Source organism: Miscanthus floridulus, chromosome 10 (assembly GCF_019320115.1).
Source record: "Miscanthus floridulus cultivar M001 chromosome 10, ASM1932011v1, whole genome shotgun sequence".
NCBI classification, from domain to species: Eukaryota; Viridiplantae; Streptophyta; class Magnoliopsida; order Poales; family Poaceae; genus Miscanthus; species Miscanthus floridulus.
In genome coordinates, this window is record NC_089589.1 from 94,148,032 (window position 1) to 94,208,979 (window position 60,948).

General features: G+C 43.7%; 5 protein-coding genes and 1 long non-coding RNA gene across 6 annotated transcripts; 4 read left to right on the top strand and 2 right to left on the bottom strand.

Annotated features, from left to right (window-relative positions):
- Window positions 1–20,712: 20,712 nt before the first annotated feature.
- Window positions 20,713–21,725, bottom strand: LOC136487452 (uncharacterized). The gene is made up of 3 exons (XR_010767262.1): window positions 21,684–21,725; window positions 20,818–20,899; window positions 20,713–20,745 (listed from the first exon to the last, which is right to left on the bottom strand). It is a non-coding gene; the product is annotated as an uncharacterized lncRNA (long non-coding RNA).
- A 4,983-nt stretch (window positions 21,726–26,708) lies between these two features.
- On the top strand, window positions 26,709–30,426 carry LOC136485127 (putative F-box/FBD/LRR-repeat protein At4g00315). Its single transcript, XM_066482069.1, has 5 exons — window positions 26,709–26,915; window positions 27,273–27,358; window positions 27,778–28,626; window positions 28,755–28,907; window positions 29,760–30,426. Exons 1-5 carry the CDS (start codon window positions 26,858–26,860, stop codon window positions 30,138–30,140), a joined length of 1,527 nt encoding a protein of 508 aa, XP_066338166.1. The 5' UTR covers window positions 26,709–26,857; the 3' UTR covers window positions 30,141–30,426.
- Window positions 30,427–31,994: 1,568 nt separating this feature from the next.
- On the top strand, window positions 31,995–34,209 carry LOC136485128 (protein COFACTOR ASSEMBLY OF COMPLEX C SUBUNIT B CCB1, chloroplastic-like). The gene is made up of 4 exons (XM_066482071.1): window positions 31,995–32,310; window positions 33,001–33,125; window positions 33,537–33,689; window positions 33,773–34,209. Exons 1-4 carry the CDS (start codon window positions 32,023–32,025, stop codon window positions 33,957–33,959), a joined length of 753 nt encoding a protein of 250 aa, XP_066338168.1. The 5' UTR covers window positions 31,995–32,022; the 3' UTR covers window positions 33,960–34,209.
- Window positions 34,210–37,765: 3,556 nt separating this feature from the next.
- Window positions 37,766–44,996, top strand: LOC136486873 (uncharacterized). Its single transcript, XM_066483934.1, has 5 exons — window positions 37,766–39,212; window positions 41,131–41,702; window positions 41,799–42,018; window positions 43,331–44,669; window positions 44,749–44,996. The coding sequence occupies exons 1-4, from the start codon at window positions 37,905–37,907 to the stop codon at window positions 44,645–44,647; spliced, it is 3,417 nt and encodes a 1,138-aa protein (XP_066340031.1). The 5' UTR covers window positions 37,766–37,904; the 3' UTR covers window positions 44,648–44,669; window positions 44,749–44,996.
- A 4,586-nt stretch (window positions 44,997–49,582) lies between these two features.
- Window positions 49,583–52,319, top strand: LOC136485129 (succinate dehydrogenase assembly factor 2, mitochondrial-like). The gene is made up of 4 exons (XM_066482072.1): window positions 49,583–49,901; window positions 50,003–50,129; window positions 51,695–51,763; window positions 51,851–52,319. The coding sequence occupies exons 1-4, from the start codon at window positions 49,711–49,713 to the stop codon at window positions 51,995–51,997; spliced, it is 534 nt and encodes a 177-aa protein (XP_066338169.1). The 5' UTR covers window positions 49,583–49,710; the 3' UTR covers window positions 51,998–52,319.
- A 1,693-nt stretch (window positions 52,320–54,012) lies between these two features.
- On the bottom strand, window positions 54,013–58,689 carry LOC136485130 (uncharacterized). Its single transcript, XM_066482073.1, has 15 exons — window positions 58,375–58,689; window positions 57,329–57,423; window positions 57,140–57,253; window positions 56,922–57,026; window positions 56,762–56,833; window positions 56,412–56,524; window positions 56,175–56,306; window positions 56,015–56,083; window positions 55,821–55,908; window positions 55,631–55,702; window positions 55,455–55,555; window positions 55,147–55,264; window positions 55,007–55,066; window positions 54,664–54,774; window positions 54,013–54,467 (listed from the first exon to the last, which is right to left on the bottom strand). The coding sequence occupies exons 1-15, from the start codon at window positions 58,526–58,528 to the stop codon at window positions 54,357–54,359; spliced, it is 1,515 nt and encodes a 504-aa protein (XP_066338170.1). The 5' UTR covers window positions 58,529–58,689; the 3' UTR covers window positions 54,013–54,356.
- Between the last annotated feature and the right edge of the window lie 2,259 nt (window positions 58,690–60,948).

The window sequence follows — 60,948 nt, forward strand, 5'->3', positions numbered from 1 at the left end:
ACTGAGGAGATAGAGCAGGCACCTCAGCCATAGTTACACCGCTCTAGTCGTACTCGCACCTAGGTGACAACGAGGCCAGAGACACAGTGGAGGGGTCCTCGTCCGCCTCCTAGACCATAGGGTCCACCTCTAGTGACTCATCCAGACTTGACGGCTGCCATGGCCAAGCAGGTGCAGCAGCTCAGATTTGTGCAGTTCGAGGATTGGTTCTCACTGAGGAGGGATGAGCGTGCTTCAAAGGGGTTCTATACACCACTGCAGGAGGACTTCTACAATGCATACCTTAACAGTGGGGTGGCCTTCAGATCTCAGCGAGTTTGTTCCATTGAGGCCATTGTAGCAATAGCTGGAGAACAATCCATCCTCATCTCTCTTACTTGCCAGGGCTAACAGATCTACTTGGACAGACTGGTCACTATGTTCCATCATGGGTCCATGAGTTCTATGCTTCACTTTATATTGACCTAGGCCATAGGTTTATTCACTTTGCATTCAGAGGCCGCGATTACAGGCTAATGAGCTTTAGGGTCAGAGAGATCCTCAGATTATAGGAGTCACCCATCCGCATTCACAAGGTTTGCTATGGACACACATAGCCTCCTAGACACCCTCATGGCTCCCACAGATTTCATCCGACCTTGCTTCACAGAGCCATTCGGTGAGGGGTCGAGCAGGACACCTAGGGATCTTACTCCTATAGCCAGACTGCTAGATGCTATCATGAGGAGGACCATGCTACCGAGGATGGGATATCATGAGGGATTGACTCGCATTCAGTTGTGGCTACTGAATGCTCTGATGCAGCAGACAGTGTTTGATGTATGGGATGCCATTCTTTCTGAGATGGAGGATACACTTGCAGAGGGATTCAGAGGTCACATGCAGCTATCGTATGCTCACTGGATCACCTTTCTGATTCACAAGGTAGTCACAGTGAGGCCTCCTCAGATGTTGGTAGAGTATTCAGGAGCTATTATAGAGTTTCTAGCTTATAACATGACTCAGATGCTCCGCCACAGTGCAGTGAGGACACCTAGCCAGCTGAGCCATCGCCCAGAGGTGCCAGAGTCTGCAGCCCAGCAAGATGAGACTATCAGGGGCATTGCAGCAATAGAGGAGGAGCAGCTAGATGCTCGGTAGGAGGGTATGGTCGAGAGCGACCCCAGTGACAGTACAGATGATGACTACCAGGATATCCCTCAGTTGCCTCCTCAACAACATGACGATGAGGCTAGTGGTTCTAGCTTAGCTCCACCTACACCATAGATAGACCCCGCTCTCCTTGCTATACTTGAGCGGATGAGGTAGGATCAGGCTCGTCAGGCCCAGGAGACAGCAGCTGCTCTAGCATAGGTTTAGGCTAGACAGGATGAGTTTTAGCGATAGCAGCAGGCTATCCAGCAGCAGCAGGCCATGCAGCAGCAGCAGCTCCTCATGTAGCAGCAGTTACTTGGATTCATGCAGCATGTTGTTACTGCTATTGGGGCTCCACCACCATAGCTTACAACTTAGCTCGGCCAACCTACCACCACTTCACAGACTCCAGTTCTATAACCCAGTGGGCTTCAGAGTTAGGGACAGCCAGCTCCACAGTTTGCTTCACCGACAAAGTAGGTGTCCCAGTGGTTTGCCTCGCCTTTGATAGCCCAAGCTCTTTCCTTCACACCTTTACATACGGGCTTCACATCGGCTCAGACCTCGTCGATGCTTGTGACAGATACCCTAGTCTCTAGGAGCCTTGGTGCTACCTTCAGTGAGTTGATAGGGCAGCCGACACCGCCAAATCTACATGTCCCTAGTCATTCCACAGTTGCTCCTATTACTGGGACTACAGAGACGCTCCCTTCATCAGTTGCATCATCAGAGCCGCTTGCTTCAGTGATACCTGCAGAGTCACAGGCCGCACCAGTCCCAGATCTGACCTAGACCGCTTCAGCGTCACTTCCAGCGACAGAGGGTCATACAACTCAGAGCTTAGGATCAGATGATGCTGTTGCATAGTTCTAGATCGCTCAACGCACCTCAGCGCCCAACTCATCCGCTGCAGCCCCGCCGACCAACCCTTAGGTTTTGGTGTTTGACGCCAAAGGGGGAGAGGGATCGAGTATGATAGACTTAGGGGGAGCGACATATCTAGGGGGAGCTTATCTAATACATTTGGCTTTTTATGTGTGATACACTATTATGCATTCATGTTTACTTTTATGCATTGCTACATACGTGTGATCGTAATCATGATATTTATGTGATAGTGATATTAATGTGATATTTATGTCATATGTGACATGTGTGCTCTCTACTTTGAATTATTTATATGTTATGTCACTTGGTTGTGCTCATTTGTTTTGCTTCCATGTTTTACTCCGATGCAAATGAGCTTTATTTCTTGTACTCATGTTTATTTCATATCTATTGAGTACATCATGTTGGCTTGGGTCATTTAAGCTTGCCTAACTCTCTTGTTCTTATTGTCAAAAGCTTATATGAACCAAGCATGTTGAAAACCTCATCTCTTTTACATACTCGAGGTTGTATTGTCATCAATCACCAAAAAGGGGGAGATTGAAAGCATCTAGGCCCCTAGTTGGGTTTCGGTGATTAATGACAATACGAGATTACTGTAACTAATGTGTATTTTGCATATGCAATTAAGTTAGGTCATGGTAATGACAATTGATTGGGCAATCATGGTTGTCAATTGTCATGTCCCTACGATGGAAATCGTTTTGGTTTTCAAAGGATGAACGACAAGGTTAAGGATAGACTAGTTTTAAGTGTCGTTTGGTGTTGAAGAGACACTTAGAGTAGTTTAGTACTTTGTTTTTCCTTTGGCCATACTATTAAGCGCGGTATAGACGGGTAGCTTGACCTAGGTGAGTCTAGTGGGCTAGGTGTGGTGCACACTTGTCAAATCTAGCACTAGGTAGCTCCTAAGTAGCCCTAAGATCAATTGGAGCAAACTTCATTCACATATGATTGCGGGTCAAATGTTGATCGGACGCTGGTTCTGGTGTGACCAGACGCTGGCGTAGAGTCCGGTCAGTTCATTTGATCAAGGTGAAGTCGTCTTGTTGTGATCGGACGTTGAGTAAAATTTGACCGGACGCTGGGTGCCAGAGTTCGGTCAACTCCAGTAAGGTTCCAGAGAGGGAGAATCCTGATCGAACGTGTCCGGTCAGTGTTGACCGGACACTAGTCAGGTTCTGGCTACTGACCGGACGCTGAGCAGCAAAGTGACCGGACGCTGGGTGCTAGAGTGCGGTCAACATTAGTAAGGTTCCAAAGAGCAATTTTTGTGACCGGACGCTGGTCAGTGTCCGGTCACAACTTAACTACTCGGTGGCTTGGAGAACTGATCGGAGCGTCCGGTCACCTCGCGGTGACACATAACGGTTCGTTTTGAATGAGGGGTTCAAAATACTTCCTCTATTCACTCAAGGGATCACTTTTGCTCATTTCAACAGCCGAGAAACACCCTTGAGAGTGCCAAGGAGAGCAAGGTCCTAGTGAGGTGATTGAGATTTGAGAATCCAAGAGAGAGGTCTTATTAGTGAAAAGAGAGTAGCAAGTGTGCATCCACCCTTCTCATTAGGCTTGTTTTGGTCAAGTGAGAGTTCTTGTTTGTTACTCTTGGTGATCGCCATCACCTAGAAAGCTTGGTGGTGATTAGGAGTTTGGTGATCATCTGGTGGAGCTTGTGGATGACCCAACTCAAGTTATGAGTGGTTGTGGGTGATTCACCGCGATGGAGTGTCGAAGAATTAACCCATAGAGAGCACTTGATCCTTACGTAGATCAAGGGAGAGCTACACCCTTGCGTGGGTGCTCTAACAAGGACTAGTGGGGAGTGGCGAGTCTCCGATACCTCGGCAAAACATCACCACGTTCCTCCTTCTCTCTTTACTTTGAGCAATTCAATTATTGTCTTTACATTCATAGAATTGTCATGCTAGAGTAGGGTTGGAACTTAGGGTGCAAAACTTTTGTGCGGTAGAACATTAGAAACACTTTCTAGGCACAAGGGGTGAAGTGGGCTAAGTGTAGGGTTTAATTATTGCAAAGAATTTTAGAATTAGCCCAATTCACTCCCCCCTCTTGGGCATCTTGATCCTTTCTGTACTAGTGTTGGTGAAATAGAAATAGAAATGGAAGATAGAAATAGAAAAGGGGAGAGAGAGCAACCAGCCCGAGCCAGCCTGGCTCAGCCATCCTGTGCGCAGTTTAGAGAGCCATCTCCACTCTCTATTTTTGGCTAGCGAAAAATCTAGAATAGAGGATATCTATATTTGGATATCCAATTGAAGCAGCTGTTAGAGGTTGTTTTTCACCAAAATCTCTATTCCTGTAAATTAGAAAAGATATAACAGGTTTGCTAGCACCCAAACGTCCGGATGGACGGGACGTCCGGACGGACAAGGCATCTGGACGTATGCCCCACGCCTACAGCCGTTTCCAACGCCGTATCACGCGCCCACACAGGGCTCGCGCCACCCTGAATGCCACCAGCATCGAAAAGAGGGGGCAGCGGATGCCCAGCCGGCGCCGAGAGGAGGAGACACCGAGGTGAAGTAGCAGAAAGCAAGGAGGGAGATGCAACACCCGATCTACTTTTAAAACATTCAAATGCAACAATTGCAACATACGTTTGAGGGCAGATAAAACATTTGAAACATGCATCTGAAACACTTGCAAAACACATAAAAAATATTTGAAAACCGTTGTAAAACATACAAAACATCAAAATAAAATACTTGCAACATATGTGTGAAACATATGCAACATCCAAATAAACACACTTGCAACATACGTCTGAAAAAAATAGATAAAACATTGGGAACACAAGCTTGCAATGTACATGTATAATCATTGCAACATATGCAACATCCTGATCTACTTTGTAATATCCGCGTGCAACACTTGCAACATACCTTTGAAACATCTGAAACACTTAAAACATATGTTTGCAACATGCGCTTTCAGCACAATGTCACCTTCCTTGGACGAATGGACGCTTGTCGTTGCGGAGCTCGACGCCAGCACGGCGGTCGATGGCGGCACATGGAGCTCGTCGGTGCAGCAGCAGCATGGCCCTCCTACGATTCTCCAACGTCTGCTTGCGGCCTAGGCTCGCGCCCATCGGCATGGCCCCATTGCTGCTACTCTAGCACCACTGCTCGCTCGACCGCAGTCGTCCAACGTCGTCCGCTTGTAGGGAATGGCCACGGCGCAGCCAACGATAGGGTGCAGCGTGGCGGGGGGAAGGGCATGGCGCGACACCGCGACGGGGGACAGGGCGTGGTGGGGGAAGGGGGCGCAGTGGGGCAGACGGATGAGCGGCCCGAAAATGCTCAGCCACGTTGTGACGGCGGATGAGCGGAGTGGAGAATTTTTCTTTTTTTTTGAGAGGTTGGTCTGCTGTGTAGAGGCAGGACTGGGACCCGCGTCCGATGGGACGAACGCTCGTGGCTAAGCGTTTCCGAAGATATAAAGAGTCTATCGGATATGCTCTAACCAGGTACCCAAAAAATATTCAAATCAGGCTATTTTTTCTCACGGTGCACATGCTTAACATGTAATTTAAAATTGTGCCACTCCTTAAGAAAAAAAAAAGAACTGCACATAAAGAGCTTTGCCCAAGACAAAACAAAAATGTCGGTGGCCAATAAGTGATAAATCGGAGTCCGAGTGGAGCTACTCCGAAACGATGCAAGAGGAGGCCCGGTATCGGACTCGAACATCAGCCATCCTCCGATCCGGCCCCGGACCAACGAGCACCATAAATATGCGGTATGCCTGTCGTTATTTCCAGTTGCCGATTGCATCTAAACTCTCTCTCATCATTCCGATCCTGCATACAGCCTTCCCGGAGAGCTGAGGCGGCCGGGGCGAGGCGAGGCGACACCGGGTCACCGGGAAGCCAGGAGCAGCCAGACGACTGTGCGTGGCGCACATGGCCATGCAGGGCATCGAGATTACCGCGTCGGCGGAAGAGCCCGCTGTGGCTGGGTCATCTGTGCTTGATGGCGACGACGTTTTTGACGGCGGCATTGTTGATCCGCCGCCCACATCAGAAGACGAAAGGGGCAACGAAGGTTCGGTTCTCGGCGACGAAGAGGACGGTCTGAGCGACGAGGACCACTACTTCAGCAGCGACGACGAGGACGACGAGGACGTCGATATGGACAGCGAGTTTGAAGAGGACGACGAGGTGCCGAAGGTCAAGAACGGCGACGTGGCGGCGGCGACATGCAAGTTCCTTGGGCAGCCGGCGCGGATCGCCACCGTGCAGAGCACGGTTTGCTTCATGAAGCTCACCACTTCCACGGCGCCACTCTGTCAGTGTCAGTGTCATCACGGCTGCGGCGGCGAAATCATCGTCGACTACCGCTACACCCGCTTCTTGCGGACGCAGAGCGGCGGAGGCGACGGCGACGGCGTCGACATGCACATCCTGGGCCCCAAACAAGCACGTCTCCGTTTCGTCCTCCCCTCTCCTTTGGCCTCCGCCTCCGATCCGGTGACGACGACGGTGAGCAGCTCGCTGCGATTCGCCGGCGCCGTGCTGGCGTCGCTGGTCTACCCCGCCCGCTTCAGCGCGCAGCTCCAGACACTGTGGTCGGTCACGACGGTGCCGGTCCTCGTCCCGGCACGGACCACGTGTCTCTTGGTAACCGTCGACGTGGGCATACTCCGGCCCGGCGACTTCACGCCGGCGCGCATGATGCGCATGTGCGAAGCGCTGGAATCCGTGGCTGGCGATCACGGGGCGGTGGCGCTGCCCACGCCTTTTGAGTTTGACATCGCCACGGAGCTCCACCTGCCCGCGCTCCTCAGGTCGGAGGACGACGTGCGGCCAACGAAGCGGAGGAGGGTCACCGGGGAAGACTGCCCGATCTGCTGCGAGGTGCTCAAGGAAGGCGGAGGCCTGGCGGCGTGGCCCCGGTGCTCGCACATCTTCCACAGCGGGTGCTTGGAGCAGCACCTTCTCACGGGGTATCAGGAATGCCCTTTGTGCAGGAGTGAACTGAAGCTCAGCCCGACCCCATGTGGAAAGTGAATACTAGAACTGACAATGCAGGCTACTTGTTAGTGAAGTCATATTGTAGTTGCGCTTCTGATCCTGCTGTAGTAGTAAGTTGAGAACAATGCACCAAGAATGCAGCGGTGGACACCATCATATGCATGCATGCATGGTACTATCAAACTAGCCGTGCTGCAGTTGTAAAGTTGCAGTGTTGCAGTAGCATGCAGTTTCTCCCTACAATGTAATACCCTGACTGACTAGGAACAAACAAATAAAATAGAACTGTTAGTGAGTGTATTTTTTCATACCCGATAGTTTTCGGAAAGTTTACAAAACCAGCACCCTGTTCGCTTGAGCTACTTTTTAGTTATGGAATAATATTTTTCTCTCACAACATTTTAGCATAAGCATCAACATAAGTCAAATTTCAGCATAAGCCAAGGAAAATACTATTACATGGCTGAAAAGTAGCTCAAGCGAACAGGTTTTTTTAGATCTTAGTAAAGACATGTAAAGATCAATCCCAAACAGACGTAATTAACGTGATACTTGTCAAGACAGTCATGGATACATTGGCGGGGACAGAAATACAAGATGTGCCACTGCCACGATACATGAGCACGATGTGGTCCTAATTAATCAAATGTTATCACAAATATTAAATCAATATAATGATACAATTAAGACGTCCGTACGGACAGACGCACGCCTCCCTCCGCTCACTCCTGCTCGCACCGCTTGCCCAGCAACCCTATCCGTTCGTCCTATCCACGCGCCCCGATGCTCGCTACGCAATTTCCTCCCTTTGTCGCTGTGCCCATCCGCCCACCCCACTCCGCATCATCGCCGCCGCCAGTCCCCCGCAGCGCCACGCCCCTGCCGCGCCGCATTCCCCACCGGGTTTTGTCTACCTCGCTGAGCCAGCTAGCCTCCGCGACCACCTCCACTGAGCTGGCGAGCCGTAGCCGCCTCCGCCGAGACAGCTAGCCTCCACGACAAATGCTCCAGCAAGCAGGTGAGGGGGACGTGATTCATGTGACGCCACGCCCGCCGGCGAGTTGCCTGTGCCACTACCGCACAACGAGGTCCATGGGCCGCCCTCGACCTCCGCGCCAACGTACCTCCATTTGTCCAAGCAAAGCCCATGTTGCAAGAGTATATTTCAAGTGGTTCAGATGCTTCATCTGGATGTTTCAAGTGTTTCATCTTAATGTTGCAAAAGTAGATCGGAATTTTGCACATGTTGTAGTGGCAATACATGTATGTTTCAAGTGTATGTTCCAAATATTTCATCTCATTTTCCCGACGTATGTTTGCAAGTGTTTCATATGGATGTTGCACATGATTTCACACGTATGAAGTGTTTTCAGGTGTTTTTTGCAAGTGTTTTATACGCATGTTTCGAGTGTTTCGGCTATTTCGTATGTATGTTGCAAGTATTTCATCTGGGTGTTTCAAAAGTAGATTTGGTGTTGCAGCTAATGTTTCATATGCATGTTTCATGTGTTTCGTCTGCCTTCAGACATATGTTGCAAGTGTTACATTTGGATGTTTCAAAGTAGATTGGGTGTTGCATCTCTGTCTTCGCTTTTCTGCTACCTCACCTTCACCTCGGTGTCTCCTCCTCCTCCTCCTCCTCCTGGTGTCAGCTGGGCATTCGCCGCCCCCTCCCCTTCTTTTGGATGCTGGTGTAGCCACCTGTTGTAGTCACATGCTGCAGCTACTGGCCGCGTGCATACGCGTGAGAAGCGGAGGGAGCGCGAGAGGGGACTCCCCACATGCAGTCGGGTGGCGCGGGCCCCGTGTAGGCGAACGCGGGATGCAGATGCGCAGGGGGAGATGGAGTGCAGATGCAAGCGTCCATACCAATGTACCGGGTTTGACAAATCAAGTAGAACTGCGTAGCTCACACGTGTCTTAGAAATAAAAAGAATTCATTGTAAAAAAACAACATTATTAAAATCAAAATTAAAGCCATTTTTGTGCTTTGTCCCATCCAAATCTCACAGCTTATTATGCCGTAACCTTATATGCCGAAAGCCTTTATCCGTGGCCAAAAGCCTTTATCTGTGGCTAACTTCTACATTCTCTGCCATTTTCCCTCATCCCCTTGATCGACTGTCCCTAGAGCAAAGAGCCAATACCTGCTAGTCTGATTCAAAAGTGATGATTACTAGAAGAAACTAAAGATTGAAGACTGCTATTAAAAAGCAAAACTTACAACTGAATTTAAGTTTAGTCAGCATCCTTGATCCTTCTATTGGTTATCGTCAACAGTTGTGCTATATACGTATGATGTACACTACAAGGCAATAAACCAATCATGATGGTCTACCATATATAGAAAATGATTAAAAAATAATTTTTGAACAACCCAGTCTCTAGAAATATCAAGCCAAACACATTGATGACTAGTAACTGACAGCCAATCGATATAGCAAGTATTGCCCAAAAGGGAAAAATTGATCAGTTAACAGTTTGATGCCTAAACTGTCATAGTCTAGAAAAAATTATCAATCCATAGAGTTTAATTAAATAATGCTATACTAATGGTGACTGACTAATGCGCAATCTGAAAGGATATGCACATAATGGACTCGTTAAAAATTCATTAACATTAAGGTAAAGGTTTTCTGGGTGGTGATGGAAACACCAATGACAAATGGATGAGATTACTACGAAGAAATTGAATGGGCTAAATTCGCTTAAATTCAAAAACAATCTAAAACAAAACAGTAAGATTCATAGAGCAAGAAGGGGCTAAGAGGAATGGACCAGCTTACCAATTGATAGATCATGTTGTTTTCTGGAATTGAAAACTAAAACAGTAGCAGGAAATTCTTCTTAGCCCCTTCCTACGAAAACCAAGGAAAAGAAAAGCCAATAAGATAAAGCCAGCCTTTTCACATATATATGAACCAGAAAATGCTACATGCTTAATCACAAAACAGCACAATTGCAAACATATCCAACTATCTCAGAAGACAAGCTCGATGCAAGGGTCAACTTGTAAGCAATGAATAAATTTCGATAGAACATAAACTAATTTACGATAGAACATAAACTAATTGCTCGTTGAATCGGCTAGACACAAGAATAAAAAAATTTGCAAAACCCAACCTGCATACTTATGAGCATGAATAAAATTCACCAGGGTAATCTTTCTAATCGGGTAGACATGAATCACAGATTTCGCAAAAATCACCGAACAATATCACAAGTAAATCAAGCAAGAATACAAAGCCATGAGGTACTAGATATCCCAATCCTTTTCACAGCCACCAAACAAGAATGATAGGCCCCTTGTTTCAGGCATGTGGTGTGGGCCCTGGATAATGCAGATGTGATGAACGTTAGTGTTTCCGAAGGCCGCACATTTTGCAGGAAAAAAGCCAGAAGAAATACTCACTCTACTCTCTCCTTCCATGGCTTCGTTAAGCGCTTGCCGTTCAACCAAGAGCATGGGTATCTGCTGGTCCAGTTTCATGTTCATCCCCTCATAGTAGTCTCTGATAGAATGGCCCCAGAATGGATGGGCTCGGTACTCTATCAAGCCACTCCTGTTCGTTGGGATCTGCAGAAACACAAAAAGAATGAGTTTCTTGCACTGACAACAAACTGTAGAAATACTAATGCACATGCAGTTTATCAGTCTGCAGTGCAGATCATTCAGGTTCCAGAGGAAGCCTTACAAACTGAAGGCAGACGTCACATTTTGGATGATGCAGCTCCTTGTAGCACAACTTGTGGTATGGATCTGTACCCAGCAAGGTGAACTGGAAAACAGGAAGAAATAATAATGGATATCATCTCTGATAACTAGGAAGAAACAATAATGGATATGATCATCCCTGATGACACTGAAACACACTTCCACAATGAAAGAAATGCAAGATACTCCTTCTATTCCAAATTATAAGACGTTTTGGCTTTTCTAGATACATTTTCTAGGTATTAGCTCAACAACTTTTTTTTTGACGCAAAATACTGTGTGTGGGGGGGGGGATCCCCACAGTTATGATTTTATAAATAATTTAAAGGAGTGTTACAACAGTTATTAGCTCAACAACTTTGGGCATATATTTCTGAACTTTTTAAGGCTTGGTATGGATTTTCTGTCTATTGGTTAGCTGTGGCTTAGTAACAATAAATTCTTGTGTGCAACATGTTCTGTGCTACAGCCCTATGGGGGCTTTGAAAACTAAGAAATAAGCTTTGTTTTCAGGGAATAGCTTGGAAAGACATGACTCGTGAGGTCTATTCTCGTGAATCTAGCAATTATGTTACAAGAATGGGGTTTACTTTGTCCACAAATGAAGAAGCTGGAATTTTCTGTGAAGTTGGAGGAGCTAAAATGTTTGGCAACAAGACCAGCAAGACTGACTGGCTAGATCAAGTGGAGGATAGGTGGGATAAGCTGATGTTTCAGGAAGATCTGAATTGGAAGACCAGAGAAATCCCAAAGGAGTAGAAGAACAGACTGTCCAACAAAGTTGGTGACTGATGCCCATGCTAGCAGAAAGCCTTGGTTTAGTTTGGTGGTATGAGCCAAAAAAAACAACATATTCGTCCATCACGAGTACTTGATAAAGATTGTCTATTGAGTATTGACAATCAGAAAATAGACATTTCTATCGTGACCTGATAATAGATGGCTACCTGACCTAGAATGATAAATTCCTAGAGCTGATTGAATATACATTCAGAACAACAAAAGCAACGGAAGATAGCAAAGGTTGCTACCGAGTACTGACTAGAAGAAAGCAGCATTTCCAAATTGGAAACAGTGTGAGCCATCATAAAGTGAAGAAAAAAATAACAAAGCATCAACACACTTCTTGAGTTAAATTTATATTCAAGTTGGCAGGAAAATAGATATGGTTTTATCAGTTAGAACAAGATCACAACTATCCCTATTTACCTCTTGTGTAATCTAATAGATGCTCAGGTAAACTAACAGGTGCACAGATGCATAGGTAAAATAACAGATGAACAAACGCTCATCTAAACTAGCTAGGACTGCATACAGTTTCATTATAGTTAAACTGTGAGAAATGGAAGTGATTTTTTATTAGAATGAAAATTTTAGTTAAACAACATATGAATTACCAGGGAATTAGTCGGCATTTTAGAAAATTGTAAAAATGGAACCATTATGGTCTATAGATAATGTGCAAACACTTCAGATTCAAGAAGCAGCTTGACACTATCACATAACTTCTAGTGGACTATTGAATTATTAAGAAAATGAACATGATTTTTCATTTGATTTCACAGATCAAAATAGTTGCTGCACCAAAGCATCTAGATCACTTGTTCACATTTCTAAAACATAATCTCAAGTCCTAATTCTTTTACTATTGCCATCTTGCACATAGAGAAGAGAAAGGCATAATCTACTGCCAAGTTTCGTTCCTTTACCTACTGACCTCTTCTGCAGCTAGCCACAAGCCGAGTAGGGCTGCAGAAGGGGCGGGCGTCCCGCGTCTGGTTGAGGCGTGGAGCTGTGGACGCGTGGTCGCAGAGAGAACCGGTCTCGCCGTCGCCGTCTCCTCGAGAATCCTGGGCGGCCTCAGATCTTCTTCCCCAAGATCTACAAGGATCAGTGAGAGGAGCAGAGAAAGAAGAAACCCTAGCGGAGGCAGGGAGGTGCGGCCATGCGGGATTCACCATGTGGAGGCTGAGGTGCTGGCACGCAATGGAGGCAAGGACAGAGGGGGGCATCCATGGTGGCGACGGCGGAAGGGGGGCATCCATGGTGGCGTCGACGTCGCACGCATGAGAGAGACCAAGCGACAGCGAGGTGGAGGGATGTCGCGGCGGCGGACGGATGCCGGGGCGGGGGCAGCAGCGGACGGATGCCGGGACGGGGGCGGCCGGATGCTGTGGTGGCGGCGGCCTCGCGACTGGGCAGCATCGCGAGAGGAAGAAGAAAGCTCGCAAGTCGCACGGGGAAACCCTCCCGGCCTAACGAGTCGTGGATTTCTTCCGCGCGGAAAAACGCAGGGAAGCGGGCTGCGATCCTCGCCTTGGTGGGCTGCCAAAGGACGCACAAATTTGGCCCGGGGGAGGATGGCACGGGGCAGATTAGCCCAGGGAAAAGACCGGGATCCCACCGGGAATAGGCTGCCAAAGTAGGCTTAATTGTGTTTCTCATCGTCATTGCCTCCTGCTTCTGAAGACTGAACCTGACCCGGCCCGTTCATCGGAGTAAGAAATTGAGAATCGCGAGAGATACATTACAGGCATTAGAAATTCGGAAACTGGGGTGCTGGATGTGTGACTTGTCATTGAATATTTTGTTAGTCCTTATTTGTTTTTTCTTTACAAAAGATAAAATCACACATTTGCGGTGGAAATTATTATATTTATTCAACCTAATCGAAGACAATATGGGTTTGTTTGGTTGGCTAGCGAACTTCTAACCTGATTAGAATTCTAGCATGGACAGTTTTAGCCTGCTCCCACCAAGTCAACTCCTGATTGTTTGGTTGTCTGTATTGTGTTAGCCTAACTAGTCTCATGGTGTGTTTGGTTGCTTGTTTGTTTTGGTACAGTCACCTCTTCTCTAAATCGGTAAGTTTACCCTTAGAGGAATTTGGTCGAACATCTGCTGCGCACCTCTTGAATGGGTGCACAGCGAGCCCTGGTTTGTTTCTCATCACTCATCAGCAGGAATTTATTTCAGCACATTTCATCTATGTCAGTCAGTTAGGACATTCAACAAAAACATCTACGATTACATACATGAGACAAAGAAAACAAAAGGCAAATGAGCCAAAAAGAGAAAAGCAACTGCAATTACAAGAGAAAATCGTGACTGTATAACTACAGCACACTATTCAATTTGCATCAGAACTTGACAAGCATGCTGTGATTACAGCGTGCATCAAGCAATCGTGACTTAACTGAATTTACTGAACTTCAGTTTTAGTTTGCAAGTACCCTACTTTGGAGCTCTCTACCTCCCACTCTGATCCGAGTTAGACTCTGAACCTTTAAGCAATGTTGTAGCACTCATGTAGCTCTACAACATGGTGTAATTGGTTTAGATTTTTGCTAATTGGATCGGGAGTAGATATGGGAGAAGATGGCTATTTCAGTCGATTTTGGGGCGTTTTCGAAACGCCATCAGGCTCTCGGTCGTGGCCGACCGTGTCAGCGGCGCCGCGCCGCCGTAGCCCTGCTGCTGCCCGCGCAGCCTCGCGCCCGCGTCCAGGACATCTTCTTGCGCCGCGCCTGCTCCTGCGACTGCCGCTGCCTGCTGCTGCTGACCTCGTGCTTGGAGCCACCGGAAGGGCGGCCGCTCTGCTGCTGCTGCTCCTTGAGGCGTCGGAGAGGAGGGTGGAGGAGCACAGCTTGTTGGCGAAGTGGAAGGAGAGGGAGCGGGGCAGGGACGGGTGGGACAGGATGGTGGCATAGAGGAAGAAGGCGAGCCCCGGCACCGCGTCCGCGTCGCGGCGGGCCTCCACACCCAGGTCTCGTCGTCCTCCGACTCCGGGGGCGGGTACGCCGGCACCACCTCCGCGAGGAGCGGCGGTGGCGAGTGGGCCGGCAGTCGGCGGCGGCCTCGTGCGCGTGTGGCTGGCTGGCAGGCATCTCGAGGCGCGCAGAGGGATTGGGTGACGGGACCGTGATGGGTTGGGCGGAGCGAGGCGAGGAACGCGGCCACTTGCGAGCTGCGGCCGGTGGTCCGTTGTCGATTGCGGAGGAGCACGACACAGTCACCTTCAACCATGGCAGCGCGCGTGAAGGGCAGAGGAGGAGAGCACGGGCGGTGACGAGATTTGGGGGGCTTAGCCAAGCCTGGCTCCGAGAGAACGACCGTCCCTGCGTTTTTATAGAGCCAGGCTAGGGATGGTCGGTGGCTTGGCTCTGAACAGCCAACCAAACAAGTCGAAGGCGGTTTTCTCGAGGGGTTGCGAGCTCAAAAAAAAAAAAATTAACGGTCTTCGGCGTCACTGTTTTAACTTTTTTTATCCTTCGTATCACTGTCATTAGTTTGAGCTCTAAAAGTTTAGCAGTCTTCAGCGTCACTGCTTCAATTTTTTTGTGTCCTCCATACCACTGTCGTTAGTTTGGGCTCTAACGCCGTCAAAGTACAGGTGTAAAAAGTCAAAAATACCCTTAAGTATAAATATATCATTAATTTTGTTTGAACATCTTAACGACTTCAAATGAAAAAACTCAAAACTAGAAAGTTGTAGATCTCGTCGAGATATATAATTTTCATATAAAAATTAATTTCATTTAATTCCGCAAAAAAAGATATGATTTTTCTAAGATATATTAATCATATCAAATCATATTTTTTGTGAAATTAAATATAGATAATTTTTATATAAAAATTATAGATCTCGATGAGATCTACAACTTTCTAGTTTTGAGTTTTTTCATTTGAAGTCATTAAGATGCTCAAAAAAATTAATGACATATTTAAACTTAAGGACATATTTCGACTTTTCACACCTGCAATTTGACGGCGTTAAAACCTAAACTGACGGCAGTGGCATGGAGGGCACAAAAAAGGTTGGAGCAGCGGCACTGAAGACCGCTGAATTTTTCCAGGAACTCACAGAGTATTGCGATCTTTTTTAATGACACACAAAGAATTTCCCTTTCTAGAGCCTAGTAAGGGTTAGCCACCCAGTCTGATAGACCCTATATTGTTGTAAGAAAAACATAGAATTATGCAGAAATGTTGTGCCATGATCGTTTAAGCACGTACGTACTTGATGTAACCTTAAATTACTTTGATATGCCTACCTTTATGATTTTTTAATGTTGTAAAAAACATACTATAGAGTATCAATTATGAAGTATTTCCCCCATGTCTTCCTTCTTTCTTAACGGGCTGTTTAGCTGATGGTTTTTGCAGTTGAAGCAAGCTGATACTATTTTGTTGTAAGAGAAAAATACTATACCATAACTAATAAGTCGGACTAATAAGTTCAAACCAACGTGGCCAAAATTCTTTCAATATGCTTTCATTATCATATGCGCTTCTGACATTGTCATGTTCATTCTTTAATAGGTATACTTTCACCATAAGAGACGGCCTTTCAATAATATATGTCTATTTTCACAAATAGGTGTCTTTTCACTGATAGACAACCTTTCACTCAGTGGAAGTCTTTACACTAATAGACAACCTTTCACGAATAGACATCTTTTCATGAACATATATATGTCTATTCCATTGTACATTAACACATTTCGTATAGTTTTCGAAGGGAGAGAACAGGAAATCTAAATCCAATAATTCCAATTCTTTTAATCTAGCAATCGTCACACTAGAACTTTAATAATTATAATTAATCTATAAATTCGTCGCAAAAAAAACATCTGTAAATTACATGAGTCATATTTATGAATAAAATATTCTTAGATTCTCCCACTTGGCTCATGTAATGACTTGAAGATTCAAAATGTACTTTAAGAACTCAGATACGATGGAACATTCAATCCTTCTTTAGTTAAATTGAAAAGATAGGATCATAGTGGTGTCAAGTTATTTGGAAAAAGTCTACCTGACCCCCTCAACTATCATACTTGGTCTACTTCACCCCCTCAACTATGAAACCGTCTGTTTTACCCCCTAAACTATCTAAAACCGTCTGATTTACCCCCTGGGGCGGTTTTCAGCGGCGGTTTTGCTACAGTAACAGCGGGTTTGCTACAGTGACGACGGGTTTGCTACAGTACCCGTGTTTTGAATTTCCTTTTTTTATTTATTTTCGGTGAATTTTTGAAAAATCATAGTAAATCATAGAAAAATCATAAAATGAAAAATCTAATTTTATTGGACTCCACATGAGTAGATCTACATAGTGAATATATAATACGGTATACTTTAGTACAAAATTTTTACTGTAGCCTTAGATTAATTGGAAAATCCAATTTTGTCTGTAATTAATTAGAATTTATCTATAACTAAGTTATACATAGTTCAATGAGTACAAAATTTTTACTATAGTTCAAGCATACAATAATTAGCGTACCATAAAAATTTCACCACAATTGGAGCATACAATAATTACTGTAGCAAACCCGCCGTCACTGTAGCAACCCGCTGTTACTGTAGCAAAAACCGCCGCTGAAAACCACCCCAGGGGGTAAATCAGACGGTTTTAGATAGTTCAGGGGGTAAAACAGACGGTTTCATAGTTGAGGGGGTGAAGTAGACCAAGTATGATAGTTGAGGGGGTCAGGTAGACTTTTTCCCAAGTTATTTTGTCATCCTTCCATGTATCACTTTCTATCCAACTCATAACAACTAAAGGAGAAAACCATCATTAACATTTAGTCGTTATACCACTAAAATATATTGTATACTCCATAAGGTTGATAACTATATTCAGCAAAACACAACTTTCATGAATTCATTTGTGTCCAAACTTTTCGAGCAACTCACAATGTGTGTATATAAACTCTCACAGATAATATGCTATCAAGGACTTTGACTATAATGCTCATCTACTGGACATAGCTAGTACACGTCATCTTATGTTATGATGTCCTTAATAGCATATCCACTTAGGGTGCGTTTGGTTCGAGGAGGATGGGATAGGTCAATCCATGGATATTGAGGTAAGGATATCCATGATGCATGTTTGGTTGAATATTTAGGACGAGCTATTTTTCTGTTTAGTTGGATGGATGAAATGAAAGTGGATGGGACGAGAATAGTTGACTAATTATATCTATTATTTAAAAATAATAACAACTAATTACACACTAAAAAATATGCACTAATATTAATTTTGTCATGATAATCACTATTTTAAAATAAATATGTTAATTAGCACCATTAATAACCTAATTAGCACACAAAACCTGCATTAGTCAACGTATTAGCACTTATCAAAACTAATCCATCCTACCATCATAATTACTTAGTAATAATATGGCATACTAATAATCCTTAATTTATTTACTAATAACAAAGATTAAAACACATGGATAAGCTAGTCCGCAAGATTTTTACGAACCAGTAAATCTAGCATCTTGTTGTATATTCCCTATCAAAGATTTCCTTATCTTAGTGATCCACCAAACCAAACACTGGATATCCATGGATGGGATATCCAAGCAACCAAATAATTTTTCTTTTTATTTGCTCATTAAGTAGCGTGCCCGTGCGTTGCTACGGGACAACTAAACTTTTATACTAAAAATACATGGATCGCACGATAAGATAACAATACTGTAAAACATTAAACTGACATTTAATCCAATAAACAAAGTTTGTGAAATTAATAGTCACTAAGAGCACGGCACCGCAGGCTCACAAACTCTACTATATAGACCTTTCCATGATACGGCTAAAATAATATTTTATATCGGCAAGAAGTCTCCGATATTACAAATTAAATACAGCAAATCTGTCAGACAAACATTGCTCAATCCACATATTTTGAACCTGTTTGACCAATGAAAATGCACAAAATAACTATTATATTAAACTAAATTCATGTCCATCATCTATTCAAAGTGCATGTCACAAGCGTGTAAATAATTTCAATATTATTTAGTTCTCTAAATCTATGAGACGCCACACGATGTCCTTAGCAAATTCTTGAACTCGACGACGTCTGGCTTCATCAACAAGTAGACGATTACGTAGGCCTATAAACAATTAAAAAACTTTTAGGTCAGTGTTGCAGTCAATAAATTAAATCAATGAATTACCTCAAAAGAACCTCACTTTGAAAATCATGCGCCTCCTTTGAAAAGATCGTGCATATTCCCACTTTGAAAAGATCGTGTTGCAAATCAAACCACCAAAATGAGATCATATTTTGGTTGCTATCATGATGCCTTAGAAATAATTTTTGGTTTATATGATTTATAGGTAGCATGCCAGTGCGTTGCTACGGAATAACTAAACTTTTGTACTAAAAACACATGGATCGCACGACAAGATAACAATACTGTAAAATTAAATACCGCTGTTAAAGTGATATTTAATTCAAAAAGCAAAGTTCATGAAATTAACATAGTCACAGAGAGCGCGATGTCGCAGGCTCACCAACTCTACTCTATAGACCTTTTCTGTGCATTGCAACGGGAGCTTCTGTGGGCCTTTGAGAGTCCTTCGTGCGTACAGAACACATCCTTGTCTTCGTGTTGGCCCTTCTCTCCCTCACCTAAATCATCTATCGTTTCTAAAAGAAAATAATAAATCCTCTATCGGTTTCATTAAGATCACTACAAAGGTGGAGGAAAACCGCAACTGAAACTATGCCATGGAATTCAAAAATTCGCACGTTGAAGAAAATTAAAAGAAAAGTAAGAATTAGAAATAAGGGTCAACGTATAAAAGATGAGTAATATTGTTTTTATTATTATCTTATTTTTATAATAAAAACATAGATACTTCACCAGGAAATTTAAAAACAAAAAATAAAACTGAAAAGTGACCGATCCTCTTTCTTTCAATTTCTTTTTTTTCTTGTATGGAGAGAGTTTTTTTTATCAAGCAAATCCCGTGGGTATGGGGAAGGTTTTTTTTATCAAGCAAATATTGTGACTAATAGAAGCAAATTGTAACCCCATAAATCATGTGAGGTGGGCTAAAAGTGGACTTACATTTTTTGTTCTGGAACTCGGCGGCAACTTATTTCAAAAAGTGTAGTAGAACACTGAAGGGGTCAAATTGGATGTATGAGACGCTGGAGCAAGTGAAGAGTTGTGTAATCTTTGCCTACGAATCAAGAAGACATGTTTGTAAGAGTGTAAACCAAATTTAGAATACACCTATGAACCTACAAATACTACCTAGACAAATAGAATGTGATGAAAGAAATAAGGGATATTTAGAGAGATTTTGCCAGACTCAACCCTCGCATAACAAATTTGGATTCACTTATCAGTGACTATGCAGAACATATGAAAGATTAGAATTAGTACTAATTATTTATGTGAAGCACTTTCAAAAAATAGTGTCATGATTGTGCATTTAGTGCAGGATCAAAAAGCAGGTACAATCCTTTTTTCTAACCTGAATATGCTAGGAACATACTGCATATGAATTACCAGCGCAAGTTGAATTTAATAGGTGGAATTCATTTATCAGAAAGATGAAATCATCTTTAGAAAGGACAAATTAGTTGAAAATTAGGGAGAATGAAACAAAAAGGAAGAAGTATCATGTTAGGATTCTGCCTAGATTTTGTCATTTGAATGCCTTACACCTATTCCAACGGAACTGACGACCCCTCTTAATCATGTATAACTTAACCAAGCCACTTGAACCATCAGATTCAAATACCTCAAAAAGAGATGATGCACAATTTTAAGGATTTAGTAGCAAGGCAGTCGCATCTCAATGACCATCACATTCAAATACCTCCAGAAAGAGATGATGCACAATTCCAGGAAGTGCATATACAGTTTGAAGATAATAAACGTATAGATAGAATAGAGTTCACAAATATCATGTTAGGACATAAATATATTAGCATTACAGAATTAAGGTATGGTCAGAACTATCATCTATCAGGAATCTAGGTGATCAGAAGCTGCTAAGAATAAAAATATCAAACTCAGGTCTCATACTATATATGGAATGAAAAATAGGAGAGCATTTGCACTTGGATAATCACTTCATTTCACCAGTAGAGTGAGAAAATGTACAGATGCAACGGAAATAGAAAGGGAATTAACTAACCTTTTGGGCTTCATTGAACACATAAAGCCGCTTCCATGGATGATTCTAACTACTGAAGTAGTACATAACTGTGAGTATTGAGTAGATAACCATCCTCTCGTGCTGACTGAAATCACTGAACTGTACTATATTGAAGTGTTGTACACCTTCTGAAATGTGCAACTATAGAAGCCAAGGACCCACTACATGGATAGGAAGAGCACCTGCACAACCAAAATAGATAGAAACTAAATGAGAAATTATGTGTCAATTTCTTTTTAGCTTGCGTTGCTTAGTGTTCGAAAGTAGTTTCAGCATCAAATCTGTATAATTAAGTACAACTTTTGAACTAAATCATGAAAATTCGTAGACCGTTTTTATGCAGTAGTCTAAGAAGCATCAGTTTGCACTTGGAAAGGAAAATCTTCTCCTCGAGAAGTGCGTTTATTTAATCTGTTATTTTAAGACTGAGCGTGTGATTGTTCTTCGGTGTCTTATCAGTCACGGTCTCTGGCTGTAATGTGGCCTATCAAAAAGTCGAAGTTATCTTCATTTTTCCTTCTACATGAATCATATGATGCATGGCTTCTCTGACTAAAACACCTGGCTGACGATCAGCTACTTTGAATTTCCATCTTGCAGTACTAAAATTCCATCTGTTAGCGCGAGAGTACTAAAATTTCATATGATGTCATAAGATGCATCCTCTCTGAATATATCTGTCAAAAAACTTACATATTGGTTGCAGAGAATTTTTAGAACTCTAACCATTAGAGATCAAATTGTTTTCTTTATTAGACACTTCCCTAGTACCTAGCGAAGTAAATTAATGTTGAGTTCCAGCTTCTTCAATTCGTCATTCATGCTCAAATTAGTGGTTGTCTATCTCACAGATCTAATGAATTTCTCCCCAATCCTAAAAACTGATTCAACTGAATGAGCACGTGCATGGATAAAAATAAGCAAACGGTTCAGGAATTTTAGTGTGGGAAGGGAGAAAGGAAGGACCTTGCACTGCTTCTAGGAGAGGAACTGGCGAACTGCGCTGGGGAGATGGGCTGCGCCCTTGCCGTGGTCGCGGGTTCGCCGATGGCGTGCTGTGGTGGGGCATTACCCTTGGCTTCCGCTCCCATCCAATGCTCGCATCAGACCCAGAGAAGATCGAGGCGGCACATCCTACACTCGAATCAACGAATAGTCAAGAAGGGAAGGGAAAGAAGGAGATGATGCAAATGAGGGGACAGAGAAGGGGGTCTCGAGGAGGGGAACCTGGATCTACCACTCGGGCCCCAAGGTGGCGGGGTGGCCGCGGCGGCCGGTTGGAGGCGCTGGGTCATGGAGTAGCAGTGCTTAAGCACCGAGAGCATGCTCCGAAGCTCGGGGATCTCATCGCAGCTGAAGCCGAAGCCCAGGTCAACGCATCCCTTGAGCTTCTCCAGGTCGTCGTCCGTGAGGGTCCTGGACCTCCCCACCGCGTCGTCTCCACCGACGAGCATGACAGGTTTTGGGTCCTGCCGCCTCCCACTGCGCCCCGTGCCACACGTCCTCCGCCTCGGGCTCATTAACCGACTCGATGGCCACGGCCACAGTGCTGCGTCGGGGTGGTGGGTGGCGGCAGTCGGCCAGCCAGCGTAGGTGCCAGGACGCCAAGGTGGCGGCGGCGGGCGTTTGGCCCGTGCGCCGGGGTGGAGGCGGCGGATTTCCGGCGGCCAGGCAGCGGGGCACCGAGGGACGTTGGGCGAGCGATGACGGCGGCGGGCGTCACATAGACGGGTGGGCGGCAATGGTGTCCCCCTGCTGTTGTGCTCCGCCATGGAGGTCCGCTATGAGGCCCATCGCAGCGCACCTCCCCGAGTGCTGAGCAAGATCCGAGTGTAAGAGGGAAGGAGAGAGAGAGAGGGAGAGGGAGGGGCAGCGTGGGGGTGAAGCAGAGGGTGTGCTGTGGAGGTGGAGGACGGCGCGAGGGGAAGAGGCGGACGATGACGCGAGGGATCAGATCGATCGCGAGAGGGAAGGAAAGAGAGGGAGAGGGAGGGGCGGCGTGGAGGATCGCACGGGGAAGTTGCGGTGGCTCGAAGGAAGTCGCGGTCGCAGGGGATGAAGAGGCAGATCCAAAATAAATGTCGTACCAAAAAGTGTCAACGCTTTATTCTTTTTAGTTGTATAGGAGATTAGACACTATTTTCTTTGCCTTTCTCTTTACACAAGTTTTCCTATTAGTGAGTTTGTACTTTTATAAACTTGAAGGACCCAGAAAGTCGACCACAAGAGGGTGGATGGGAGCCAAATCTTTTTTTTATTTTGGCCTATGTCCTAAATTCAACACTAAATCTTCAGAAAGTGCTCGAGAATTCCTATTTTTTTTACAATTTGGCCTTTTTTTAAAGAAAATTTACGTTTGACCCACCTGGGAGACTTAAACTTATCTTTGGACCCTGGGGGTCGACGCTAGGACTCATGGCGCCGAGGTAACACGTCTCGATGCCACATACTAGGACAAACCTATCTTTTTAACGGGCCACATCCATGCGTTAGTTTTTTTGCGCCAAGACGTGTTACCTCGGCGCCATGAGTCCTGACGCCGACCCTAGGGTCCAAAGATGAGTTTAAATCTCTCAGAGGACCAAACATAAATTTTCTTCAAAAGAGGGTCAAATTGTAAAAAATTAGGTCGACAATCTCACACAAGTCAGCTAGTGACTAGATGAACCCTAGGCAGCAGCAAAAATACCCTGGAGAAGGTGGAAAAGAAAACCGAGCAAAGCCCATTGAAAAACCCGATTGGACCATTCAAACCAGACCGGTCCGGTGTGCATATCGGACCTATCCGGTATGAACCTGACAACATGCATTATTTTGGGAGAAAAAATGAAAACCTCATCAAACGGTGTCTAAAAATTATGAATTTGAACCGGAGGCTGGGCCAACGCGTGGGGCTAGCGGCTGGCGCCATGGCTTCGTCAATGCTCGGATAGAGAGTGATGGAGGGAGGAGAAGAAGGGGGCGGCCAGGAAGCACAGTTATAACTAGACAAGTCACCCCCAAAGTGCAGGCGGCTATCACACCATTCCATTTAGCGCCACTGGCTCCATGTCATCTCCACGTTGTGCACCGCGGGAGGAGCCACCGTTGCATGAGTCACACACACCATGCGTGTTGGCGCGACTCAGGTGGTCTCACTTGCGTCGTGTAGTGTGAAATGACTCAAAGGCTGACTTCTTGCAAATCTAGTTACTGATGAATTATTTTTAATAAAATACTAGTTTTAAAGGGCTGGATTTAACACCGCCTATGTAGTGCAGCACCTGCAGGATAAGGAAAAAACAAGTTGCAGGCTCGAAGGAATACAGAGGTTACTATAAATTCTAAAGTTATAGGTAATCTTTTTACAGCTAAATATAGTTCCTTTGTTCAAAAAAAATGCAAATCTAGTATAGTACCGTGTTAAAATATCTTAAGTTTAATAACTTATAAATAAAATATTATCAAAATATAATATTAAATTAAATAAATATTATTAGATTTGTCATTGTAACATATATTTTCATACCACTTAAAATATTAATATTTTTTACAATTTTTTTCCTTGAACAGAGATAGTACTCGTACTATTTTTTCCACTTCTCCGGTCACATCGATTCTCTCCGCCCAAATCGGAAAAATCGCCACCAGACTCCCGTCCTCAGTGATTTTTTTTTATTTTTAACTTTTTTCTAAAACAATTTCCAAATCTAACGTCGTTGTATTTTTATTTTCAAATCTAAGCAAAGTCCGTGGCGTGGCCAAAATACGCTGCCCCGCCACATGCATCGGCGTGGCACGATCTGCCACGTCGGACAATGATTTCAACATGGAAATTCTTGCCGCGCCACTCCCATTGGCCCTGCAGCACGATAGCGCCGCGCCAACCAGAAACTTAGAAAAATTGTATCTTTTTCATACGATCTTGAATGAAGATGATTTTTATATGAAAATTGTAGCTTTCGACGACATCTACAACTTTCTAATTTTGAGTTTTTTAATTAGAGGTCATTAATATGCTAAAAAAATTAAACAATATTTCAGCAGTATATTAATCGCGTACAAGTGCTCGTTCCCTTGGAGAAATCGTATCTCTCTTATATGTTGTCAAATGAAGATACTTTCTATATGAGAGTTGTAGCACTTGACGAGATCTACAACTTTTTAGTTTTGAATTTTTTAATCCGAGGTTATTAAGATGCCCAAAAAATTAAATAAAGTTTCAGCAGTATATTAATCGCGTATGCTCGTCGTTTTAGAAAAATCATATCTTTCTTATATGGTGTCGAATGGAGATATTTTTTATATGAAAGTTATAGCTCTCGATGGTATCTACAAATTTATAGTTTTGAGTTTTTCATTTAATATTACTAAGATATTTAAAAAAATAATATAAAGTTTCAGCAGCATATTAATCATGTACAAGCTTTTTTCGCCTTCGAAAAATCATCTCTCTTTTATACGGTGGCAAAGGAAGATACTTTTTATATAAAAAAGTTATATCTCTCCATGAGATTTACGATTTTATAGTTTTAAGTTGTTTCATTTGATGTCGTTATCTTTTTTTGTACAGTGTCGAATTAAGTTTTTCCATTTAACTTTCTTCCGCTAGGTAGCCACCACTGTGAGGGTCTTGTCTCCGATGGAGGTTTCTCTCTACAACTGGCGATGGACACATGCAGTTGCATAGGATAGAGGCAACATTAGGCGGAGAACCTTCGCCACGGTTGTTACTTGTCTGGGGTCATCCGTTGAGAGCCGCTGAAAGTCCCCCTTGATAGCCGAGGGTTCGTCGGGGCGGCTTGCCGAAGGTGCTCCCCCTCAACACACACTATTACTATCTCACTTACACTTTTATCCTCGTTTTACATAAAAGGTTAATCTAAAGATGGTGAAAGAAATTACTAACGGTAGCCATCGTTAATTATAAATTTGGCGAGGCCTAGTAAACTTCGAATCTTTTTGTTCTTATCTCGTATCTAGGATGCATGCCCTCGCCGCCATCTTCGTTTCACGTGCGCCCGTGCGTACGTCGGAAACGCTGCATCTCCATCCCTAGCATAAAGTTGTAGATCACATTAAGAGATACAACTTTCATATAGAAAGTATCATTTGACACCATATAAGAAAGATACAATTTTTTTAAGACGATAAGCACTTATACGCGATTAATATACTGTTGAAATAATTTTTAATTTTTTTGAGTATCTTAATGACCTCAAACTAAAAAACTCAAAACTAGGAAGTCGTAGACCACGTCGAGAGCTACAATTTTTATATAGAAAGTATCTTCATTTGACACCATATATAAGAGATACAATTTCCCAAGGCGACAAGCACGGGTACATGATTAATATACTGCTGAAACTTTATTTAATTTTTTTTATCATCTTAGTGACCTTAAATTAAAAAAACTCAAAACTAAAAAGTTATATATCTCGTGAGTGCTACAACTTTAATATAGAAAGTATCTTCATTTGACACCGTATGAGAGAGATACGATTTTTCCAAGAAGACAAGCACGTGATACACGATTAATATACTACTGAAACTTTATTTAATTTATTTAGCGTATTAATGATCTTAAATTAAAAAACTCAAAACTAGAAAGTTGTAGATCTCGTCGAGAGTTATAATTTTTATATAAAAATCATTTTCATCCGAGATCATATGAAAAAGATACACTTTTCTAAGAGTTTATCTCACCGCGCCACTCGGTGCTACAGTGCTGCCGTAAGGCGGCTTGTTCGTCGGTTGGTTTCTGGGTTGGTTCAGGTTAGCCAGTGCTAGTTTGTTGTGAGAGTAAAATACTGTTGACTGATTTGGACTAGCTAAAACCAACCAGTGAACAGGCCGAGGATTTCCGCGTATGAAAATCGGTGTTCGACCGTGGTAGATGGTGCCGCGTCGATGCATATGACACGGTAGAGTGTTTTGGCCGTGTCACCGACTTACGACTTAGGCGCGGTTAGATTGAAAAATAAAAAGCAACTGCGTTAGATTTGGCATTTATTTTAGAAAAAAAGTTAAAAAAAAATCTCCTCTGCTCGAAAGTCGCAGCACCATCGCCGCCGCGGCGGCGCCATTGTACTTTTGCGCTTTTCAGTACATATAAATCGGCGAGAGCAAGGAGCATCAGTGGCTTTGGGTTAGATCTGGGGATGGCGGCCATGGGGAAACCTGAGCAGATGGAGGTGCTTAGCCAAGATGCGATAACTGGTATGCTCCCTGTTCGTCCCAGTTTCTTGGTTTCTAGGACGAAGATCGCTGAAATATGTGCATAGATCTGTATTTCCTCCCCTGTGAAGGTTGTGGTTATCAAACCCTTTAATCCTGCTACCTCCCTTCTAAATTGTAAGTCGTTCTGGCTTCCCTGTGCACAAGAATTTTCCCATGCATCTGGATGAGTGCCTAGATGGCAAGCTTACGATTTGGGGTGGAGGCAATAGTTCCTTACAGTTTATTGTTAAGCAAGAGCTTGATTGTCGAGCCTAAGTGGTTTGTGCAGCTGCCCAGCTGCCACTTCATGCCAGTTTCCCTTCTGTATCATGAGTTCATGGCCTATCTGATTTTCAGGTGAGGGGTTGTCCTGTTCGGCTGCTGAAATAAAGCCTGATTCTCACTGCGGCGAAATAGTTGGATCGCAAGTCCAGCTTCCAGAGGTATGGGATAAGATCGAGTAATAGTCTATGTAATTTCAAGTGTGGGAAACAAAAATGTCAGTGTTCACTGCTAGAGCTAGGGAAATTTTGGATTATAGGAATTTGTTGGTCCATCATTCCATCTGATATCCAGTAAACGCCATCAAGTCTGGAGTTCCTTTGCAAGTTAAAGGCTCTGTGTATCCAAGGTGTGATTGTGATCCTCCTCAAGTGGGTATGGTTATGGGGTATGATTTCATCATTAAAAGATGGGGATGCCGGAGGTTATGGGCAGTTAAAAAAACAGTTTAACTGTTAACAAAAAAAGTAAATATGACTACATATTTGGATAGGAATTTCCACATGCTTCACTTCAACAAAGAAAACATTATTGCTACATCTATTTTGCGGTGTTTATTATTTATCTCATGCTTGTGCAGGACATTCTTCATCGGATACACGCCCTTATGCCGATGCGAGATGCTGCTCAGGCTGCCTGTGTGTCTCATGCTTTTCTGCGTTCTTGGAGATGCTATCCCAATCTCATCATTTCTGTTGATTCACTATGCATAAATGAATACGGATCTCGGTATGATGAATTAACAATGGATTTTATCACTAGAGTTGAGCACATTATGCAGAATCACTCTGGCATGGGAGTGAAGGAATTTAGACTACAAAGCTACCCTTGTTCCACTATAGATCCCAGTTATCTTGATCACTGGATTCAAGTTGCCATGACACCTGGGATTAAAGAGTTTGAACTATCATTGTTTGAAATCGGTGACATCAAGTACAGTTTTCCATGTTCTCTTTTATCTAGTGAGAGGGGAAGCTCCATTCAGTCTTTGATGCTTTCTGGGTGTTCTATTCACTCCATGGCACAAGTTGGTTGCGTGAGTAGCCTGACAAATTTAGTTTTGTATTCAGTCGACATCAGTGGCGAGCAACTATTACATTTTCTGTCCAATTCTTGTGCTTTGGAGAAAATTTCCCTTTCCAACTGCAATACTATAATTTGCTTGAAGATACCTTGTCAGCTGCAAAAGCTTAATATCCTGAGCGTGCTGGACTGCCAAATGCTGGAGATGATTGACAGCAATGTCCCAAATCTCTCAACTTTCTCCTGTACAGGACGCCAAATACATATCTCACTAGGACATGCATTTCAAGTGAAGGAAATAAGATTTTCCTGTCACTATTCATCAAACGCACTTTATTATGCTATTACCAAACTTCCATTCATTGCGCCAAATCTCCAAACTCTATCTCTGTCAACCAGTGATGAGGTCAGTTTTATGCTTGCTAATTAATCCATTTTTTATGAAAGCAAAGTGCCATAGAATAGTTGTATGTTTGCAGTACTCAATAAATCATATTTTGCTCATGACTAACCTTTGGGCATCTCTGTCTTCAGACTATCAATACACCAATGACGTTAGGCAAATTCCTCCAGCTGAAGTACTTGGAGATTACATTGTGTGCTACAAATTTTTCTCCGGACTATGACTTTAGCTCCCTGGTATCTTTTCTTGATGCATCTCCCACCTTGGAGACATTGATCATACGTGTAAGTCTTCATTTACCTCTGAAAAGCTGCCCATGATGAAAACCGAATTAGCAATTATCCGTGGTAATATATACTTTTGAAATGTATTTATATGACAACAACAATAATATCCTTCACCTAACTAAAGAATTGGCAAGATGTGAACCGGCCATGTTCCTGTTTCTGAACTTAGCTGGCTCAGATTGAGAAACCTGACAGTTCAGATTTTTCTATTTCTCAAATGTACAGAAGATCTACATATCATTTCATTAATAAGAGAGGAGATAAACACAAGAGTGGAGAGAAAACTCTCGCCCACCCAAAGACACACCCAGACACATGCTTACAGAAATACACCCAAACACAAAAGGAAAAACTAAGAAAGACAGTCTCAACCAAGAGAGGGAAAAAAACAGAACAGGAGACCAGAAACTCCAGAACTAAAAATCACATAACCACATTAAGCTCCTGGAGATCTTTCTCTTCGGCCGAGCACCAGAGGACACACTCATCTGCAACTGCATGTAAGATTGTCCAGACATTTGGCATTGTCTTATTAAAATCACATTCATTCCAGTGCTTCCAGATTTCCCATGCTGCTATAACGATGAGTGTGTTGAGTCCTTTCCTGATTTCCTTTGGCAAATTCTTGATTGCCTGGTCGGGTTCAGCTTTCTAGCACAAGGCATTTGAAAAAGTGGAAACCATGTATTACTTGCTGATTGGGAACTGGATTTTACTTGTTGCTGGATATTTCCTTAGCCATGGTTGTTACAAGTGAATTACATGTTTGTGGCGAAGATTGGTGTATCCAGTCTAACTGAACCTTCTAGTTATCATGGAAGAGACACTGACTTTATTATTCCTGTGCAGATTTCTCTGCCAACCATTAGGCCCGATTCGATTCTCGAAGATCCTGATGGTGATTCCTCACAACTACAATGCCCCTCAGAATGCTACCATGACAACCTCAAGAATGTGATGATAACAGGGTTTTGCTCCGCAAAGAGCATGGTCGAGCTCACCATCCACATTATGCAGAAAGCAAGGTCACTAGACTGCCTTACGTTAGACACTACCCGTGGCCATGACAGGAGGTTTGCCAACATTGATAGGTGCTGGCCACTCAATGAGGAGGCACTTGTAGAGGCTGGAAAGGCTCGTGTTGCCATTGAAAGATACATTGAGGAGAGAGTGCCCCCATCTGTGAACCTGAAGATTATCGAGCCGTGCAGCAAGTGCACATACAGATAAACAGTGGAGGTTCACATGAATAAAGCCCCTATGTGCACGGATGTAATGTTTTGACGTTTTGTTGACTTCTTAAAAGACACTAAACTCTGCACCCTTGCCGGATAGATTGCCCAACAGTACTATTTATCTACATGCCTTTCTCATAAGTTTTGTGGTCATATCGTAATACTGTGTATGATGAAAGAATGTGAGATTCTTGTAGCGTTTATCAACAGAAAAGGAAGGCACTGAAGCTTTCGAGTTAGCATTGGATAGTGCAGATGAGTTTTCTCCCCCCTGGAATATGCTTGAAGTTCGTTTGGATCCTGCAATATGGTAACTTCATATTTCCTATAATCTACTTCCTCCATTTCAAATTATAAAATGTTTTGAGTTTTCTAGATATATAGTTTTTCTATGCATCTAAATATATGATTTGTCTCTATACATAGTAAAAATAATGTATCTAAAAAAGTCAAAACGTCTTATAATTCATCTTATAATTGGAATTAATTGGAATGGAGGGAGTAGTTGTTTGCATCACATGATCGGTATCATGGCATTGCTTGGGCGCAGGAAGTAATAATAAGTCCGATGACCTCCCAAGTCCCCCTACCTCTTGTGGTGGCAAAGAAGATGAATTTCGTTAAGGTACAGGGAAGAGGGTCGATATTGCAGGCAATTATTCTTGAGTCTTTTCCTCGTGTGTCATTAAAAATGTTTGCAATTCTATAGGTGCTATTAAAAAAATTGAGCGATCACAGATGTCACTAGTCAGAATTTTGTCTTCACCATTCATTCCACATTCCATTCACATTCCGTTGGCATTTCACGGTTTAGCGGCCCTGATATGTGGGCCCGGCTAGTGAAAATGTCCCTCTCTCCTACCCCTATTCTCTCTCGCATGCTCACACACACACGGAGAGAGGTGGAGGCGGCGGAACGCCCGTCTAAGGCGGCTGGGTGCACGTCGGGAGGTGGACGCGCTCGCAAGGTGAGCTCGCCGCACGTGCACCATTCGCGTTGGCCAAGGTGTGACCGTGCGGGAGCTTGCCCACGTTGGCTAGGTGGTGGCGGCGGCGCCGTGGACGATGGAACGGTGGAACGGGAGATGGAGACCACGGCGAGGCCGGTGCCGGCGGGGTGGTCGCCGCGGTTCGGCACCCAGTAGGGGCCTCCCGGGACGACGATATTGTACACGCGGGGGCGCTGGCCTTGTTCCGCGAGATGCGTGAGCTTGCTCGCCGACGAGTACACCTTTCCCGCCGCTACTCCACTCCACGACGCTCCTGCTGGGATCGCTCGGGGTCGGTCCTTGCACGCCGCCACAGTTCGCCGCGAGCTCCACCCGTTCTGCATCCCATTTCATGTGGACGACCCTCATTGTCGAGTATGCGCAGAACGACCGTGGCAGTAGTCGCTCAAGGTCTACGTCGATATGGTCCGATCCGAGTACAAGCCAGACTACGTGACCTTCATCGATGTGCTCTTTCGCGTGGAGGCGATGCGGGAGCCAGTCCGAGGAGAGCAACAGGGAGATGTCCGTGGAGGTGTCCAGGCCTACAGGGCCACAGCCAAGCGTACTGACGGTGAGACGGGGCACTAGTGGGATGGAGTGCAAAATGGCCATTTCATCCATTTGTTTAACACGAACAGAAGGGCATCGAGAAAAAAAGAAAAAAAAAGTTTGGAATTGTGACATCTACTACTAACTCTTTATAATAGCACGTATGAAATTGAAATTTTTTTTAATTGCACACGGGAAAAGAATTTCTTCTACGTGTTTCGTTCACCTCCTCGAGAGTCCACTTACACTTACACGCGGGCCCCGCCAACTTTATGAACGCACCGCCCTCCCCGCTTTCCCACCCCCACGGCTCTTGCCTCTTATCCCCAGCCGAAAATGGACGCCACCACCGCCGCGGCTGTGAGGCGCCTCCTCCTCCCGCTCCGCGCCCTTCCGCCGGCGCCGCCGCGGGGCGCGGCGGTCTCCGCGCGCCCCCGGCGGCGATTCCGGGCCGCCCCGGCGCGCGCGTCGCTGGACAGCGCCGCGGTCCTGCTCGACGCCGCGGCCGCGGTGGCCGCCGGTGGGACAGGTTACTCGCAGGCGAGCTATTACACATCGCTGGGGCTCTTCGTTCTCTCCGTGCCGGGGCTGTGGTCCCTCATCAAGCGCTCCGTCAAGTCCAAGGTCCCGGATCCATCCCTGTGCCCCTCTCCCCTCTTCCGGTCCATCCTCGTTTTCCGTTGCTTGTTGCTCGCCCCCGCACTCGCGCTCGTCGCTGCTCCGAGCTAGTGCGCGCTCGCGCGCGAGCACGAGTGCCCTGTGAGCAGGGCGCGCACCACACGCACGCCTGTGTGCGCTGTTCTCGTGCCACACTTGATCGTCAGCGTACAGTAACTCCGAGTAGATGCACCCGTACCTGCTGAATCGGGTAATTCTGGCTCCTGGATGAGCTTATCTTGTGTCTCGGCGAGCTTACACACGGGTTTGAGCTTCTGTGATTAGCTTTGATGCAGGTTTCGTTCTTCCTTCTTTTCGAGATGTGACTGCTAGTGCTCTGTGATGTGGGTAGTGGTAGTGGAGTGGACTTGTGTCGGCAAAAGATGATATACCTTCTTCTTTTCTTATTTGATTTGCATGGTCCAAGATGCCACCGCCACGTCCGATAGGGACCGCACTGCATTGCATAATTAAAAATTTTTAGTTGTCCTCTTGATGGCAATTGGCAAAGTTGTTTTATCACAAACAGTTTCATATTGAGTAAACTATACCTGCTAGTTCAGAGGTTTATGTGGGTTTCTTGAACCCCATTTTTTTGGGTTCTTGACCAAAATTCAGCAGCACTGTTTGTCATGTATGCCAAATTGGTGGATGCAGATTGTGCAAAAGACATTTATCAAAGAGGAAGGGCAGTTGATGGCGCCAAATCAGGTGGCTGGAGAGATCCTGTCGTTCTTCACACGCAACAATTTCACCGTCTCAGACCGTGGGGAGGTCATCACGTAAGTTGCATGCTAGCTTGTGTCCTGCTGCAGTAATACATAGTTTGGCTATGCTTTTCTCTTTATGAAACAAAACTCTACTTAGGTTAGATTTAGCTATGTTGTGTCTTGATTCTACTGCCAAGCTAACTCTAAGTTCGCATCAATCCCCATCTTAGTGTTGGACACAGTAATTTGGTGTTTCAAACACCAAAATTTGTTTTCATCGTAATAGGAGTATGCAAATGAGTAGTACGGTGGTAGTGTAGCCGCTTAGCAGCTTGCGCCGTCACCAGTGTGTTCCATAGTGTGAAACTGCAGTTCACAGTGTTTCTGTAATGTAATCCAGCACAAGCTCATGGATTTTCTCCTACATGGGAAATTGGGAATACCTTATAAGCTGAACTGAGGTATATTTTGCTTCTGAACCAGATTTGAGGGCACAATGATACCAAGCAGAGGGCAGGCGGCGCTGCTAACCTTCTGCACCTGCATTAGCCTTGGGAGTGTTGGGCTCGTTCTATCAATCGCTGTACCAGAAGGCGGCAACAACTGGTTCTGGCTTATGACCCTAAGCCCCTTGGCGTATGTCTATGATACTTAACTCCCAGCAATTCTGAATGGATCTTCCAGTACAAATGTAGTAACTGACCCTTCATGAGGTCCAGGGGAGTGTACTACTGGACAAAAGCATCAAGGAAAGAAGAGATCAAGGTCAAGATGATCCTATCCGATGATGGGAATGTATCCGAGATCCTTGTGCAGGGTGATGACGTCCAAGTTGAACAGATGAGGAAGGAGCTCAAGTTCAGCGAGAAGGGGATGATATATGTGAAGGGCATCTTTGAGACATGACTGGGAGTTTGATATCTGTGAGTGAACAGTCGAGACGAGTCTTTGCTGCAACGGAAACTGCGGAACTCAGGTAAGGAAATTAATGCAAATTGGACGGGCAAATCTGTACCTTGGCTTATAAAGGAAAAAGAAGTGATCTTCATACGGGATTTGATTATTGTAAGTGTTGCCAGTATGAGGATAGTTAATGTATGAACTCAAACTAATGACTTTGTAAAAAGTTGATGAGAAGCACCTTTCTGAGCATGAAAATACTAGCCCTTTAACGGGAGAAAGAATTAACTGGAAATTTGGCCGCTGCGCATAGGAGGTTCAATTGGCACCCAGGATTGCAAGTTTGCTCTCCATGTTGCAATTGGGAAGGTCTTGCATATTATTTGTTTATTTTTGCGACCCAGGTAATATTGAGTATGAGGAGGTTTGTTTTAATCTTTTCTTGCTTGTGCATCTGATGTGAAGGGATCGCTTCTGTTCTGGAATGGTCTGTTCTTGCCATCCTGTTAGCTATATTATTATGTGGAGTTAATTTCACAAAACTACAACTATTTATGACATCATAATAAAGGAACTACAACTTCGTGTAGTCATTTTCGCAAAATTACAATAACTTTGACCCCTGGTACTTCCTTGGTCGCAAATGTGATGTTTTGGTGTTAAATCAATCAGTATCTATTTGTTTTTGGTGTTAAGTCAATCAGTCACAAAATATGTGATGATTTGGTGTCGTCATAAGTCATTCTTTCAAAAAGAATTGACCGCAAAATAGTTTTATGTGTTGAGTTTGAATGTTTCAAAGTAAAAATATATATATTTGCTATGTTTTATAGAATTTTTATGATAAAATGTAGTGGTCAATATGTGGAGTGGTTGACTATCACTTATTTTATGACTGATATCCAGGCGGTCTCAATCCAAAACCTGTGAGATAGTTTTCACGAGTCATATAGACAATAGATGGACGAGAGTGGATGAGATAAGAATAGTTGTCTAATTATATTATTTAAAAAATAATAACATCTAATTATACACTACTACCTCCGGACCATTTTATCTGGCACACATACGCATATCAAGATTCAAACTTTAAAAACTTTGACCAATAATTAGGTTAATAATTTTTAACTATTATAATACAAACTTTGTATGATTAGATTTATAAGGAATTATACTATCCAATAATTATAAGTTTATAAGCATAAATAATATAATATAAAGCAAATGAATGGTCAAAGTGTACTCTAGGAGACCGTATTATTCTAACTTGCGCCAGATAAAATGGATCGGAGGGAGTAATAAACATGCAATAACACTAATTTTGTGATGAAAATCACTGATTAAAAATAAAATATGTTAATTAGCACTACTACTATCCTAATTGGCACACAAAAACGTGCATTGATCAATATATTAGCACTTATCAAAACTAATCTTGTCATCATATTTACTAATTAATAATTAATGTAACATACTAATAATCCTTAATTTATTCACTGATATCAAAGATTATAAAACATAGATAAGCTCCTCTGCCAGTTTTTTTGGTGACCACTGTATTCAACATCTAGTAGGAATATTCCATGTGATGGATCTCTATATTCAGCTAACATGGCCTATTTGTAATGCGCATGAATGCAAAACAAAGAAATGGAAAAACAAACAGGAATAGAATAGAGAGAAAAATAAAAAACTATATAATTTCAAAACACAGGAATAGAAACTTTGGCGTGTTTGGATTGTCGGAAAATAGGAATATCGCATGTGTCCAAGAAGAGTTTCAGGCTTCAGAACTTGAGAAAACATTACAAAAAGTTTTCCTCTGGGTTTCTTTGTGGTGCTTTGTTTTGTGGAGCAACGTCAGGCTTGTGAAGCAAAATGAGTCTTTTCCCTAGAAAGGAATGCATATTTCCTTTGTTTCAAATAGCAAGTCGAAGATAAAAAAAATAAGTTGAGAAAAAACTTTCCTAAAAAGTTTATCGCTTTGTTTTTTTCTTGAGAAATCCTTGATTCTAAATAAGGCCAATTTCCATCCAACCAAAGTACCAACGGAGTTGCTAGCGCCTGGACGTCCGATCCAGGCGTTTAGCGTTGGACAGTGCAAATTCCCGATGAAACATTAATATGCGAACAAAAAAATCCCGCACCTCACCATGTTATTTGTACGCCCGCCCGCACGCCTGACACACCCCCTAGACGCTTGACCCGCCCCCATCCACGCACCCCCCATCCGTTCGCCCCATCACCTCCGCCCCGTCGTGCCCCCGCCCGTTGGTTCTCAGCACGCCCTGCGCCACATCCGCCGACCATCGGCTCACCGCGCCCCATTCCCTGGCGCTCGCTGACTCCCTAAACAGCATGAAACACTTAATGCAACATACGTCTGAAAACAGATGAAACATCTGAAACATACACTTGTAACATATGTGTGAAAACATATGCAACATCCAAATAGAGTAATAGACCACTTGCAACATGAAAACACTTGCTACAACAGAAGACTGAAGCAGATGAAATATTTTGGAACATACTGTTGCAACATATGTGTGAAAACATACACAAAATCCAGATGAAAACGATTGCAACATACGTCTGGAAACAGATGAAACATTTTGAACAAACGCTCTGAAACATTTGCAACATCCCCCGATCTATTTTTGCAACATTCATATGAAAGAATTGCACATACATATGAAACACCTGAAACATACATACGCAACATAGGGGAGGGGAAGGTTGTGCCCGTCGTCAGGGTCGAAGACAGCGGCGAGCGGCTGTGCGTGAGCACCAGTGCCACCAGTACCGGGCTAGGCTCGACGCGACGGTGGGGGATAGGGAGCGAGGAGCGCCCAAGGCTGCTGGGGTGGAGGAAGCTTAGTCGCTTGGGTGAGAGAGGGCACCGCCGGTGGTGGGGAGGGTGCCTCGCCGGGGTTGGGGAGAGCTGCCCGCTCCCCTGCAACACCGTCACGCCACCTCCATAGATCTGCGACATCGAGAGGCTCCCGGTGGGTGAAGACACCTGGGTGGAAGAGGAGGATGCCGGGCTAGGCGAGGCGATAGAGGGATAGAGCGGAGCATCACGGAAGCACCAAGCACTGGAGAGAGGAGCTCGTTGGCAGGCGGCGTGTGTGGAGTGAAGCGGAGTGAGGCGATTCGGCCAGGAGGCAAGCAACGCGTACGGTAGTGAGATAATTTTTTTTCCAACAAGGTAGTGAGATAAATTTGTGAGGCACATCACGTGAAGAGGAGTCGCTGGCGTCGCAAGCAGTAGCATTATCGAAGTACCAAACGCATCCCAAGTCAGGCTATCCACACCGGGCACCGCTAACACAGCCCTGCAGCACGCGGTGGCGTACCACGTGCTCGCACCGTGCGCCTGCAAACGGCTCTATAGCACGCGCGCGCGCCAGCTCACCGCTACTTCCAGCGTACCGGCCGCACAACACGCTAAACACTGTAGTGGAGAGAGAGTTGGTGAGAGAGAGAAATGGGGAGGGAGGGGAATAAAATATGGAATAGTGGGTATAGAGTATAGAATAGAGATAACATGAGTACGGAAGAAATGGATATAAAGTAGAGAATCTCGATGACTTGGATAGAATATTCTAGAATATGGAAATAGAGGGTGACGAGTGCGGATAGCCTCAAAATCCCGCCTCCGGTACTGACAAGTGGCCCCGCCAGTCCAACTTGATCCAGGTACGTCATCCGCTGACACATCCGCCGGCACGACGCGCTGGCCCACAGTCAGCCACCTAGCTTCATCCGGTCGTACTCGTGAGTCGTGACGCTTCCCATCCCCCCCCTGCGACCCTGCCGGCCTGCCCCCACTCTCCCACTCCAGATCTCCTCGTCCACCCCGTCGCCGTTGTCTTCCTCCTCTCCGGCCGGCCGATGCGTCCCAAACCCTAGCCACCCCGTCGCAAAACCCTAGATCCCGCCGCCGCCGGCATGGATCCCTCCTCCGGATCCGCGTCCCGCCACGGTCGCCTCCTCATCTCGCCGTCGCTCTCCACCCCGACCTTCTCCACCCGCTCCCCGTCCCCCTCACCCTCACCGGCCGCGTCCCCCGCGCCGCACCACCACCATGAGCGCCGCAACTCCACGTCCTCCCCGAAGCCCCTGGTCCCCTTCCCGGCCTCCTCTTCCGCCAGCAGGCCCCGCTCCTCCTTCGGCGGCGCGGGGCCCCGCGGCGCCGCGGCGGCGGCCTCGGCCTCGGGCCCGTCGTTCGCCCACAACACGCGCCTCGCGGCGGCGCTGGTGCCCGCCGCGGCTTTCCTTCTCGACCTTGGCGGGCTCCCCGTCTTCGCCGTCCTCGCCATCGGCCTCGCGGCGGCGTACCTCCTCGACGCGCTCCAGCTGCGCCAGGGCGCCTTCTTCACCGTCTGGGCGGCGCTGCTCGCGGCCGATGTCGCCTTCTTCTTCTCCGCCTCGCTATCGTCTGCTGCCGCCGCCTCGCTGCCGCTCACCGTCCTTGCACTGCTTCTCTGCGCCGAGACCTCCTTCCTCATTGGCGTCTGGGCGTCGCTGCAGTTCCGATGGATCCAGCTCGAGAACCCGACCATTGTTGCTGCCCTTGAGCGGTTGCTCTTTGCCTGTGTGCCCATCGCCGTGCCTGCCCTCTTCACGTGGGCTCTCGTATCTGCGGTCGGCATGGCCAATGCATCCTACTACTTTGCCGCGTTCTGCATGGTGTTCTACTGGCTGTTCTCCATACCCCGTCCGTCTAGCTTCAATAGCCGGAAGCAGGATGCTCCAATGCTGGACAGTGATGGCATTCTTGGCCCCTTGGAGAGCTGTGTGCATTCTCTGTATGTGCTGTTCGTGCCGGTGTTGTTCCATGCTGTGTCCCATCATGCCACACTCTTCACATCGTGGGCCAGCGTGTGTGAATTGCTGCTGTTGTTCTTCATACCGTTCTTGTTCCAGCTTTATGCTTCCACTCAGGGTGCACTGTGGTGGATCACCAGGGATGCACGCACAATGGACCAGATAAGAATCGTGAATGGGTTTGTTGCACTGGTCGCAGTGGTGCTTTGCCTTGAGGTGCGAGTTGTGTTCCACGCGTTTGGAAGATACATTCATGCTCCACCACCGCTGAATTACCTGCTTGTAACGGTCACGATGCTTGGTGGCGCTTTGGGCCTTGCAGCACATGCTGCAGACAAGGTTGGGGATGCTGCTAGCTCAGTGGCTTTTACAGGGTTGGCAGTGCTAGTCAGTGGAGCAGGAGCTGTAGTCATTGGATTCCCCATGATGGTATGTTGCAGTCTCATTTATGCAATTGGTATCTGCTTATGTGACATTTTGATTTGTTAAAGCTAATGCATGTTGCATGCTATGTTGAACCAAAAAATGTAGTTCTTTGAAATTCATCTTGTATTGTGAAGTCGATATAAGGCTTTGGACTTTTACTAACAATAACTACTGCTTCTGGTCTTGTATGGTACATTTGAGTTTCTCTTCGTTGTCTCTACTCCACATATTTTAGACTAGTTCTACATCAGGTATTAGTAGTAGTGCTTAGATAAATTAGTCAAGGGGCTATTGCCCTTATCATTAGGTTAGTACTGCCATTGCTGTCTGTCCATTTTATGTCACATTTGTTACACTATAGATACAGTATGGTTAAACAGTTCTATTAGACTTTACACCAATGATGTGTTTGCTATTTTTCTTGTCTCTTTATATTGTTGAGGATCTAAGTTCTTATGTTCAATTGGTTCTTGAGCAGCAATATCTTTTAAATTTTAATATCATTAGCTCACAATAGTTTTTTCGTGGATGAATCTGGCAGTTGTCTATGTAGTGAGATCATTATGGTTTGGATCATCTTCAAAAGTTCTGACCACCAAACTGAAGCAACACAGCTTTTTGAAGCTTTTGCTTGATTTATGCCAAATTTTGACATGGATAAATTGAGTAAATTTCACAAACTACACGATTTTTTTATCACAAAACTACAATTTTAAAAGCTAGTTGCATATAACTACACTCTATTGAAACCAATATTGCAAAACTACAGTTTCTAAGATTAACTTCACAAAAATACACTTCAATTGTCAATTCATATAAAAAACTACACATTTATTGTCATTACACATTGCAAAATTTCAGTAGCCTTTAAAAGCATAGTTTTGTGTAATTGGTTCCCAGAGGTGTACTTTTGTTTTTGTACCTATTTCAATGAAAATGTAGTTTTAGAAAACTGTTTCTACTTTCTATGAAGTGTAGTTTTGCGATGATTTTCCAATCATTGTGTAGCTTTGTGGGTTAACTGCAGTATAGAAACTATAGATACCGTTACTCATATTTGAATGAGAATAAATTGTGGTATTGTGCGGCCATATATGCTCATACTTGATAGTACTTGACCATTGCTGTTGGTAGATGCTCATCAATTATATATTACATGTTTTAACAATTGTTGTTGTTCTTGTTTGCTTTGACCTAACTCTTGCATTTTTGTTTGAAATGCTGTAGCTGAGTACCTGAACACTTGCACTGTTATGCCCTTATAATCCCTCAACTTGTGTCATCCTCACCACAATATCTCAATGATGTTGTTGCTTAGTACTTGAATCATGGCTGTGCGAAGCTAGTGAGTTCCTTGGCACGGGTCAAGGTTTTTGAATGCTACAGTGCTGCCAATTCTTTCAAACCTTATTTAGATTATATTAAATATCTATTGCATAAATACTGCAAAACTATGTTGTAAAATTAGTTAGATCTGTGCTTGTTGATATTTGCCCCTGTGCAGGAGTTCTAACGGGCACATATGAATAAAATGCTATCATGATCCATGATACCCTTTAAGATGGGTTTCTGTTAACGAGGAGAGAAAGAATGCACTCTATTGTTTCTTGTCAAACTCTTTAGATACTTAAATTTCATATTAAAGAAGTACAAGAACAACATGAGTATCTAATCAAGTAGAGTTGTGGAATAGCAGACTTTTGTTGAACAGAGAGAAGTCCCTTTGCATGGTGAGTTATAGGATGGAATGGTCTCATTGGAGGTATAAAGGTGGCAGTGGTATAATGCACATGTCTTGTTGCAACCAATCGTGCTTTACTAGCAACCCTGTCCTGAATCTTGCAACATTTTCTACCAGTTATTTTTGTTTGCACATCAACAGATAGTTGTGTATAATGCCTTTTTGTTAATTCTTTTGCAGTTTCTGCCACTGCCGATGATTTCTGGCTATTATGTTGCAAGGTTCTTTACTAAGAAAAGCTTGTCATCATACTTTACCTTTGTGGCACTTGCAAGCTTGATGGTCCTTTGGTTTGTGGTGCACAATTATTGGGATCTGAATATTTGGCTTGCTGGTATGCCATTGAAGTCCTTCACAAAGTATGTTGTTGCAGCTGTCATCATGGCAATGGCTGTTCCTGGTTTGGCACTTCTCCCAACAAAACTTCGCTTTCTTCTGGAACTGGGTCTTATTGGTCATACATTGTTGCTATGCTACATCGAGAACCGATTGTTCAACTATGCCTCCATGTATTACTATGGATTTGAAGATGATATCATCTATCCTAATTATATGGTTTTTATTACAACCTTTTTGGGCTTGGCTCTTGTAAGAAGATTATATGTGGATCAGAGACTAGGGCCCAAAGCTGCTTGGATTTTAACTTGCCTATATTCATCAAAATTAGCAATGCTGTTTATGACATCAAGATCAGTTATATGGGTCTCAGCTGTTCTGCTACTTGCTGTTACCCCCCCTTTACTTCTTTACAGGTATTTTCTTAAAATCTGGTGTTTTGATAGAAACACCAACAAAAATTTTGTTCTGCAAATTTTTGTTGATAAATTCTTCTTGCTTGTGACTTTCAGAGACAAGTCCAAAGGAGCTTCTAAGATGAAAGTCTGGCAAGCTTATTTCCATGCATCTGTCATAGCGTTTTCTGCCTGGCTCTGTCGGGAAACAATTTTTGAAGCTTTACAGTGGTGGAATGGAAGACCTCCTTCAGATGGTTTGTTACTGGGTTCATATATTCTGTTGACAGGAGTTGCATGCATTCCAATAGTCGGTCTCCATTTCCCACATGTTCAGGTAGTTGTTTGTTACCTTCGTTCTTGTTAAAAAGGCTAATCATCCTACTGCTTACAACATATTAGTTGTTGTGATATTTCTATGCTGTTATCGTTTTATTCTCAAGCAATATTTTGTGAAGGGTTGTTCATTTCCAGAGTTTTAGCATGATGTTAGGTGTTCTTACAATGGATAATTTACTCATTTTTTACACTAGGAATCTATAGATGTGTTTAGAGGGCATGCAACTGGACTTGCAGTCATATTTAGTGTCAGACTGTGAGAGCATGCATATTTTTAGGACCACATGGCTAAATTGATAGAGGCAAGGTCAGACTAAAATGTATCAAGATCTCACTTGCAATGTGGAATATCAAACCTATCTTGCTTCCCTGGTAATTTATGAACTTTGCAAATTTAAAGAAGAAAAGATTTAGTTTACTTCATGGGATGCATTAACTTTGAACTGAAAACAGAGCCTAATGGTTTCAAAGTTTGGCCATGTATGGTCTGAATTGCTGACATTATTTTGTTAACTTGAAAGCGATAATCATTTCATTCGATGGATTATATTTTACCATTACTGAAGAGTTTTCAAATGATCAGGATGTGAGTTTTATAACGCTAAAAGATATGCTTTGCCTGAAATGGCTGTGATGCATGCAACAACATATAATTATGGATTTGGGACACCATAATTCAAAATTTGAACTTTTTTTGGACTATCATTTATCTCTGGAATTTTAGTTATGTAATTCCCAATTGTGGTTTTACTTTAACCAACCATAAGAAATAGTCCTAGTAGCTTCTGTTTCTTTGGAGTGTTATTAAGTTATATTCGTTCCAGTTGGATTCAAGTGTCATTTGAGCTGAGAACCAAATGATCAAGAAACACTGACGTTCAATTCAGTCCTTCCACTGATACCCCTTTTAATATGATTGCATGCTATAGTTAACACAAGCTCTGCATTATTGCTTGCTCCAGCACAAAATAGTATGATTTGAAGTGAACCGCATGTTCACTGCTGTGTGCTCCTTGGTTAGTGGAGTGAACTCTGAAACACAACTTAAAACTGATTGCAGGGAGTATGGCCCACATATTTCTGATTCCTGTCAATGAAAAGGAATAAATTTTTTTTGCCTCTTGTTTCTGTAATTGAATTTGATTCCTCTTTACCGAAATGCATCTTCAAGTTAAAGATTGAACCATACCTCCTGTTTTTAGTACTTCCGTTTACCCTCTCTTATGCTACTTTTTGCTCTATACCTGTCTACATCTTACAAATTCTTTGTTGCTGCACCAATTGATTATAGTTTCAATATTTCCTTGCAGTCAGCGAAGAGATTCCTGGTCCTTGTTGTGGCTACAGGCCTTCTCTTTGTTGTTATGCAGCCTCCTATTAAGCTATCATGGGTATACCGGTCGGATTTTATCACAGCAGCACATTTATCTGATGATGACATTTCAATATATGGGTTTGTAGCATCTAAGCCCACATGGCCGTCATGGCTGCTCATCGCAACTGTGGTACTTACACTAGCAGCAGTTACATCCATCATCCCAGTGAAGTATGTTGTTGAGTTGAGGGCTTTGTATGCAGTGGCAGTTGGGATTACACTAGGCATCTACATATCTGTTCAGTACTTCTTCCAGGCAGTTGTTCTGTATCCCCTTCTTGTAGCAACAATTGTCTCAGCGGCAGTCTTTGTCGTATTCACGCATCTTCCTTCTGAATCGAGCACAAGGGTTTTGCCATGGGTGTTCTCTTTCTTGGTAGCTTTGTTCCCAGTCACCTATCTGCTTGAAGGACACTTAAGATCCAAAAGTTTTGCAGATGAGGATGAAGCAGAGAAGTTCACCAACATGTTGGCTATAGAAGGTGCTAGAATGTCACTTTTGGGTCTCTATGCTGCTATCTTCATGATTATTGCATTAGAAATCAAGTTTGAGCTGGCTTTGCTATTGCGTGAAAAGGCTGCAGACAGAGGTATGCATGGTCCATCTAGTCGGAGTTCTGCCTTCCCACCAAAAGCAAGGCTGCTCCAGCAACGAAGAGCTCATGCTGCACCAACATTCACCATCAAGCGGTTGGCAGCAGAGGCAGCATGGATGCCTGCTATCGGCAATGTTTCTACTGTGCTGTGTTTTGGCATCTGCCTGGTTCTAAATATAACACTCACTGGTGGCTCGAACCGTGCTATTTTCTTCCTGGCGCCCATCCTTCTGCTCTTGAACCAGGATTCAGATATCTTCGCAGGATTTGGTGATAGGCAGCGCTATTTCCCAGTAACAGTTTCTATTTCTGGTTATTTATTATTGACAGCATTGTATAGGATATGGGAGGAGACTTGGCCTGGCAATGGAGGATGGGCTCTTGACATTGGGGGCCCAGGCTGGCTGTTTGCTGTGAAGAATTTTGCTCTTCTTGTGCTCACTTTACCGAATCACATACTCTTCAACCGCTTCATGTGGGATTATGTCAGACAAACAGATGCCAAGCTACTGCTGACGCTACCTCTCAACTTGCCTTCGATTATAATGACAGACATACTTACTATTCGGGTGTTGGGATTGCTAGGAGCTATGTACTCTCTTGCCCAGTACATGATATCAAGGCGTATAAGAATTGCTGGGATGAGATACATTTGAAATAGGACATCTAACTTTCAAGGTAAATCTGGTACACCTTACCAAATTGCTGCCAGTAGAGTCTGATTTCCTGAAGCCACCTTTCAATGCATCGCTTGCAGGCTGTCACTATACATCAAATTCTTTCAAAGCTCTGGAACGTTGCCTGGTCGGCTCGGAGCAAAATTGTGCCTTGTAGCAGAGAGAAACAAGGGTCGAATGACTTTGCTTTTTTGTACTGAATGAACTGTATACTTAGTGTACGCTAAAGGTGTTGTCGCAGATATAGACATGTTTAACTGCACGTATGAGATGACATCACCGTGGCCCCTTTGAACTTGTGATGACGCAAAGTTTTGCAGGAATGCTATTCGATAAGCCTGAGCAGAAGACTTTGATGTAAGATGCTGATTACGCTTTTTATTTGTTCCAGCTCGTGGGCTTGCTTTTCTGATTCCTGTAAAATTGTGCTTCTGTAAGCCTTGTAGCACTGGGACTGGCTCAGCCTGGAACAGGAACCTGGAACTGGCTCATAGCCTGACATCCATGGTTCGTCTTAAAGCTAGAGGGAATAGTAAAGAAATTTAGCGGGGCCGAACTGGCACAGAAACTGGCTAATATACCACGTCATAGCAGGCTCTGAAATCTAACGATTAATCTTTTTAGGTGCTTGACATTTAGAAAAATGTCTTCTAATATTGCTATATTAATTAATATAATAGCTTAGAAACAATCATTTTAGCTGCTTGACATTTAGAAAAATGTCTTATAATATTGCTATATTAATTAATATAATAACTAGAAACAAAAATAAGTTTTGGGGTCAGAAACGGTTAGGAGACTCGGGCCAAAATATTCAGAGGGAGAGAGGATAGATAAGAATAATGGGCATGTTTGGTTGGGTTCTAAAACTTGCCCAACTAAAATTAAGTCATACCTAATTCTCAAAAAAAAAAAAAAATCATACCTACAAATTTTGGCTATTGATTAATTTACTACTAAAAAATTGCATAATAATTTCTATGGCCAAAGTCATGGTAAAGCTAGAGAAAAGTACTCAATACTATGTTATGGCACTAAATGCATTCATATATTTTTTGACCTATAACTTTAGCAAGCCTAAGTTTTGGCTTAGCCATGATTTTGGTTGGGCAAGTTTTAGAACCCAACCAAGCAGGGCCAATGTCTCGGTTTTGAGGAAGACAAATTAGAGACATTCATGGAGAACTGATTGGGATAAACGCAAGGTAAGGCGTTTCGATCTTTAGCCCCTGCTTGCATCGCCTTGCTGACCTAAAAATTGGAAGGAAAGAGGTGTTTGGTTCACAAGTAAGGTCACCATGGGTTTCATGCTAGCAAGCTTTTGCTTGCTTTCTCGCGAGAGTCATTTTGGCTCACCTACCCTAACCAAGGTCTCGTTCGGCTTACCCCATATTCGGCTTGTTCGGCTTCTTTTTTGAACAGTATTTTTCTCTCACAATAATTCAGCCGGAACAGTGTTTTTTAGCTAGTTTCAGTCAAAATTCTGCCAGCCGAACGGGGCCAAAGCAAGGCTTGCTCATGCAGGCAAGGTGAGGCGAGCTGAACCATAGAACCAAACATGTCCTAGTCTTCCTGGTATTTTGTTTTACACCATGGATCCTACACACTATAGCTTGAGTTTCGATGGGCGTGCTTGGTTCTAGAGCCGGCCTAGCCTCGTCGGGCAAGGCGAGCCTAACCTTGCCCTGCAAGAGAGCGAAATTTGCTTGCCCCTTTCAGCAAGTGAAATCCGGAATACATAGGTTTCAATACACTTGCCTGAAAACCAAACATTCACCCCGCACGAACTTCTTCACCTCCCACATGAACTTTTTACTGGGCGAGGCCACATAATATCAACAAGGATACCAAACAACGCTATTTGTGTTGTTTCTGTTGTGAAACAATAACGCCTTTCTTTTTAAGAGATGATTCCATTTTCATATATTGATTTTAGATATTAGAATTAGGATTACACATCTAATCATATCATCAAATGGATATGTATCCTTTGGTTGTGTTAGTGAATGGTTGGTTAGGACAAGACACCATTTAAACAAACCCATCACACATATATATTCCAACAGAGATCAATGAAAGTAGAGTAGTTTTAATCCTTTGTTTAGTTTCTATTTATTTTTTTATCATTTTCAGAGATGGAAACTTGTTAAAGAAAGAAAGTTCGAGATTCATGTGGCTCATGGGTAAACGCACTTTGAAACAACACAATTAGCTGCACATGGGCTCAAGCGCCGTCTTTCTCCCCAGGGTAAGCCCTTCTCAACCAGTGGCGGAGGAAGGATTAAAACTAGGGTATGGCCAAGTTTGTAATATAGATATGAAAGGTAACAATGTCCAGTGCATCGTCATTCAATTTACCAAAGCGTGTAATACACAAATGCCAAATATTCGTGTCAAAATTAACATGTAAAACATTGCAAATTGTAATAGGCAATGATAAACCTCGTTGATGGTTGTGGTTGTGGTGAAGATGGTTATGGGCACAAGTGGGCCACGGTAACACGCATCATTGGGCCCAAATAGAATAACGGTTCAGTTAGCCCAAGTCTCTCCTTTCTCCTGCCGAAGGAGCTTCTCTCAGAGCATGACCTGCAATTCGCAGTGGATATCCACGCCAGAATTGAGGTATGGCTGCCATATGGGATCCTCCGCCCCTGTTCTCAACCTGACAACTTTTTTTTTCTCGATCGGATCTTTTATCCGTTTTTCATTAAGAGGAAAGGCCATAAGAAAGGCCAAAATACGGATACAGATACAAAGGAATCACAAGTAATCCAAGGATTACCGACGGAATCCCAAAGACACAAAAACACAAACAAACTATAAGAAAACAGGAGGGGAACCTCCACCTCAACAGACCAACTGACTATGCCTGCCAAGAAAAATACATCCGTGCAATGGTCGCCAACAGAGGGTGGGTGAAGCCGTGGTGGCAAAGCATCCACCGGTAGAAAAGCACAGCATCCATCCGCAAACGACCAGGTAGCCGCTGCGGAGAGCACAGCATCCATCCACCAAGCGACCAGGTAGCCGCTGCGGAGGAGAAGGCGACAATGTCCGCCAGCGACCAGGTAGCCGCTGCGAACAAGAAGGCGACAAGTATCCACCAGCGACCAGGTAGCCGCTGCGAAGAAGGCGACATATCCGCCAGCGACCAGGTAGCCGCTGCGAAGAAATACACGACTGCGGCAACACCAACACCCGAGATAGACAGATCAAAGCGAAGATGAGCTTAAAGCACATAGAGGCATAGCAGACGGCAGAGCGGCTCCGGCAAGAGTAGCGTAAGGCGTGCGGCAGAAGTGCACCAGCGATGCCTTCATGAAGGAAATGACATCCACGGACGCCAACATCGCTGGAGAAGCACAGGAGTAGGTCTTTCAACCCTAACCAACCCCGGAACACCAGAATCATCGACGACGCCTTCAGGAAGGTAAATGGCGCATGTTGCGTCACCGCCGTTGGCCTGGTTCCACGGAGGAACCGGGCGGGTTTACACCCCGACTCTGTACATCCACGAGAGCAAGCCCCATGGCACCCACAAAGGCAGCACCACACCAACCGAATGGGCACCAAGGCACAGCCGCCGGCCAAAGCCCTGACCAGCCCTGACCGGCCAGATCTGGCCACGGCCCTTGCCCTGCCACGGACCCTCCCGGAGAAGCAGGAGGAAGCCGGTGACGTGGCGAGGACGCCCACCGTCAACCGACACCCCCGCCGGCCGCCAGATCAGCGAGTTCGGACGCGTCGCCACATCCACCCAGCCCAGCAGCGATCGGGCCCAGGGGTGCGCCGTGGTGCAGCAGCCGGCCATCAACGGCGCTGCGACAACGGCCAGCACGCATGCCGGTGGCCGCGGCCTTTCACCCACCGCATGCCGGAACTGTGGCATTGGTCGCCGGATCCGAGGCCAGCGGTCCCGGATCTGGGGCATCCCGCCCTCGAGAGAGGAAAAATTCATATGACCTTCCTTAATTATTGCGCAAGTTCGGTTTACCTCCATCAATCGGGAAAATGGATTTTTAGACTTCTTTAACTTTTGAAACCATCAGATTTGCCTCCCTGAACGCTTTTGAAAGCAGTTTTGAACTAACATGGTGCTACGTCAGCCGTCCTATATGGCATCACGTCATCTCGAGTGAGTTAAATCAGACTTTCACAATACAACTTGTAAGAATATTCTTCAAAAAAAAATTATTCAAATATTTTGAAGGAAAATATGCACTTAAAAATACAATAATCTCAGGAACCACTCAACATCGGTAGCTAGCATGCGGCTTTCTTAGATTCCCGAAACGTTGTCTGCAACTTAGCTAGCAACATCTAGATGGAAGCAATTGTTTCCTTGTTCACCATTATCGTTGTAGATCTGCAACACACATGATTGAGTAGGAAGACAGTTTGGATGTGCTCGAATGCTAGGTTTCATGCATTTTCTAAAATCATGCTCTATATTATGGTGACTAGATTAACAACATGAAGTTGCTTTCATATTTTCCGAAGTTAAAATAATTTTTCTATGAAATTTCTAAGGTTAAGTCACATTTTAGTATTTTTATAAATGGATATTTATTTTAGAAAATATCGGAGTATTTCTTGAAAAATTATTTCTACAACTTTTTGTTAAAGTTTGATAGATTTCTTCAAATTATTACAAAAGTCTAATTTACCTTCCTCATGGTTGACGTGACATCATAAACTCAATGGTTTTTAAAGTTAGAAGAGTCTAAAATGTAATCTAATTTTATGATTAATAAGAGAGGTAAATCGGGCAATAGACGAGTGACGTCCGATAGAACTTTTTTCCTCCGAGCAACTCGTCCGGCCCAGGCGCTGCCAAGTCGCACCCACGGTGCGTTTCCACGTCCACCTCCCACGCACCAACCCACCTCGGCCCGGCCCGGTCCGTTAAGAACCGGCTGCGGTTCGGGGCCACCCAGCAGCCACGTCCAAGACGTTCTCCGTCTCCCCGTCTCGCTCGCCGTCGGCGGTCGGCCGATCTCACTATCTCTCCGCGCCTCTCGCCCGCCACCCAAGCAGCCATGGCGGCCGCGCTGCTCCGCCGCGCGCTCCACCTCCGCCGCGTGCTCCCCTCGCCCGCCGTCACCGCCGCCGCACAGCGCCTCGCCCCCACCTTCTCGACCACCCCGGCTCCGACGACCTCCCAGCAGAACGCCGCCACCACAACGATCGACCTCTCCTCCGACGAGAGCCGCCGCCGCCTCCTAAACAGGTGCGTGCCCGTATCTTACCCCGGTCGCCGGTGATGGTTCGCGCTTGATATTCCGTCTGCCCCCTTCGTTGAATCCCGAGTCACGTACGGTGCTTTTACAGGTTGGTGTACCGGAGCAAGCAGCGGGGGTTCCTGGAGCTGGACCTGGTGCTGGGGACCTGGGTCGAGCAGCACGTGCACGGCATGGACGAGGCCAACGTCCGCGCCCTTCTGCAAGTGCTCGACCTCGTAAGCTCTCCTGCCTTTGGTGTGGGCGTGGCCGACCAATCCCTCTTCCTCTCTCGCTTCCCAGGTTATCTGTGGTAGTTGCTTCAGCGGTTGGAGAATTATAGCAGGACGAGCAGGGTAACGGGAAGGGGACAGAGGCTTAAGGAAGGAGACCTGTTCAGCTCTCTATTTGTTGAACATGCTGAGGACTGGTTGCTCAGTCCTTTAGCGTATTCCCCGTCTCAAGTTGTTGGTTCCAGGGTTCTAGTCTAATTTCGTCGTCTGATTGTTCATCTCTGCCATCCTGTTCGAGTGTTTGTGCGTCAATTGGTTAATTGATTGTGCTGGTTAGTTGCTGAGTAATCTGGTATATGGTTTCATGTTAAACCATGCTGTTCCCTCACTCCTCAATCCTCATGTATGTTAGCAACATTAGAAGCCATACTTGATCGATGTAGCTGAAAGTGGCTTTGTTGTTAGATGGCCAAATCATGTTCTAGCATTTCATTTTTTAAATAAAATTTCTAATCACTATTCTTCCATTCGAATAGCCTTAAAGGTTGAATTTTCTTATTAGCATTTGGAGCTGTGCTTGATGATGTCAAATTATTTGGATTTTGGGAACTACACAGAACAGAAGTCTCCTGAGTCAAGGTCACATGAATATAAAAGCTCCTATATTAAGGTTACACGAGTGTAAAACCTACGGAGTATGATAGTAATTTATGATTCATACTGGATCATGTTTATCCTGCTCTATTAAAATAAATATCAGTTGCTACCTACCAGTTAGTCTTGTTTAGGGCAACATATCTCTGTGAATTCAGGGCCTGCTTGGATGCCTCGCCGCTAGCTTCACTGCACAAGTCAATCCTTGCCAGAGGAGGCGAGCCGAACGCATCTTGCCCTTAGCTTCCTTGCTGGACGAGGCTAGGCTAGTGCTTGCCCGAGAACCAACCACACGCTTCGTGTCTGCATTATGCTACGCTGAGAAAAAAAGGATGTTTTGAGGGTGGAGGGTGGGCGTAGCACTAGCATAGTTTGCAACTTTGCATGCTCATGTACTGTCTTGTTGCTGTACACGTATTGAACTTTGAATCAACAGAAACCAAAGCCAGAGCTCTGTGCCTTCATGAAAAATGCATGTTTATAGGCATAACATGATGGAGCTTCACAATTTCTAATACTGATTAGAATGTTACATGCTGTTTCCTAGTTGCTTGCCAGTCTGAGAACTTCTTTCAATAATTCTGCTTCAGTTGTCATTGGATCAGGGCCACTGACAGGTCCGAATCATCCCAGCTACCCATATCAATGTTATTATTTACCCAGACAAAGCATTCCATCAGATTACTTGTAATTTATCAGGTTAGTAATTAGGTGCTTTAAATCTTACCATTAGTCACAGATGAACACAAAGTCCATTCTGTATGATGATTTTTGCTTCCAAAAGCTACTATAGACACAGGACATTGGAAATGCCGGAGCGAGTGGCGGTGAACTGTAGTTATTAAAAATTTCTTTTCTCCAAATTTTTTTTTTGAAATTTGTATGCATTCTAATTCTAGGACTGTTTGATTCCCCAGGAAAACCCAGATTTGTGGAAATGGCTGACTAGTCAGGAGCAGCCACCAGAGGATCTGAATTCTAATCCGGTATGACATTCGGCAACTGTTGTTGTGTGCACTCATCTTTCTTGTAGGAAAAATTGCTGCTTTAATGGACAATTCATGTTCAAATAGGTGTTTGCTGCCATCAAATCAAAGGTCACAGATAACCTAACCAAGCATGCTTCTCCCGAGACCCGATCAACACCAGGTCAACCATGGGTTAGAGGATGGGACGACATAAAGAAAGGCAAAGATGGACCCAAGTATGGAAATCAGTGATAAGCTGCTTGAAATGGGGATGACAGCTTTACATCCTAAATAATAGCTTTGTCCCTTTCCCCCGTCTGCTTGTTTTGTGCTTGTGTAGAATAAAGTGAACTGTGACCGGCATGTGTGAAGTTTGTTGAAATGACATCGGAGAATCAGCTTGTAACTATGGATGGCACTCCTGATGTGTCCCTGGCAGCTCCAGGTATCGTCTACTACTAGAAAGATGTTATGCATTGCAGTCTGTTAGTGATGGCAATCATTGAAGCATTTGGACTGAAACTTAAATATTGAAATGTGGACAACAAACACCATGGTCAGAAAGTTAGAAGTATATTTCTTGTTTTCCTTATTATTAAAATTTAAATGATAGTTTGTTTAAACAAGCCATTGGTGCAAACTCCTGCCTGATGAGTAGCCTTATATTCTGAATAGCTCATTGCTTGTGATGAGTACTACACCTTTTTCCTTGTGGACTTGCTAGCGCCCGGACGTCCGTATGGGGCGCTAGCGTCCGGACGCTGCCGCGTAGAGGGAGCAAACGAGTGCATAGCGCGTCGGGCTCGCGAGGGAGCGCAGCAGCAGTGGGCCCATGCCGCCCCGGACGTCGCCCACGTCGCCAGCTGTTTCCCACGCGCATCTCATATGCAACACCCTATCTACTTTTGAAACATCTAGATGTAACAGTTGCAACATACAAAAGAAGACAAATGAAACACTTAAAACAAGCGTCTGAAACACTTGCGAAAACGTCTAAAAAAACATTTGAAAGCTATTGCAAACATATGCAACATCCAGATGAAATACTCGTAAACATACGTATGAAACACCTGAAAACACTTAAAACATATGCTTGCAATATGCGACATCTAGCGAAAACGTCTGAAAAACATTTGAAAACCATTGCAAACATATACAATATACAGATGAAACACTCGCAAACATACATATGAAACACCTGAAAACACTTAAAACATATGCTTGCAATATGCAACATCCAGATCTACTTTTACAACATCTAGACAAAACAACATTTGTCTGGAGCATATGAATCATTTGAAACATACATGTATAATCATTACAACATGTGCAACATCCTGATCTACCTTTACAATATTAATATACAACACTTGCAACATACCTTTGAAACATCAGAAGCACTTGAAATATACTATTGCAACATGCGCTTTCTGCGTAGCATCTATTTGCTGCTTGGACGAATGGAGGCTCGTTGACGCGGAGCTCGATGCCGCGGAGTGGCGCGGAGGTCACCAGTGTGGAGCTCGACGGCGACACGGACCTCGCCTGGGGCAGGCGGATGGAGCGCAGCCGTGACGGGAGGCGCGAGTCCGGGCGGGGCACGCGGCGCGGAGGGGGACGCGGACGGAGCCGCGCAACGCGAGGGCGGGGTCTGTCATGGAGCAGAGGCCCTCAGAGCGAGCAGGCGACGCGAGTGGGGGCGGCGCGGCGAGGCGCAAAGCGAGCGGGCGACTTATACGGGTCCGTCCGTCCGTCCGGATGACCTATAAGCAGCATGACCGTTTTCCTTGTTAACTAGTGATAAGACATCTATTATTACCGTGGTGTTACATTACTACACTCCTGAGAACATTGTGTTTATTTTGGCATGATAGTCTTGAGACTAAATTTTCTGTTGCTAAATTCAGTTTAAACGCAGCAATACAAGAACTGAAAATTGTGAATGTTTTTTTAAGAACTGTGAATGTTGCTTAGTTCAAATGTAGTTCTTTCATTGCTGCATTGTCAGAGCTCTGGTAGAAACTGGATTATTTGAGCTCAGTCTTTAGTATCAGCAGGATTATATATACTGGGTCAATGTGCAAAGAAACTGTCAGTGTAGTTTTCTGCTGGGATAGTAAATTGCAGAGTATTGATTTTCATATATCCTGGACTAAGAGATAAACCATTTTGCAAAATGGTAATGCAATGCTCTATATGAAAAACAACTTCAGAGTGATTCCTGCTTAGATAGACAAATATCATCAGGAGCAAGCTGTCTTTTGTTTTTTCGGGGCCATGATTAAAATGTTTCAATATATGATACTGTATATCATAAGGCTGGTGTGAAACAGCGAAAACAATCAGGAAGTAACTAAACTATGCGAAAGCAATCAGGAAGCAACGGTTTTGTACATGTAAATCCTGTGCTGTACAATCCACTTATTCCACTACCCGTACACTAAAAAGAAGGATGATGCCATTCTTACAAACGAATGAAGAAATGAAAGAATGACACAAGCTATATTTAAGGTTACCACCTCCTACACCAGCAAATTGCTCAAAAGATAGGATCAGCATGCCAGGTCTTGCATCGCAAAATCTTGACAGAATGGTGTAATAATCGTGAGGCTTATGAACCAGCAGGGGCTTGCTGGGCTCGCATCACCATTTCTTCAGTAGTTGTCCCTATGATCTCATTTGCGCGCTTCAATGGGACACATAGGATCCTCCCGATTGAGTCCTGAGTAGAGAATTATTATAAGGTCCAACAAATTTGGAATGGACAAGGTTAAGAAATCTTGAACTGGCAGATCACACTGAATCAAGAAAAAGTTACTGCTCAAGGATTAGAAAAAAACAGACGCTGGTCTGGACAGATACTTCTGTTATTGAAGATTTGCGTTAGTCACCTTTACAGGAATTGTAATAGAACTTACCCGAGAAACAATACCGAGTTTCTCTAGCTTCTTTACAGCATCCACAACATCAAAATTGCACTCCATACCAAACTCTTCCTTGATGAGCTGTTCGCAACGTAAATCAAGGTCCTGGACAGATGATAAATATGGGAATATCATGAACTTTCATATGCGCTCTAAGAGTTTTGTATTAAGTCTACTAGGATGATGAAATTTGCCTGAACAGCAACTGGAACATGAACAAACAGTATAATTATATGCTTAAGAGCTTGGAAATCTATAACATGTGAAAAAGAACAAACACAGCAAGTAGCGAGCAGGACTTCAATAAGCAATACAGAGAACTAGGAGATATGTTTACCTGTACAGTGGCCTTTCCTTGCTCCATCAAAATATAGTAAGAAATGATAACCTCCTTAACCTGCAAAAGTGTTCAAGGATACATCAGTGGCACGCACAAAGCCTGTTAAATCTGTCAGGGATATAGTGAGGCTTGCATACTTCTTGCTGGATCACATCATCACACAAGTGAAGAAGTGTTCCTCTCCCACTATCAAGTTGCTTATCATACATTGACTTTGTAATCAAGTTTTGGTATGCAACCATATTTGCTTGGAATCTGTTTGGAAAGAGATAAATCCATCATGCATTAGTGTAGTACCAGGAATTTCGTTTCAAAAAAAGTGTAGTACCTGGAATTTTACCAAATCGGTAGAGGTAATATTCAGACATATATTAGTTATACTTATAGAGTAACATATGAGCAAAAGAAAATTTTCTTGTTGGGTATTATAAATGAAATCACTTACGTGAAGTATATCTTCGCACAGTATCCAATCAGACCAGATAAGATAGCTGTGACAACCCATATGTCAGCCTTTGGCATTTCTAGACTACCTATTAGAGTGACCTGAAAGGAAACACTATTCAGATGGTTGAAGATAAAGAAGCAGCATGTTTAATGATGAAAGCATCAGTGACATACCAAACCAATCACAGCAGAAATTAGAAATGTAACCCAATCCATCGGTGTTAAACTAGGGTTTTTCTTCTCTGGCTACAACACAAATACATAGTGATGACAGATACTTTAGGAGAGCAAATAAAACATGCCAAATGGTGCTTAAAATTAAGTGTCGGTATGGATTATGTTTCCAGCAACCCATATATATTACCAGGACTAACTCCATATCGGCCATCGGAATGTGCTTGAAGTGCTTTACAAATATCCCTCGATCTGGATTACTTTCTGAGCTAGCCTTCCTATAATGTTAGGATCAGAATAAGCAACTATATCGACACGTCAACTCCAAAGATAAGAGAATTGAAGAAGGATAAAGGAAATGATAACCCATATAGAGTTATGTACCTATACACCACGATCATCCTTTCAAATGTAGGCTCTTGAATTGTTATTTTTCTTAATAGATTCTTTATGCTGTCATAAAAATGGAATATAGCACACATTACCAAAGAAGTTCAACCCTAATTTACCAAAATTCATGTGAAGGAAAGCCCGATTCTACAACCTCAGTTCCATTTTCTCTAGACGAACACGCTCAACGTCGAGATCTGGCTCTTCTACATCATCATTTATTTCGTCAGTCTTCTTTGTGTCCTTTCTTGACAGTACTTGTTTCTTCGCAAACAATCTATCGATCCTGATATTAAAATATTGAATTGGGCGATGCCGATGCATTATCAAAGGAATAACCATTCACTTTAATCAAAAAAAAGGAAAGAAGACTGATATCAGCATGTTATACCTTGTGACTCGAAGCAATGACCTCCATGCTCGAGATATGATGACATCCACTTTTTCCATGAAGAAATAGTCAGTTGTACGATCAATTCCAATGCCCCGACGGAAGATAATATACTGTAAAGATATGTTTGATGTGAATTAACTACTATAACACTATATATACTGAACTATGAAAAAGGAATCAGGGGCATGCCAGCTTGGATGACCTTGACCTTGCGAGCAATGGTACCAAGGAAAGAATACTTGTGAAGAGAAAATTAGAACAAGCAAACAAATTTCCCCAGTTCAAGTAATTGTACGGTTCAAGCAGGAAATATGACTAGCAGAATGAACTACAGAGAATGCACATACCTTATTAGCAAATGCTGGTAGATTGTCATGTGGGTGCTCCTTAAAGTACCTTGTCAATAGCTTGCTGTCTACCTATAATTTGTTCAAATATAGCTAGTTGAAAGTGAAGTAGATTGTTGTGTTAGCATACATATTAAAAATCTTAAGTGACTTCATATACCTTGGATTCATCAACCTTGATCGGGAGGTTTAGAAGATACTGACCAGACTGCGCTACCTCATACTCTTCGTCAGATAACAACTTGAAGTTGCTCTTTTCCATAATCTACTTAGGACCATGAGTAGCATTTCGGGACAGAGGTAGTACAACTTATTATTGTATATAAAATCTCAGATACCATACTCAATATGGTGGAAAGGAACAGAAAGTGGGCTAACCTGAAAAAGGTAGGTTAAGAAATTGAGTTCTAAAGTGTCAAGCTCATTGGATGTCATGCCCTGCTGCTCCAAACTCTTCTCACCATTAACAGGATCGAATAAAGAAAACAGTTGCTGCATCACAGGAGAAAAATTAAGAAACTCGACTAACTTGGACTGTAAACAACGAATAGAAGGATAAGTACAAACCATTAGATCATCAAACTGCAGAAGGTACCAAGCACGGATTGTGTACTCCACCCTCTTACATAGCTTCATGAACTCCGCACGGTCATTCTCACGCTCTGAATAAATCAGGGGCATAAAATAGACACTCAGGATTATGGCATTATGGCGACGTAAAATAAATCACATAGTTTCAATTTTTAAATTTATAGACAGTATATCAGGATTAACATGGAGAAGTAAAGCAATAAGTCTATTTATTATCCAATAAAAGTCACATTATTCACTACAAATTAAATATTTAGGATTAGCAGACAACTTAAAACTACATTCAGGTAGCAAAAACAACAGAAAGTGTATTCACAGTATGCGTAAACTGGCAGCTTTTAGGTGACAGGCAGTTACTATAACACATAAAAAAAATCTACATACCAAGATATATTGAGCAAAATACATTGTAGTGACCATTTTTTAGTTAAATTAAAGACAATTCATGGCAACCACATTAACTATAATAACTTCGAAACGAAGATGAAGGATAAGATTTTCCTAGCAGCATATTTCCATCCTCAAGAGCTTATCACAAGTGTGTGACAAATGAGACTGGACAGAATAAGCCAGTGGCGTTTTCTTTACTCGGTAGTTGAGTGGAATTCAGAGAACTAACGAATCTCTGTCCCCAAAATCACACAGTTCACTCGTTCCAATTAACGCCACCAGAAAAAAAAAGAAACATAATCCAATCAAATGATCACACAACGGAGCAGAGACAACGAGTTTCAGGGAGTGCTGTCAATCAAAGTACGATCACTGCATCCCATCACAGTACGATCACCGCATCCATTGCACCCGAAGGAAGAAATCCGAGATACTGGATCTCTTACCCCGTTTGCCACGGAAGGTGGCCGGCGGCGGCAGCGGTGATCTATCCAATCCATTCACAGCAAATGCACGCAGCGCGCGAAACCGGAGCAGGATCGAACCAATGCAAACGAAACCAAGAAGCAGCATGCAGTGCAGGCAGGCCGGCGGCAATTAATGGAAGGACGAGGACGATCATAGATAGATACCGATGAGGTAGGCGAGCTTCATGACGAGCTTGGGCTTGAGGATGGGGATGACGGACTCGCGCTCGAGCCGTATCACCTCCTTGACCACCCCGTCCTTCTTGGCCTTCTTCATCGCCTCCGCCGTCGCTGGCTTCCCTCCAGTCTCCGCCTCCATCAGCGGCCCGGGCGGCCGGTCCAATGTATAGAGGAGGCGGCCGGGCGGGATCGGATGCGATTCGAGAAGTGGAACTGGGGCGAAGGATGGCGTCGGTTCGCGGGAAGACGGAAAGCGGCGATGCCGGGAACAGGAGGACGGGGAGAGGGCCGGGGGCGATGCTGCTTCGCGCCTTTTCGCGGTGGCGGCACGAGGGGGAGGGGCCGGTTGGTTGGTTCCGGATTTGGCAGGGTGATTAATAACCGTTGATTAATCATCATGAGTGGTGGTGATTAATTAGAGACGTAAGCTGTGACTGTGACTCGTTTAGGGCAGTCCCAATCCAAGCACCAAGGTAGTTTCGATGAAATTAAATGAGCTGCCATGTCATAAAAAAAGCTGATATGACAAGCAATTTAATGATAAGATAAGATGCCATGTCATAAAAAAAGCTGATATGACAAGCAATTTAATGATAAGATAAGAGACCGTTTTAGTCCATGAACTATTGCTCGAAGCTCATTTTTATCTCTGAACTTTGAAAACGGCCATTTTAGTTATCAAACTCTACTTTTAGGCTCAATTTCATCCTATAACTATGAAGTTGATCGTTTCAGTCCTTAAACTTTGCACTTTAGCCTCAATTTCATCCATAAATTATCAAAAGTGTATTTCAGTCTTTAAATTTTTATTTTCAACTCAACTTTGTCTATTATTGCAAAGTGAATGAAATGAACAAAGATTTTAGGAACAACTTCTGTGTTTCATTGATCTCATAGAATATATACATGTGAAGGGGTGTGTCCAAAGGACACAACTGACGGGAGAAGTTACATCTCGTCACCATGAGACATGCCCCATCGGTGACACAGTTAACTGTAATCTAATCTCTAATCCTAACTGCTTGTACGGATACCGTACGGATCCATACGGACGGATGAGATCATCTGTAGAAGGACGCCTGCTGGTGTACCGACGTCATTTCACAACACTCCCCCTTGATCGAATCTTCTTTGAGACCAATGTAGTTATATGCTTGGATTCCTCGAAAAACCCTATGGGAAAAATCTAAGGAATATGTATATATAGATATGCTATAAAAACTCCTTTAAACCTTATAGAAAAATAAGGAGAAAATAACATATATGAGTGTGATTTAAATAAATCACTATATCATTGGTATCCCATTAAAAACCTCAGTGGGAAAAAATATTGGAGATACGACATATAGATTACTCTACCAAAAACTATTTCAGGAAAAATATGAGAAGCAATATAAAGTGATATGTCGCTAAAACTCCTGTATAAAATCAGTGGGAAAATTAGGAGAAAATATGACAACATATTATTGGTATTGCCTCTTGGATAACTCACATAAAAAACCTTTTCAGGAAAAAAACCATGGATGAGTTGTGAGGGCAATATGTGTCTTTGATATTTCCCATAAAAACCCGGTGGAGAAAATAGGAAATATGACACATGCTTATGTTAATATTACCTCATTAAAAACTTTAACAAGAAACCTTACAAGTAAAACTTGTGAAAGAAAAGAGTATAATACGATGTTGGTACAGGTCAACATTTAGGAGATGTCTCCCCCTGATTCTAGCAAATCTCGAAGTTGCCGCATACCAATTCCATGTATCAATTTTTGAAACACAGAAGTTGGTAAGGACTTAGTAAATAGGTCAGCGAGATTATCACATGACTTGATCTGCAAGATGTTTATTTCCCCGCTTTCTTGTAATTCACGGGGATAAAACAGTTTAGGAACAATATGCTTAGTGATATTGCTCTTTATGTAACCTGTTTGCATCTGTGTAACACAAGCAAAATTATCTTCATAGATAATTGTATGTGATTCAATTAAACCAATACCACATGACTATTCTATGTGGTTAATCATTCTGCGAAGCCATACACATTCTCGTGATGCCTCGTATAGAGCAGTAATTTCAGAATGATTAGTAGAAGTCGCTGTCAGAGTCTGCTTAGAAGACTTCCATGAAATAGCTATACCTTCATATAGAAATACAAATCCTGTTTGGGATTTTCCATTATGAGGATTCGATAAGTAACCTACATCATTATAACCAATCATACTGGGATCATGATTTTTCTTGAAGAATAAACCAAGATCCTTTGTGCCATTAAGGTATCTGAGGATACACTTTGTTCCTGTCCAATGACGACGAGTTGGGTCTACACTATGCCTAGCAAGTAAGTTTACTGCAAATGCGATATCAGGTCTGGTAGAATTTGCAAGATACATAAGTGCGCCAATGACACTGTGATATGGGATTTATAGTCCCAACACCTTTTCCCGAATATCCCGTGGTCTAAATGGATCTTTCCCTATTTCTAAGGAACGAACAACCATCGGAGTTTTATTAGGGTATGATTTATCCATATTGAATTTCTCCAATATTTTCTGGATATAG

Coding starts and splice junctions, on each gene's coding strand:
- LOC136485127 (XM_066482069.1), top strand. CDS start 26,858: ATGGCGGCCATGGGGAAACCTGAGCAGATGGAGGTGCTTAGCCAAGAT. Junction 28,627..28,754: donor CTCTGTCAACCAGTGATGAG/GTCAGTTTTATG, acceptor CTCTGTCTTCAG/ACTATCAATACACCAATGAC. Junction 28,908..29,759: donor TGGAGACATTGATCATACGT/GTAAGTCTTCAT, acceptor ATTCCTGTGCAG/ATTTCTCTGCCAACCATTAG.
- LOC136485129 (XM_066482072.1), top strand. CDS start 49,711: ATGGCGGCCGCGCTGCTCCGCCGCGCGCTCCACCTCCGCCGCGTGCTC. Junction 49,902..50,002: donor CGCCGCCGCCTCCTAAACAG/GTGCGTGCCCGT, acceptor GTGCTTTTACAG/GTTGGTGTACCGGAGCAAGC. Junction 50,130..51,694: donor TTCTGCAAGTGCTCGACCTC/GTAAGCTCTCCT, acceptor TTGATTCCCCAG/GAAAACCCAGATTTGTGGAA.
- LOC136485130 (XM_066482073.1), bottom strand. CDS start 58,528: ATGGAGGCGGAGACTGGAGGGAAGCCAGCGACGGCGGAGGCGATGAAG. Junction 57,027..57,139: donor TCTTAACCTACCTTTTTCAG/GTTAGCCCACTT, acceptor GGTCCTAAGTAG/ATTATGGAAAAGAGCAACTT. Junction 55,067..55,146: donor ATGATGTGATCCAGCAAGAA/GTATGCAAGCCT, acceptor ACACTTTTGCAG/GTTAAGGAGGTTATCATTTC.
- LOC136485128 (XM_066482071.1), top strand. CDS start 32,023: ATGGACGCCACCACCGCCGCGGCTGTGAGGCGCCTCCTCCTCCCGCTC. Junction 32,311..33,000: donor AGCGCTCCGTCAAGTCCAAG/GTCCCGGATCCA, acceptor TGGTGGATGCAG/ATTGTGCAAAAGACATTTAT. Junction 33,690..33,772: donor ATGACCCTAAGCCCCTTGGC/GTATGTCTATGA, acceptor CATGAGGTCCAG/GGGAGTGTACTACTGGACAA.
- LOC136486873 (XM_066483934.1), top strand. CDS start 37,905: ATGGATCCCTCCTCCGGATCCGCGTCCCGCCACGGTCGCCTCCTCATC. Junction 39,213..41,130: donor TCATTGGATTCCCCATGATG/GTATGTTGCAGT, acceptor ATTCTTTTGCAG/TTTCTGCCACTGCCGATGAT. Junction 42,019..43,330: donor TCCATTTCCCACATGTTCAG/GTAGTTGTTTGT, acceptor ATTTCCTTGCAG/TCAGCGAAGAGATTCCTGGT.